This window comes from Epargyreus clarus, unplaced genomic scaffold, assembly GCF_041222505.1.
Source record: "Epargyreus clarus isolate Ecla_fem2 unplaced genomic scaffold, WU_Ecla_fem_2.2 ptg000013l, whole genome shotgun sequence".
NCBI lineage: Eukaryota > Metazoa > Arthropoda > Insecta > Lepidoptera > Hesperiidae > Epargyreus > Epargyreus clarus.
This window is the reverse complement of record NW_027332221.1, coordinates 3632809-3704897: the sequence shown is the minus strand read 5'-3', so window position 1 is coordinate 3704897 and position 72089 is coordinate 3632809. Positions and strand designations below refer to the sequence as shown.

Sequence of the window (72089 nt, the reverse complement as noted above, 5' to 3'; positions counted from 1 at the left end):
ATTTATTAAATAGTATTATTTTTACTTAAAAAAATATGTATATAATCTGTGTACTGTGACTACATAACAGAATATACTTTAAGTTTATTTGATCTGTGATATATGTTAGAAAAAATATATAAGACAACAGACAGTTAAGTTTACTGCCGAATGTGATTGTGAGAATCTATGTTTTTAAATTGAGTGTGACGGTTTAAAATTATAGATTAAGATATCATTGTACACAACATAGACAGTATTTTATTACAATATATGTCTTATTATTACCGATTTTTTACATAAAAATATAAGTTTAATGTTCTATGACATAAATATATGACACAAATAACAGTTGTAATTGGGAACTCACGTGTTATATATATGACATTGAGAAAAAACTATATTTTCCGACTTACATTTTTTATTATATTTTTTTTCTGTAATTCTATTACCTATTGTATTGGTCAGGATAAATTTAATTTAAATTCCTAACAACTTTTTTTCCTGGGTCCGAGGAGGTTAATGCACTACGAAGTTCATCGACCATTGCTTAATTATATCAGTGAGAAGGACTGATATTTTAATGCATAAGAGCATTTAAGTGAGCAGGACTGGATTACTAATGACAATTAGTTTGATCAGTGTGACGGACTGGTTAATTTTAACCTTATCAATGAGAAGAACTGATATTTCTTAATCCACGGGAGCATTTCAGTGAGACGGACTGGATTGCTTGTGTCAAATAGTTTGATCAGTGAGAAGGACTAATCTGATCAGTGAGAAGGACTGATCCTTGTTTTGACACACACAGTGAGAAGGACTGGGGCCTGTCGATTATTGATTTACCTGTTTTGATCATTGATTTGTGCATTAACTCGAGACTATATAATTAAATTTTACTTGATTATGATCGTGGCATTCTTTCTGAGGTACATGTTTCTGTTTTGTTATCTTAATGTTGTCAGGTAGGCCGAGCTAAATATAGTTACTCCATAATTTGTTTTCTTTTGTTACCAGATACATTGTAACCACGCGAGGACGTGTGACTGCCAGTTCTGGCCGTGTCGTCGATTACGAGAATCTTGTTTTAAAAAAAAAAAAAGACACTCAGTTGATTATTCTTGTATCGGAATTGGATGAACGGCGTGACGTCACAAAGGTGACCGAACGTGAGCGGAATCGTGTTGGGGCGAGCGACGCTTTTTAGAGTTGCAATTGATTACTTACTCACTGACAGTAGTGTGGCACGACTCGTACGTTCAACACGAGACCGTTGGTTTACTCAACTCCGTTTATTCCCTTGTCATTTAATTACTAATTGTAATATACTGTGTCAGTTGCTATCGTCACTAACGGATTTTATTTGCCTGAAACCTACGCCATGAATCCTGTGAACCCTGGACTAGGAGAAGGTAATACAGCAGCTAATGCCGGTAATCTAATTTTGGCGTCGTTATATATATGAGTATATTACGAATATTTCACTTCACTTTCACTGATTTACACGTTTAACACATAACTTGAGAACTTAACGATGGAAGGTGACGGGAGAGGGGTGTCCCATCATATCACTTCTTCATCATCCTTGGACTGGTGCGATGAACGTGACTGCTCGCGTCTCGACAGCATTTCTCGAAGCCTACTTGTAAATTTAGTACGAATTTCCTTGCAAGTTATTCGTGTACAGTCAGATATGATGATCACTGTTGCTGCGCGTCGTAGCACTGTTATCGCCCACAGCATTTTGGTTTATAAAAAAAAAACTTTTTCTTCTTGTTTTCTAACACTCTTTCCCATTTTCTATGTTATACTTTATTTATATAATCAACACTGTAAGTCTTTTGAGTCCTTCTGTACTGTACTGTATTTTACTTTTTGCACTAGTTATGAGTTCATTCTGACGCATTGTTACCCGAACGGACCGCTACGACGACGCTACGATGGAATTTGCCAGGTCGGCACATTCTTCGCCTCGCCTGGGAACGCGTCAGTTCCCAGAACTCAGGCAGGGTCGCCATGTAGTGTGGAGCGATAATAACACAACCGTATGGATCGACGTTACGTTTATTACTGTTCTTTAATCCTAAGTATTGTACATTATAAGTGTATTAACGGATACTACACTGTTACACACTATGATACACACTACATGTAGGTTCTAATGAAATTGCAAAACCAGTTTATCATTGACTATTTAAGGGTCTGATAATGTGGCTCGGAGTCAAAATATGTAACTCCTCAACCGATGGGAATAATTGAGTTGTGTTTGAAGATATTTGGTGTAGATTTTTTTTTTTTTTTTTATAATATAGGAGTAGCAGACGAGCATGCAGTCCACCTGATGGTAAGCGGCTACTGCTGCCCATGGACATCTGTAATCAACCCCAAATAGGATTAGATATCGGCCACCGATGCGCCGCTACCACTGAGGACTAAGCTGGAACGCCTCGGAAAAGTATGTCTCCCTTACCACACCCTTCAAAACGGAACACAGCAGCGCCTAACACTGCTGTTATTAGGCAGGAATAGGTGTGGCGGTGGTGCCGCCGGAGTCGAACCACAAAGGGTTCTACCACCTTTAAAAGGTTCTAATGAAATTACAAAGCCATTTCATCATTGACTATTTAAGGTTCTGATAATGTGGCTCGGAGACAAAATATGTAACTCCTCAACCGATGGGAATAACTGAGTTGTGTTTGAAGATATTTGGTGTAGGTTCTAATGAAATTGCAAAGCCAGTTCATTATTGACTATTTGAGGGTCTGATAACGTGTCTCAGAGACAAAATATGTAACTCCTCAACCGATGGGAATAATTGAGTTGTGTTTGAAGATATTTGGTGTAGGTTCTAATGAAATTGCAAAGCCAGTTTATCATTGACTATTTAAGACAATTTATATAAGACAATATAAAACTAAGCGAGCAGGGCGCGGCAGCGCCCTGCGATTGGGCGGTTCCAATCAATGTAAACTCAGACCTTACCTTCATTCATGATCAGGTTTATACAATTTTATATTGTATTAATATAAATTAATATAAATGTTAGTATGTCATCACTAAAAAGGGTAAAAAAAAAAATTTAACAAAAAATACAACCGACTTCTATGTCACTACAAAGTAAAAAATAATTGAAATAAATGTTGGTTTAGTACATATTTCTGAAGTCGGCGCTCATATTAGACACGATGTTTACATCCAACAAAATATATTGAGCTAGCTCGCCTGGGCGGAGCCCGACGGGGCAACGCGCTAAGAGGACTCCGGTTGCGTTCCTTTGGAGATCCCGGAGCCCTCTACGCAGCGCAGAGGACGGCCACCGGGGGGGTTTTAGTGCGGTAAAAATCCCACATAACCCGGCGTCGCTCCCACGTTGTCGGGTACCTTTTGAAGGTTTCCCCCTCGATAACAAAAAAAAAAAGGCGATCTGCCGCATGACCTCTTTCCTTCTACCTTTCACTGAACTACAATCCGTACTACTGAGTTCTCGTCCCTAAATATGTGGCCGAAATATTTTAGTATTTTAATCCAGATGATCGTAGATCCAGAGAATAGTATTTCTAGGGCATCAATTTTACGGCGATCTTGCATCCGAATCGTCTACGTCTCTGCAGCGTAGAGAAAGATATGAAAAACTAGACTTTTCATAAGTCTTATATGTAACCTAACGATAAGGCAAACGGGCTACCTGATTGAAAGCAGTCACCGTCGCCCATGGACATTTGCAACACAAGAGGAGTCGCCAATGTTTCGCCGGCTTTGAAGGAGAGCTCTTTTTACACCCCTCTTGAAGAGCCCCATGTCATTGTCCTGAGGGAATACCTCAGCAGGAAGTTCATTCCATATTTTGCACATACGCGGCAAAAATGAACGATCAAACCGAACCGTGGAGGACCGCCACGGGTCCAGTTGATGTGGATGGAACTTCATCCTTAGGCGAGTGGTGCGATGAAGGAAAGGCGACGTAGGTACCAGATCAAACAGTTCCTCAGAACACTCATCATTGTAAAGTGGGCAGAACACGCAGAGGGAACTTATGTCCCTCCGCAGGCTTAAGGGTTCGAACCGATCAGAGATCGCTGGAACATCGACGATTTGCACTTTGCGCTTCTGTACGGAGTCAAGTGGGTTAAGTGGTTAAAGGTTGTCTGGAAGAAATCGCTTCTAAGCGATAAGACCGCCTATTTGTATACTGTCTCATGTATTGTTTTATATGTTGCTTATATTTGGTGTACAAATAAAGAATATTTTGTTGTTGTTGTTGTTGTTAAGCTGGTATTGTGGTGCCCCTGCCCAGAGATGCGAGCAGTACTCCATGTGGGGCCTCATTTGCGCTTCATAAAGCAGAAGGAGTTGCCCCCCAGTGAAGTACTCCTTGGCTCTGTTCAGGACGCCCAGTTTCTTTGAAGCCAACTTGGCTTTAACTTCCAAATGACTCCGATACTGCACGTCACACGAGATGTCAACTCCCAGGATCCCTACACTTTTACCAATGGTGAGCGGGGTACTTTGGAACTTAGGCTCTATGACGAATGGGGCTTTTTAGCGGTAAACGCGCAGACTTGTGTCTTCGTGTGGTTGAACTCAACAAGGTTAAGACGACCCCATTCCGAGACCCGGTCCAGAGAATTCTCGATTTCAGACACAAGTCGGATTCTGCTTTCTTCCACGAATGTCCGAGAAGTGTTCGCACGGCCTGTGTACACAGCATCTCCCGTGCTATCATCTGCATAGCAATGAATGCCACCGGTTTGTAGCAGCAAATCATTGATATGCACAATTAAAAGCGTGAGAGATAATACAGACCCTTGGAGCACGCCAGCGTTGATGAGCTTCGTGTCTGAGCAGCACCCGTCAACTACGATCTTAATATGCCGTTCAGACAGAAAGCTGGCTGTCCATGTGCATAACCTCTCGGGAAGACCTTAAGATGGTAACATTGCGAGAATGGCCCTATGCCAGACCTGGTCAAAGGCCTTAGCGATGTCCAGGCTTAAGGCCAATGCCTCCCCGTTGCTCTCAACAGCTTGTGCCCAACGGTGAGTGAGGTACACAAGAAGATCACCAGCTGATCGGCCCTTGCGAAAACCATATTGGTCTGTCTTGGTGTTTTTTGATATGTTGCGGTTCCTCCAAATCTTATCAAGCCTGTCGACAGCAGATCTTGTTAAAGCGAAGATAGTGTTAGCGGCTTGTTTCTTGAAGCCAATTGTCATAATTGTCATTGTTAGAAAATATTTATGAAAATATATCATCTTCCTCTAAATGTTTCTTTTATTGTGATACACTCAAGAAATATAGCATAAAACTATAGTTACTGCACTTCCTTGTCGACCCTTTTGTTTGAAGTGTAATGAAAATAAAGTGGGCCCAGTGTCGTGGTCACTGTCCATTTTCCCAGACGCGATTACATATAGTATGCAACATGTCAACCTCGAGTTCATCCATTGATCGAAACACTTCAGTAGGAATATCATCTATGTCAATTGCTTTCGCGTTTTAATAAATTAAATAGCAGCGCGTACTTCATCTTTGAATATACATAGATGGTTCTTTTTGTATGTCGTTTTTTGGCATATGTTGTGTATAAGGTGTTGCACTATAAGAGAAAAGTGATATGCAGTATTTTGCCATACTTTGACGATTTCCTTAATTTCGGTAACAATCACACCATCAGAATCTTCAATAGCCCATGTTCTGGATTTAAATTGATGGGTTATATATCGGATTTTTTTAAGAGATCTTTTATTTCAAATCTATCAAAGTGTCCTTCTAACTCTACGCTGATGTTTTTAAGATGAGTATTAAGATTTCTTCTGTATCCAGCTTGTATTTGTGCGTTTAGTTGATTTAGGTTCTGAATAGACGAACCTTTTCTTTAGCTCTCCGACGAAGTTATACAATACGCCAAGTCTCACTTGACATCCAATGCTGATGTTTGTTGATTTTCATAGGTTGTGTAGATTGTAACGCTTGTTTAATAAGGACTTTTGCATTGTGCCAGAGTGCATTGTAGTCAATTTGTATGGCTATAAATTTATTTTGTTTTATTTTACTAAAAACCGAAAATACCGAATATCCCGGTTTTTGTGAAATTAAAACCGGTATTAATAAGACCTAAATTTGGCCCGGTATCCCGGTATTTTCGAAATCTTGAATACCGGTTTGCGACCCCTAGTTAGTGGCTCGATTTTAATAATTCTTTTTTACTGTATAGAGTTTTATATTTTATATTGTACGAGCTGGAAGTTGGTCCCATTTAAATATGGTTAGGATCCATCGATGGGTTCTGGAGAAAATGAGGGGAACTCCTCCACCCATGTGAATATAACAGCCATAACTTCGCCGTTTATGAACCTATTTTAATGCCATTAATTTCGTGTGTGGACAATTGCTACAAGTTGATCCCAGTTAAATATGATAGCATATTTACTTTCGAATACTCGATTGATACTAAAGCACCCACTAAAAGAGTCGTATTAGGTGAAATTTCTAAGCTTTTTGATCCACTTGGATGGATAGCACCCTTAACTACTGATATTATGATAAAAAGGCAATAAGACTGTTTAGACTATTTTATTTCTATTAAAATAGTAAGACGGATGACATCGCGTGTACATGGGCGATAGACAAGAGAGCCTACGTAACAAAAATATTAAATACATGCACTATACAGTATTGCTCATAGAAAAGTCGCAGGCGTCCATACTTTCATCATCCTCTCCTGGACGCGAACGCTTTAAACGCTTTGTGTGGTGAAATTTTCATGCTTCAGTCGGTGCCGTCCTTTTGTCAAAATATCAGCGACCATGTCTGCTGTGCATCTATAGTTAACTGTAACTTGTTTGGCAGCAATCTTCTCTCGCACGAAGTGGTAGCGTCTATATGTTTACTGCGTGCGTGGTACACAGCATTTCCTGTAAGACTAATTGCACTCTGATTATCACAATAAAGAGTTATAGGTATACTTTTAAGTTCAGGTTGAAACTCTTCTGCCAGCTGTTTTAACCAAAGAGCCTCCTGAGTGGCAGATGCTAAAGACATATATTCGGCTTCAGTTGTTGAAAGGGCAATGGTCAGCTGTTTTTTAGAATTCCAGCTTACGGCGGCACCCTGAAAGAGAAATATGTAACCCGTGCAGAACCTTTTATCTTCAATGTCATTTCCCCAGTCTGAATCGCAAAACCCTAAAATATGGCTATCATCATTCATCTTATAAACCATCTTCATATACATTGTAGCTTTCAGATATCTCAGGACGCGTTTCAATGCCATCCAATGTTCATTAGTTGGTTGATTATTGAATCTACTCAGAGAATTCACTATGTAGGTAATATCTGGTCGAGTCCCCTGTGATAGGTACAACAAGCATCCAATTATTTCTTGATATGGTATGTTATTTAAAACTTCTTGTTGACTGTCCGCTTTCTTTAATTTAACATTAGCATCAGTAGGAGTCCACATCGGTTTACAATTGTTCATTCCAAATCTTGTAAGTATCATTTTTATGTAAATTGATTGATCGATAGAAACTTCATTTGAACTTTCATCTTGTGATATTGTGAATCCGATACAATGTTTGGCTGTTCCTAAATCTTTCATGTAAGATTTTTCTTTTAATTTCCCTTTTATCATTTGAGAAGTTTCTTCATTATTGAAAAAATATAGTAGGTCATCTACATATACTGCTATAAAAAGCATATCATGTTTATTTAAAATACGGTAGTAAACACATGGATCTATGTTTGAACGACTCATTCCAATTTCTAACAGAGCAGTATTTAATTTCCTGTTCCATTGTCTGCTGGCTTGTTTGAGTCCGTATATTGCCTTGTTTAGTTTACATACTTTATTTTCTACTTCATAGCCAGGTGGCAAAGACATATAAATTTCCTCATCGATTTCGCCTTGCAAAAATGCAGTAACTGCATCCAATTGGTGTATTTTAATTCCATAATTAGCAGCAAGACCAATCAAATATCGAATAGATGTATACCGAACTACTGGGGCGTACACCTCATTGTAATCAATGCCCTTGACTTGTTTATATCCTTTGATTACTAGCCTAGCTTTATAGCGTGTGATAGATCCATGACTATCAGTTTTAGTTTTATAAACCCATTTGCTAGGAATTACTGTTTTTCCTTCTGGTAGGGTAACTTGTGTCCACGTATTATTTTTTATCAATGACTAATATTCTTCCTCCATGGCTCTATTCCATTCATCAGCCATTTCACTGCTTAGAGCTTCTTGTAGACTCTGTGGATCACTATTTAGTAAGTTAATTGTTGCCTCTACATTCTGACATATAAATGATGAAGGGCTCTGATGAACATCATTGCAGTCATCGTGGTTTCTATGCCGTCGCGGTCTCAAAGTTATGTTGGATACTGGTGGTGATTCAATTGTTATATCAGGTAAGTATGTCTCATCATTTACATCTTCAAACTAATCTGAATCATTATCATCTGCAGAACAAGTACTTTGAGATACAGCTTGTATTTTATCTGTTTCATGTGACTTATCATTATTAATGTTTCCTTCTACAGATTCGGGTTCGACGCATGCAGGTAAGTATACAGTTTTCTTTTCTTTTACTTCATTATAACTGTCCTTTGCAATTTCATTTTTAATTTTCTCCATCTGTAATAAACATAATTTATTAATGTCTTTTTCCTTTTCAGATAAATTGTCTACTTTGTTTCTTTTAATTGAAGCTTCGAGGAATACAACATCTCATCTTTTACTTCATTATAACTGTCCTTTGCAATTTCATTTTTAATTTTCTCCATCTGTAATAAACATAATTTATTAATGTCTTTTTCCCTTTCAGATACATTGTCTACTTTGTTTCTTTTAATTGAAGCTTCGAGGAATACAACATCTCTACTTATTACTCCTTTATTTGTTTCAGGATCTAAGAATCGGTAGCCTTTTGTACTGTCGCTGTAGCCAACAAATATTAACTTGCGTGATTTCACACCAAGCTTACTCCTTTTTTCCTTAGGAATATGAACCATTGCAGGACATCCAAAGATTCTCATGTGACTCACGTTTGGCTTTTTTCCAGTCCATACTTCATGGGGCGTCGCATCGGATAAGGAGCAGGTCGAAGATCGGTTAATTATGTAGGCCGCTGTAGCAACCGCCTCTGCCCAAAACGTGACCTGTAATTCAGCATTTGAAATCATACATTTAGCCCGCTCTATTAAAGTTCTATTCATTCTTTCACTTAGCCCATTCTGTTCTGGAGTATATGGATTGGATGTTTGGTGCAATATTCCATGTTTTTTAAGTAGGATTGAAATATATTATTTTTGTATTCGGTTCCATTATCGCTTCTAAGAATTTTTATATTTGTATTCAATTCATTCTCAACTCTATTCTTAAATTCTACAAATTTTTCGAATATTTCACATTTATTCTTAATAAAATATACATGTACTCGTCTAGAAAAGTCATCTGTGAAGGTTACAATATACCTAGCCCCTCCTATAGACGTATGCTCCATAGGTCCGCATACATCACTGTGGACAAACTCTAGCAAACTGGTTGCGCGGGAACCTTCAGTGGGGAATGGTTTTCTTGTTTGCTTACCTTCAAGACATGTTATGCAAGTCGAATTTTCTTTTCTTGATGACAGCTTTACACCTTCTGTACAGTTAGGTAATTTATTAAGATTAGTGAAATTTAAGTGACCCATTCTCTGGTGCCACAAATAAATATCATCATCAGTCTTGGCCAACATGGCGTGTATGTTTTGATTTTTACAAGTATTTAACAAATATGTCTCATTGATCAAATCTGCTTTTGCGACTAATTTGTTACTCAGATTGTAAATTTCACAGCCATTCTCATTAAATGCTACTCGACATCCACTTTTGATTATTTTGCTGACGGACAACAAATTAGTTTTCAATTCTGGTACAAATAAAACATTCCTCACCTGTATTGCATCTGTGCTGCCATCTTTTGCATATACTTTGATACATACATCACCACAGCATTCAACTTTTAATACTTTGTTATTCGCAATTCGTATGCTCGGTACAGGTGCAGGTTTAATTTCAGTGAGCCAGTCCCGGTGCATGGTCATGTGCATGGATGCCCCTGAGTCAACATGCCAAAAATTGAAGTTATTTACTGTTGATGCTGAAAAAGCTGCGACATATCCTGTTTTATGTTTTGTGTTTTCATTATTGCCTGTCTTTTTTAGCCAACAATTTTTGCCCAAGTGCCCATATTTATTGCAATTATAACATCTGGGGCCTTTCTTATTTTTAAGTTGGTTATTTTTGGGTTGATTAATTGTGGAGTTAGTATAAAGAGCGGTAGTGTCCGATGCCTTTACTTCTTGTAGTAGTTTATTTTTCACTAAATCGGCACTAATCTTTATGGCGGAACTCTCTAGTCCCATAATCATAGGCTTGTACACTTCTGGCAGCCCTGCCAACATTAATGTGCCTAACCACTCGTCATCAACATTGAATTTTATATTTCTTAACTTGTGCGCGGCTGTCAAAATTTTATTCACATAGTCTTCGACTGACAAACTATTTTCTAGGTTGGTGTTAATAAGTTCCTTTAATAAACCAACTTTTCGAGCCAGTCCACTGTCTTCAAACGCCTTTGACAAATTGTCCCATACCTCTTTGGCATTTTGTGCTTCTTGAATATGTACATACAAAATTGAGTCGACTAATAATATTAACTTTGACTTCGTTTTAGTATCTTGTTTAACTGAGTTGGATTTTTTTACATCTGGTACTTATAGAATGCAATTGTACAACTCTTCATGTTGTAAGTATGTCTGACAGCAAAACTCCAACTCGCCCAATTGTCACGACCGGTTAGCTTCTCAATAGACATCATTGAATTACTTCCAGCCATGTTTAGGTATGTATTTAATAAATAACTGAAAAGAAAACACTCCCGGCACGCGGTAGCTAAAGTGAGGTTATACTAACAATTTTTACTTTTACTATTTTCTTTATTAATACTGATTATAGCACAAACAATACTCTACACGACAGGTTTGGGACGGCCCATAACCTGATATTATGATAAAAAGGCAATAAGACTGTTTAGACTATTTTATTTCTATTAAAATAGTAAGACGGATGACAGCGCGTGTACATGGGCGATAGACAAGAGAGTCTACGTAACAAAAATATTAAATACATGCACTATACAGTATTGCTCATAGAAAAGTCGCAGGCGTCCATACTTTCATCAACTACAAAATTAAAACTGATTTTTCAAAGCGTATGGTTAGCAAACTTACAGTGGGATGATGAAATTCCTGAAGAGATTAATAAAGAGTGGATGAAGATAAAATCGGATATTATTCATTTAAGCAACTGTGAAATTCCAAGATGGATAGGATGTATGCAGAATGACGTCATAGAATAACACGGTGTTTGTGACGCGTCCCTTAAAGCTTATGCATGCATTATATATGCACGAGTAGTAAAGAAAGATGAAGGGAAGGTGACTTTAGTAGCATCGGAAACCAGATTAGTTCCTTGTAACAAATCAATCTCCTTGCCAAGATTAGAAATATGTGGAGCGCATTTTGTTATCAAACTTAATGACAAAGATTTTGGAATGTTTAAAAAGTCGAGGTGTAGAAGTATATTGTTGGACAGACTCTATGGTGGTCTTAGGTTGGTTGCAAGGCGACCCAGGTCGTTGGAAGACCTTTGTAGCTAACCAAGTCAGAAGCATAACAGAGATAGTACAAGGCGATAAATGGCGTTACGTAAAGTCAACCGAGAACCCTGCCGATGCTGCCAGCAGGGGACTTTTAGCTTCTCAATTGGTAAACAACACTTTGTGGTGGCGAGGACCGGAGTGGTTGAAAGAATTTGAAGATAAAAATGAGAGCACTAGCTATTCTACAGAAGAGGAACTTAAGAAGAATCGGGTGAACGTAGTACAGAGAAGTGAAGATAGCCTAATAAACTCTTTGTTAAACTCAAAAAGTTCAGTAACAAAAATTACACGAATTGTAGCATGGGTATTATGCGCTATAAATACCTTAGGATTCAGTAGTACAAATAAACAAACAGGAAGTAAAAAGATGCCGCCATATCTCACATTATTACTGTGCGGCGTCTTGCGATATACCGCCAGGCTTATCCCTACCTTTCCGCCTAGGTGGCAAACTGCACGATTTCGTACCTGCCCTCTGAGTGGCTGGCCTACCGGCTGCGTTGCAGACACTGCAATGAGGTGACTCCTGGCATTGCGACGCTTTGTGACCGACTTTGTCACAGCGATAGCACTCATCGCTACGGTCCACTGTAGACTTGCACTGGGCGCGCAAGTGCCCTTGCTCCAGGCAGCGGTAGCAGCGCTGGGGTCGACCCTCTAGCAGCGCCACCTGGGCAGAAGTCCCACCCACAAGGAGTCTTCCCCTTCCCACCACCTTTTTTGCGACAGCCACTGGACAGCGCAACCATATCGTCCCTAGGCCGTTGATACCAGTGTGGAGCTCCCCACACCGGATGTGCTCGGTTGGGCAGCCTCCTTCTCTGGCCACAGCCGCGGCCACGTCTGCGCCCGTTACGGAGTCGTCCAGGCCCGAGACGCGCAACTCGGCGCATTTTATCGGTCTGGACACCCGAACGGTCTCTTCGCCCAGCGACTCCTTCAACTTCTGAGCAAGTGACTCGGCTCGCTCGGCGCTGTCCGTACCGGGCACCTCCAAAATGCGGGCCCCGGTGACGGCCGGCTTCTTCAGGCGAAGCTCCTGAATGCCGAGGTCAGCGAGTGCGATATGATGCTTGGCCTCAGCGAAGTTTTGGGCATAGGTAACGCCCTTCGCCTCCGCCTCTGGCTGCAAGGTCAGTAACACCGCTGAACTTCGGGGAGCGCGAAGCTTTTGAGGACGCTTACGCTTCCTCCGCCTCTTCTCATTCCGCCTCTTCTTTTTTGCGCCGGCTCCTGCTGTTGAGGCCGCGGTTGCGTCTGCGATTGCTGTTGAGGCTGTAACTGCTGGGGACTGGCTCCCTTCTTATTGCCCCTCCGCGCCACCACACTCCACGCCTCTGTCAGGGGCGGAGGTTGGGGTGCGGATAAATCAAATCAAATCAAATCAGTCTTTATTTGCAAATAAGGTTATACAATAGGTGTTCAATCAATACAATGATCTCTTATTTTGCTAAAAAGCATGCAAATATAAAATTATACTTAGTATTATAATTATTCATTAAGTTTATGTCAATTATTTTATAAAATATATTTTAGAGTCAATTTTTAACAATGTCAATATTTTAATTAATAATAGTCACATTGAAATAATTTTATCATTTAAATATTCATTAATTGTATAGTAACATTTTCTTAGTAATCATTTCTTAAGTTTATATTTAAATAGTTTTATATTAATATATTTTAGTTCTTCGGGCAAGTGATTAAATAAAATTGGTCCCATTACATATATACTTTTTTTGAAAAAACTACTTTTACTAGTGTGATGTGGCAGTACATAATATTTGTTTCTTGTTTTACGTTGATATTTGGTGTACTTGATTTGAAATAAATCCATATGTTCATATACAAATGAACAGGCCTCCAATATATATAAAGATGGTAGAGCCAGGATATTGAGTTTATTGAATAGTTCCCTGCAACTATGTGTTTGCTTTACACCAACTATCGCCCGAACACACTTTTTATGAATTTTAAATAAAGATTCTATGTCTACGGAATTCCGTATCTAAGATTCGAAGCTACAAAACCGTGATATGCTACTATAGCAGACTGCCTAGATGTATTTTGTGTCAATTTTCTTAAGGCAAATACAAAACGGCTCAGTTTATTACATAGATAATTAATATGAGACTTCCAATTAAGATGAGTGTCTAGCATGACACCTAAAAATTTGTGCTCATTTACTTGTTGTTGTTTAATAATGTGTCCATTATGCTTTACAGTTAATAGTTGTTTTTTTGATTGATGGAAATGAAATTGTATATATTTTGTTTTATTTAGATTGATTTGGAGATTATTATTATACAGCCAATTAATGTTTTTGTCTAGAGCATCATTTATCGTATTTTCAAAATTATTTAAGTCATTTTTTTTAATTATAAGTGTAGAGTCATCTACGAATAAAATCATCTTGTGGTCTATGTTTTCAGGGAGATCATTTATGTAGAGTATAAATAGAAGGGGACAAATAATAAAATACTACCCTGTGGTACACCGTGCTCTACATTTTGCATAATTGATTGAGCTTTTTGTTCAGTAATATTAATTTCATTAAAATAGTCTATTTCAGTATATTGCTGACGATTACTGAGATAAGACTTAATTAAGTCGAGGGCTGATCCTCTTATTCCTTGTATGTAGAGTTTGTTTAAAAGAGTTTTATGACTGACAAAATCGAAGGCTTTTGTCATATCCATGAATATTGCTAGGACAGGAACTCTATCGTTTAAGCATTCTGCAATGTGTCGAACAAGATCATATATTGCTAGATTTGTGGATTTGTTTTTTCTGAATCCATACTGCTCTACTCTCAGTATATTTGTTTTTTCGACAAAGTTATATAAGCGGTTAAATATAATTCTTTCAAATATTTTTGAAATACCGGTGTAAGCGCTATCGGTCTGTAGTTTTCGCAGTTGTTTTTATCCCCTTTCTTATGTATAGGTTTTATAACAATAGTTTTAGCTTTGTTGGGTATATACCTTGATTTAGGCTTAAATTTATGACGTGACTCAATACAACTGAGATTTGCCGCGAGCATATTTTTAATACTTTCGTTGGGATTTCGTCATATCCTACACTATTAGTATTTTTAAGTGTATTTATGATTTTTTGAATTTCTGCAGAATCGGTTGGATAGAAGAAGATTGATTGTTTATTATACGTGTTTTGTGGAAGCTGGTTATTGTTAATTTGTTTAGATTTTTTTACTAAGCTAGTGAAATAATTATTAAATATATTACAAATGTCAGTAGGTTCTGTCAAAGTTTTATTATTATGCTGTATATATTTTATTTTAAACGGGTTTAGTTGCTTTTGATTATTTATAACCTGCCATGTAGCTTTCGATTTATTTGTTGAGTTATTTATTTTTTTACTGTTGTAAATTCTTCGCGACATATCGACGATTTTTTTAAATAGGTATGAGTATGTATAGTATACAGATGCTCTTAGTTTATTGTTTTTATTTGTACATTTTTGCCAATATAAAATTCTTTAACGTTTACTTGATATTTTAATTCCTTTGGTTACCCATTTATTATCCTGTCTCAAATATTTTTTTTTCTATTTATTGGAAAACATAGGCTATGAAATAAAGTAAACATATCATGGAACAAATTGAATGAGTCATTGACATTTTCTGATTCAAATACATCTTGAAAATAAATATTTCTTATATAATATTTAAATTTGTTCAAATTTTCTTCACAATAGTCGCGTGCTTCTCTATACCAATAGTTTTTCTCACATACATGAATAGGATATTTTATAAACTGTGCTGAGTGGTCCGATAGACCTAGATGTAGAATTTTGGAACTGCAACCACGGCTATTGTGAGCAATATTATCTAAGCAAGTTTGACTTGCTATTCTCGTAGCGGATTTTATCTCTAGTCTTAAATTATAGTTTAGTAACAAAGTTTTAAATGAGTTTAATTGGTTATTTCTTTTTAATATATCTATGTTAAAGTCCCCACATATAATTACTCTATAATTTTTAAGAAAACAATTTTTTTCACAAATAATTCTAAGTTGTGTAACAAAACATTCAAAATTATTTACATTTGGGGTTCTGTATATACATACTACTATTATTTTATAAGCTGTTATTTCTACACCACAGCATTCAAAAGACGAATGTATCGATAATTCTTTTATGTCGGTACGTTCGACGAAATCTAGGCCTTGTCGTAACAGTATGCACGAGCCTCCTCTCTTCTCAAGTCGAGCATAAATCGAAGCAAGGTTGTATCCCGATATATTTATGTTTTTTTCTTCACCGTTCTTAACAAAGTGCTCTGTTAAGCATAATACATCCACTCTTTCATTATTTGCCGCTAGTTCTGTTAAAGCAATTTCAATTTCATTTATTTTTGGAAGTACACTTGCAATATTTTGATGAATTAGGTGCAAAAAATATTTTTTATCTTTAGCTGCTAAATAAATTATTTGGTTCACTTTTATGTACACATTTTTCTGCTTGAACTGCTTTCACACTTCTAAAGTAGTAAGTAATTTTTTCTTTCTCTATCGATATACGCTTATTTAACTGTTTAGCTATTTGTATCTTATTATAGTTTTCATATTCAATTTTATATCTTATATGTAGGATTTCTTTAAGCAAAATTTGACATATATATTTGGAATTGTTCCGTTGTTTTGGTATTAAAAACTCATATCCCATATCAACAAATAGGGTGTTGTTTGTTCTACATATATATTTTATTTCATAATTTAATTTTCTTTCATTCAAATTTCTATTATATGCTGTCTCAGATACCAGCACATTTGTATTTTTCATATATTGCAGCCAGTTGTGAAGACTAATTCTTAGTTCGTTTGGTTTACTATCGTACGTTCCTCCCAGTAATATGATGAAATCGTTTTTAGTCAGTGTTTTTATTTCTTCCGAACATGTTAGAGTAAGGTTCTTCATATTTGCACCAGGATTACTAAAACAAAATACTTCATATTTCTTTCCCAGAAGAGCTTGTAATATTTTTTGAGATTTACTATTTCTTTGATCCGATATTATAAAAGTTCTAGATTTTGCAGATGCTTACAAGGAATATTTTTAGGTTTGTGTTCATTTCGAACATTGTCGGTGCTGCCTTTTTCAGTATTTTCTTCATAGTTTAATTTTTTTATGCAAATGGAGTTTGTAGTTGTGGTTTTTGAAGTAGATGTTCGGTTTGTAGTGTGTTGTGTCTTCGATCTTTTTGTTTTTAGAGAAGAAGATGCATGTGAATTTATGTTACTTGGCGTTTTATAGATATTTTCTGAGACTCCTATTTGCTTATATAATTCTATGGTTTTTTTACATTGCGTTAATTGATTTTTTAGTTCAGAATTTTCTATCGTCAGGTTCTCTATTTCACCATGAGCGCCATCTAGTTCGTATGTTAATTGTTCGATTCTAAATTTAAGCTGTCTCACCTCTTCGTTTTCAGTGTTTGTATTTGGTATTCTTTTAATTGAGCTACTGTAAGAATTTTGCCCTGATGATAATTCCACGTTAAAACAATCGTTGGTGTATGATACGTCGTCACATGAATGGTAAATCCTTTTCTTTCGTAGTGTTATATTATTCATGTTGTCCATGATACTACATGTGGCGTCCTCTATTTATGAGTTTTGAATATTATTTTAGTAATGAGGTCAAGCTATTGGTTAATAGATGTCACTGTTCTAACAGTTCTATTGGGGATTGCTGAATCGTAGCGTCTTTTCTACTGGTTACTAGATGTCGCTGTTTGTCCTATTGAATAACAATATTTGCTGTACATCTTAGTGTGTTTTCTGTTGGTTACTAGATGTCGCTGTTTCTTCCATCAGTACCATATATCACTGCGCCCTCTACTTAACTTTTGTAACTAAATCGATCTATTTATGTTAGCTACTCAACAAGAGACGTCTTCCTTCGTTGTTTAACTTGTAACGGTTGTTTTTTAACTTAATTGAGTAAAAAATACAAATACTAATATTAAACAACTAAATTTATTCACTGCACGTTTGTTAATAGTTGTAAATGGTTCAGAGTTAAAACGTTTAGGTGCTGTATTGATGTTTTTTTAGAAATATCACTATACGAACGAGTAAGTCATATTTTCTTTGGCGTTCACATTGATTGTTATTTTATCACTGTAACTCACAAAGTTTTTTGAGATAACACTCGTACGCGACACTTTGATGTTTTATAACAATTTTTCACTGTCATTGCTCCAATACACACATAGTTCAATTAAAGAGATTTTTTTAAATGACAAGCTGTCTCACACAAGTGTTTACTTAACAACGCCCTCTAGCGGCCATCTGCTCCTTAGACTTTGGCTTCTCCCCTGGGGCTTTGGAGGTAGAAGCAACCGCTTTCTTTGTCCCTTTAGATGTAGAAGGGACTGGGCCTGGTTTGGTTTTAGTCCGCTCGACGGCTTTAGCCGCCTGCTGCTAACCAGACCCCAGCGGAGGTCTAAGGCTCTTCTCGGGGAGGAGTCTGTCTTCCAAGGCGGCGAGGCGGGCATTTACCATCGTGCCTACCTGCATCTTAACCGCCTGGCAGATGTCCTCCAGCGACGCTGCGGCTGTGTTCGTGTCGGCGCGTCTCTTCCAACTATGTGATTGGGGAGCCTTATGTGCGGGGGAGGCCTCCACCGTTATGTCCATGACAGAGGCCTCAGGATCATCCCGCTTCCTGGACCTCTCTAGCTCCGCCTTAATTTCCATCATCTCCTGTCGGAGACTGGTGATTTCAGCTTGCAGGCGGTCATTGTCTACCTGCAGCCGTTTCGTCTCTTCCGTTATGTTTCGCGACCCAAGAGCCTCAATGACACCTTTTATAGATGCCGCCGCATTTTTTAGGTCGCGAACGTACGTGGTCTTAAGGTTCCTTGACTTCGTGGCCACCATTCCTATCAGTGCCACATTGTCAAGAACCTTCTTTTGTAGTTCGGCGACAGACTGCTCTCCATCCTCTGCCGCCGAGGAGGGCTCCGATGGCTGTTGCGAGCGAGTCTTGCGGTACTGTGCCGCGCATGCCTCCAGCTCAGCTTCAGCCTTCAATCGGAGCTCCTCCCGCCTCTCTTTGTTTAAAGCAGCCTTAGCCTTAGCCAGGCCGACGTAATGTCCGGTCGTCGGAGGACGACCCCTCCTCTGGACTATTTTTTCGTCTTCAGACGACCCCGACTCGTCCGTGCGTTTTCTCTTCCGGGCACGCCAAAACCGGCTGCGCTCGGCAGAGCAAGCGGAGTGCAGACTGCAGTCCGAAACCGAAGCAGCATCTTCCTCCCTCCGGGTGTCAGCGGGGATCACATCTGTGTTCCCCTGCTGCGTCATTTCTTGTTCCAGCACCGCCTGCGCCTGTAAGGGCTCAGGCATTCTGATGTTCTCCTCTATTACTGGACTTTCAGTCCGTGGGCGACGGGTGCCCCCCCCCCCAGATACGACGGGGCTGACGGAACCCGTGGGTTCCGCAAAGGATTCTCCCGGGGATGAACCTCCGGATACCTTCCTGGGGTGATTGTTCTTACCGGTCACCTCTATGATACGCTGGCCTACAGCTTCAGGCGCTAATGACAGAAGACCTTCCTGGCATTCATCCTCTCGGCACGCCAGACCTTAGGATTAGGGACATTTTTGGTGGGGTTGTCCTCCCCGCGGTTCCGATCTCAATGACCGAAACCCTCGCTTCCACTTAATGTGGGACCAACGAGTTGCCCGACGTGGCCTATAGCCAATTGCCGCTCTAGGAACGGACTCGCCGCGCATTTGGTTTTTTGTAGAGGTATCCTTCCTCACAGCCCGAAGGCCCCCGATCCCCGTACAGGATTGCGGGATGACCGACGGGAGCCTAAGCCCACCTAGAACAGACCTCCGAAGAATTCTGCCTAAGTCCGCCGCCCGTGACACTTGTAGATGTCGCTGTTCCTTTGGCTGCGCCCTCTGCACAAAGGAGAGGGACGCGCCAAGAAACCTACCTCACGCCCGACGTGGCCGGAGCCAGGAGCCACTCTAAGAGCGGACTCGCCGCGCGATCGCGTCTCTTTCAACACCCTCCACTTAAGGGTAGGCACAGAAGGAGACCCACCTCGCCAGGCCATTTGTCACATCGGCACTTGCTAGCCAGAAAGACTAGCTAGCAAGTGCCGACGTGTCCAGGGTACACCACGAGGAGGTTGCCTAGCGTGGTACCCCAAGTCTGTTCTCTCTGGGGTCAAAGGGTACAGAATACCTTTTAAATGTCCACCATATCGCACTGATGACCCCAGTATTTATCCTAAAACTTGTCAAGAAGCCTAAGATTTTGAGAAATCTATTAAGAATTTGTTAGACATTGGCGCAATATCCAATTGCGAACATATAAATGGAGAGTTTATTTCAAGTGTGTTTTTAGTACGTAAACCTAATGGTGATCAAACATTTATTTTAAATCTTAAGTGTTTAAATAAGCTTGTTAAAACTAAACACTTTAAAATGGAGGACTATCGTACAGCATCCAAACTAATTACAAAATGTTGTTATATGGCGTCTATAGATTTAAAAGACGCATATTTTTTAATACCGATCGATAAATCTTTCAGAAAATACCTTCGTTTTAAGTACAATAATGTTCTATATGAATTTAATTGCCTACCTTTCGGTTTATGTACGGCGCCATATGTTTTCACCAAATTGCTAAAGCCAGTAATGCATCTCTTAAGAAAAAAATTTTTAACAAAAAATACAACCGACTTCTATGTCACTACAAAGTAAAAAATAATTGAAATAAATGTTGGTTTAGTACATATTTCTGAAGTCGGCGCTCAATATATTTCGTTGGATAACGATGTAAACAGCGTGCTTAATATGAGCGCCGACTTCAGAAATATGTACTAAACCAACATTTATTTCAATTATTTTTTACTTTGTAGTGACATAGAAGTCGGTTGTATTTTTTGTTAAAAAAAATTTTTCACCCTTTTTAGTGTTCACCCTTTTTAGTGATGACATAATAACATTTATATTAATAAAATTGTATAGACGTGATCATGAATGAAGGTAAGGTCTGAATTTACATTGATTGGAACCGCCCGCTCGCAGGGCGCTACCGCGCCCTGCTCGCTTAGTTTTATATTGTCTTATATGTTCCAACCTAACCTAACTAAATAGGCAATGATGAACTGGCTTTGCAATTTCATTAGAACCTACACCAAATATCTTCAAACACAACTCAATTATTCCCATCGGTTGAGGAGTTACATATTTTGACTTCGGGCCACATTATCAGACCCTTAAATAGTCAATGATGAACTGACTTTGTAATTTAATTAGAACCTACACCAAATATCTTCAAACACAACTCAGTTATTCCCACCGGTTGAGGAGTTACATATTTTGACTCCAAGCCACATTATCAGACCCTTAAATAGTCAATGATGAACTGGCTTTGTAATTTAATTAGAACGTACACCAAATATCTTCAAACACAACTCAATTATTCCTATCGGTTGAGGAGTTACATATTTTGTCTCCGAGCCACATTATCAGACCCTTAAATAGTTAATGATAAACTGGTTTTGCAATTTCATTAGAACCTACACCAAATATCTTCAAACAAAACTCAATTATACCCATCGGTTGAGGAGTTACATATTTTGTCTTCAGAACCCGCTCTGATCCTCATCATATTAAGATGGGACCAACTTGTAGCAATTGTACACACACGAAATTAAAGGCATTAAAATAGGTTCATAAACGGCGAAGTTATGGCTGTTATATTTACATGGGTGGAGGAGTTCCCCTCATTTTCTCCAGAATCCATCGATGGATCCTAACCATATTTAAATGGGACCAACTTCCAGCTCGTCTCTATACAATAAAAAAAAGAATTATTAAAATCGGTCCACTAACGGCGGAGTAATTCGTGTACATACATAAAAAAAAAGATACCGGCCGAATTGATAACCACCTCCTTTTTGAAGTCGGTTAACAAATGGCATGAATTCAGTGATATGACTAGAAGATATTTTTTGGTTACTGGAAGGATAACGAAAAATTGTTACATATAAACGAATTGGAGCTAAAAGCAGCTTTCCTAGCACTTAAATGTTTTATTAATAAAATTAATTCTTCTAAAATTTTGTTAAAAATTGATAATGTAACCGCAATCTCTTGCATAAATAAAAGTATACAGTACGATCACTTGAACGCGATTACTAGAGAATTGTGGAAATGGTGTGAAGCACGTAATATATATGTCGGAGGAAGAGTCAGAGTTATTTAATATAGCTTTAGGCATACGGTTACTTTAGTATTTTAGTAATGTTATTGGCACTTGATCAATCGAAGTCATTGTATAGCTTTCGTATTAGAATCAGAGCTCAGACTTTTAAGAGGTCTCTAGTGGGGTCGAGGTATGTGGCGGCGCGGTGGAGAAACTTTGATAAGAACTGATGTGAGTGATCGAGGTGAATCATTATTTCGTTGTGCTTTTGAGCGTGTAGTCACTACCTTGAACCTGCTGCTCAAATCCTTTGTTTGTAAAGTAATAGTAGTAGTATAGTATAGTTATTTTGTAAATCCGAAGTTATAAATGTTAAGAACGACAAATACTGTGATTACTGTATTTGTGCCTGCATCTACCCTATGACAACGCCCACAAAACCCATAGATTCTATCAATGATGTCGATGAGAGCCGTCCTTCTCCAACATATATTTATTTGCGTCCTACATTAATACTAAAGATAATTGTGAAGCAGATAGCTTGTCATGTATAAAGTTCCAAGACACTGAATGGGAGTTAAATGACTATGCATTTAGAAAAATATGCTCTCAATTTGGACATCCTCAGGTAGATCTTTTCGCAAGTAGGTGCAATACAAAGTGCCCAACTTATGTAGCTTGGAAAAGCGACCCTGGTGCTTGGGCTATTGACGCGTTGACTATATCGTGGAAACATAAATTATTTATTTATTATTTATTTGTGTGAGTGGGAGATTTACCGATGCCAACAGATTTTAAGAACCGCCAAACCTCTGCAGGCGCACAGTCAACAAGAGAATCGTGGAAATGGCGTCTCTTAGCATCTCTACACATACGATTGTAGCGATTACGCAACTCTCTAAATAACCTTACATTAGAATCGGAGGGGCACCGTTTGCATCTTCTTTTAGCCCTATCTCTTCGAGCCATGAGTGCTTTTATTTTATTCTACGCATTTCCATCATTCTCATTGATTACAAAAGTCTTGCAGAAAATTATTAGCGAAAAATCCGATTGCATTGTAGTAGTACCATATTGGCCCACACAACCCTGGTTTCCTGTATTTCAAAAATTAATATGTTCTCAGCCATTATATTTTGATCCTGATATAAACCTGTTAACGTCTCCTTTCAGAACGATTCACAACTTACACCGCAGCCTGAGTTTGGTTGCCGCGAAGCTTACCGGCAAACATTATTGAAAAAATATTTGTCTCCTAGATCTGTCGAAGTTATGTTATCATCATTATCTAATTCTACATATAAACAGTACGACAGTTGTATAAAATCATGGTTCAATTATTGTAGTACACATAATTATGATTATAATTCAGTATCCGTTCCCATAATTATTCATTTTCTTACAACAATTTTTGACAAGGGTGCTGCAAATGGTACTATTAATTCTTATAAATCTGTCTTATCTTTGTTACTAGGTAATATAATTAATGATGAAAAAGTAAAACGTTTTATGAAAGGAGTTTACAGGTTACGGCCAAATAAACCAAGGTATAACTTGATGTGGGATCCAAACATCGTTCTAGACTATTTAGGACAAAAATGGCCAAATGACCTTAACTTGGAAACTCTTTCTAAGAAAACTGCAACTCTGTTGGCTTTAGTTACAGCGCATCGCGTTCAGACATTGTCATTAATTAAATTAAGCTACGTTAAAAATAATAGTCCAAATAATATTATTATTACAATACCAGATTTGATAAAAACTTCAAAACCCAATTCTATTCAACCCACTTTACGTTTACCTTTCTTTAACGCTCGTCCGGAAATCTGTCCTGCTAAATGTTTAGAAACATACATAAATAAAACAATTTCGTTACGCAAAAATGGTTTTCTGTTTATTAGTTACAGTTGCCACACTGTAACTAATAAACCTGTTCACATAATTGTCATCGAACTTCACTAGGTAAGTTCGTTTGATTTACAATTATTGCAATAATCACCACCCGAATTCATCATCATCAACCCATTACTGTCCCACTGCTGAGCACGGGTCTCCTCTCAGAATGAGAAGGATTAGGCCATAGTCCACCGCGCTGGCCAAGTGCGTATTGGTAGACTTCACATACCTTTGAAAACTTTTTTTTAAGATTTCTCAGGTATGCAGGTTTCCTCACGATGTTTTCCTTCACCGTTTAGGCAAGTGATAATTAATTTCTAATATGCACATAACTTTAAAAAATCAGAGGTGCGTGCCTGAGATTTGAACCTCGGACCTCTCGATCAAGAGGCCGAGTTTCTTAACCACTAGGCTATCACTGCTACCATCTGAATTGGAGGAGTATAATCTAGAAGTGACCTAGCTTTGGGAATAATGCCCAGTAGTGGAACCTAAAATGGTAGCTAATTTTTACAGATACGTGCAAAATGTGGAATGAACTTCCTCCTGAGGTATTCCCTCAGGACTATGACATGGGGCTCTTCAAGAGGGGTGTAAAAAGAGCTCTCCTTCAAAGCCGGCGATGCATTGGCGACTCCTCTGGTGTTGCAAATGTCCATAGGCGACGGTGACTGCTTTCCATCAGGTAGCCCGTCTGCCTTATCGTTAGGTTACATATAAAAAAAAAAAAAAAAAGATACCTTCTCAGTTACAAATGACGAAAAATCTACGGTATTATTATATTTTTTAGTTTTTTTTTTTAGGGTTCCGTACCCAAAGGGTAAAAACGGAACCCTATTACTAAGACTCCGCTGTCTATCCATCTGTCCGTCTGTTACAGGCCTCTACCGCTTAAACCGTAATAGATAGACACTTGGAATTTTGACAATGTATATATATAGCTGGCACCTATAACAACAAATACTAAAAATAAAACAAAGTTGATTATAAATGGGGGTCCAAAACACGAAATCAACGCTCCCACTTTACCTGTAACGCCATCTGTGCCTTCCGTGTTCAACTATATCAGGTTGTCAACACACACACTGCACACGTATAGTCTGATTCACTACAAAAATTAACAACAAACTAAAACTTTAAGAATTACACACATTTTAACAAACGCCCTATAAAAATAAGAAAACATTCCAGTTCAAACACGACAATCACGAAAAACATAATTTATTCCATTGAGACGATATTAGAGGCGGGATTTGAGGTAGGTGGCGCCGCGGCTATGTGGAGCGGATTAAATCATAAATAGTTGTCCAAGTGATAATGTATCGATCCATAAAGCTTTACACTTAGTCGCTAGATGGCGATATCTACCAAAAAAAGGTTCATGGTAAAGTTGGTATAGACTTTTACATGTTATATGACCTACATAAATTGAAACATGTTTAAATAGAGATTTTACTAATATTTTTATATTCTGGATCGATTTCAAATGTATTAGTTAATTAAACAATAACATATATAATATATTTTTATTACAAACTGTAATTTAAATTTCAAATTTCATAAAGGAGACTGGACATGCTTCATACTAGGGTTGTTGCGAATATCAGCATCAGCATCAGCATCCGCTGATTATCAGCTTTCTTTTAAATATCAGCATCAGCATCCGCATCCGCAACAAAAGATGCTGATATTTAATGCTGATATTGAAATTGTAACGTGTTCGTTGAAGGCGGGACCGAGCTTAAATCACGTGGAGTTTTAGCCAATCACAGAAGTTTATAAACACAAGTTGTCATCAAATAATCATTCGATTGTATTGACAACGTAATTTGGTCAGACATCAATAACTTTCGATCATAGTTCAATCAATCAATAACAGAATTATGCATTCAATTCATAATGCCACATCCAGTGAAAAGTGCAATATGACCAAATATTTCGTTATTAAACAAAGATAGGTCCGACACAGTTTAGTTTTTGTAAAAAAAAAACAAAAAACAAATAAATGCCGACTACTGTGTCACTGCAGAGTGGAGGGTAGCTGAAGTGGATGTTGGTTTGGTTCTGAAGTCGGTGCTAAATATATTTCGTTGGATAACGGCGTAAACAGCGTGTTCAATATGAGCGCCGGCTTCGGAGATATGTGCTGAGCCAAAATTTGTTTCAGTTGAATTTTGCTTTGTAGTGTGACATGGAAGTCGATTGTATTTTTTAATTATTTTTTTTTCACCTTTTTTAGTGATGACATACTAAAAATCTTACAAATGCACTAGTCGCCCTTACGATTTTTGAAAGTTTCCCTCGATCTGTCTGGTCTGCCATCATCAGACCCTTATTTTCTTATAATGGAACTACTTTGGAAATACCTTTTTTTCCAACAAAATAAAAATCATCTAGTTCGGTTCATAAACGACGAAGTTATCCGCGAACAAACATAAAAAAAAACATATGTACGGTAGAATTGAGAAACCGCCGCATTTTGTGAAGTTGGTTAAAAAAGACTATTCTCGTAAGGGACGTACAAATACCTCAGTATAAAATATATTTATATTTAGTATTTTTAAATATCAGCATCAGCATCAGCATCAGCTGATATTAATCTGAAAAAATCAGCATCAGCATCAGCATCCGCTGATCTAGTAAAAACCTGCATCAGCAACAACCCTGCTTCATACAGTTTTGGGCTAGAGATGGAACAAATTGGAAGTATCCTAATTTGAAAGCTTATATATCAATTAGTATTCTTAAGTATTTCGGGAATTTTGGCAATCTGTGAGCAAAATAATTTAAAGTTAAATATGAAGTGAGGTTATGTTTGTCAAGAAAACAAATGAAAAAAATAATAAACTCGTTAAGTACATTTTACATAGGTAGGCTTGAGTTTCATTTACTTTTTGTATTTTGAAACCTAAACACACTATTTTAGAGAGTTAGACAATACAAATGTGTTGCTGGATGTTCGTATGAAACAATGTACATAATTGCCCAAGTTGCATCTGCTTTATCGACTTGCAATAGTCAAGAGCGATAGCCTATTTCTCTTTGAGGCCTAATATTAACAGCGAGATTTAGGAAGATGATGGATGGAAGGAATGCATAGTAAAATGAAATAAAACTACAAGTCTTTATAATTATCTGTATTCTTCTTCAATGAATATTAATATATCATCTTAAAATTGTGCAGGAGGTACTATATTAGCTTGATATCTAGCCCAACTTAAATACCAAATTATTGTCATTACATGGGCACAGCAGCCTACAGTCCGTTTACCTACAATACAATTGCAATAATATTTCAGAATAGCTTCCTTGCTTCGGAGAGAGCTGTCAACTAAAAGATATACAAAATATGTTTTTCAAGAAATATGTCTTGACAATATGCATCTTCTCAAAAGCCATTGATTATTTGTAGCTCACATCTCTCTGAGTAGGCTGCTGTCCTGTAGTTTGCACCCCGTTTAAAAATAACATATCTTCAATATGTGTTGCTGTATAATTATTTCCTAACACACTAATGAAATCCCATGTATCAGTAACTAAGTGCTGATCACAAAATCTGTTATTTTCAGGCACATAATATTGTATTTTACTAACATTTTTCTCACAGAAATTGGAACTCTGTGTCTTTCAGTCCTTTGGCATCCCTGTATAAAACATTTGCATTGAGTTTCACTTGCCCTAACGTAATGTGGTAACGCAATAGTTGGCTCAGAATATGAGCTTCTTAATTCCCTATCTATATTCACTGGTAATTCTGGATGCGGAGGCTGCATAAATATTAGCTGGCTTTCTTCAGAAGAAGTAGATGGCCCAGACTCCATACGAACTGACGTTTTGTCAGCAGCAATCCTACATGGATGGCATATGCAATTCCCTTCTTGTATCTAAAACAAAAATATTTCATATTTATATGCTATATATTATAATTAAAAGAATCATTTGTTATGCCCATTAGCTACTTTTCTCTTCATATTTAATAAATACTTACAGTTTGACGTAATATCCATTCTTTAATAACATTATAGATTCTTGCTTCATGAGCAGAATTATTGTGAAGTGTGTGGGTGGCTCGATGACTGTTAAGTGAATGTCCACACCGCAGACATACATGGAGTTGGCTAAGTTGTCTAGCCTCTGCAACACTATGTCTTTCTTCTATAACAAGCTGAGCTAAATCCAAACATGCTCTGTAGACATGGTCATCACTGTTCACCTAAAGATAAATAAAATATGGCTTTGAAATAGCATTATTATTACATCCTTTTATCCTATTGACTCACATTATCCATTACTGTGATTTACTTCCATCAAACTTTTAAAGCATGTATAAACAAGAATTTGAGGACGACAGAAAACAGTTCTGAATTAATTATAGTAAAGTATATTTGGAAAATCAAATAAAGTACTCACAAGGTTTTGGGTCACACCATTGCCGGATAACTGCGAGTGTAGATTCATCATCTAAGCCTATTCTCCCTGTTGTATTACAGCAATTTGTCGCTATATTGCAATTCACACAGCGATCCATACTAACAATACCCAATCGTCAAACCGGCGGAAGTCCCAAGTCCGTCGTAAAAACATCAATCTTCAGGTCCGATACGATAGCAGGTTTGGTCAAGTAGGCAGTAGTCCTTACAGAAAAACAGTAGTCGTGGGGATCAAAACAAAGAAGAAAACAACGGAAACACTAACGAAAGTACTCAGACGCACGCAACGCGAAAAAACGAGTGAAGTAACGTTTACGTGACATTAAAATGTTTATTTTTTTACAATTTTAAACTCTAATTGTACTTGTTTCATCTCTAGCCCAAAAGTCCCAGTCTCCGATTATTCTGTGTTTAATAATAACATTGCAATGACTGTTATAAGTTATTATTTTATTATAGTTTTAATAGTTAACTATGTAATTGATAACAAAAGTGGTGATAGCCTAGTAGTTAGACTCGGCCTCTCGACCGAGAAGTCCGAGGTTCAAATCCCACGTACGCATCTATGATTTTTATGTGCGTATTAGAAATTAATTGCTTGCTTGCACTTGCTTTAACGGCGAAGGAAAACCTGCACACCTGGCTAATTATGCTAATTATGGGTGGATGATGATGATGATTGTTATTTATTTATTTATTGTTAATTAGAACGATACATTAATCACTTACACTAATTAACATGTCAAATTCAATGTCATAATACAGGAGACTTCATTATTAAATAGAATAAACATTTATATAATAGCTGAAAGTTAAATAGTAACATTTAAGAATTAATAAGAAAAACAATAATTAAATAAACTATGTCAGTCAGTACTGAGAATGTAGGAGGTTAGAATTTATCCGTAAACTTAAGGCACACACTTAAAACTTCCTGCCATCCGTCAGCAAATAGATCGAAGTCAGGATATGCGTTTAGAAGACTTGTCAAACCAGCGAGGGCACGAGGTATAGGCGAATTGGCATGTGCGACTGTGTGGCTAGAAGGTACGGCAAGTAGTTTATGTTTCCGGCTTCGATAGTAATTATCCGGCGTGAAAAATTTGGCTAGCTCGTTATGCAGGTCTGGCGCATCGATTAAGCCTCGAAAAATTTTGCACGCAGTCATTAACTGTATGTTTGCTCTCCTAGTCTTAAGGGAATTAAAGTTGAGACATCCTAGGAGGTATGCTGTAGGATACATGAGCGGATAATATCCAAAGTTGCGCTTGTACAGACTTCTGAGAAACGCTTTTTGTACTTTCTCTAGTACCAATTCATAAGTAGGCTCATGAGGATTCCAAACACATGAGCTGGCCTCCAGTTTGGTTCGGACTAGTGTGTTATATAGAAGTCTCACAACACGTTCCGTCTTGAAACTGCGGGAGTTCCTGAGGACGAATCCCAACTGTCGGAAGGATTCCTTGGCTATGGCCTTAATGTGTTCATGAAAAGTGAGCTTTTAGTCGAATGTGACACCCAGATCCTTCATTATTATGGTCCTGGACATGGTGGTATTGCCGATTTTGTAGTCAAAGATGACCGGATGCCGCGCCCGACCAAAACTCATGACATAGCATTTAGATAAATTAAACTCCATTTTGTTTATGATACTATTTATGATATTTTGATGATGATGTAATTGTTGTATATTTAGAGAGAGCAGGAAAATGGATATAATATTGGCGAAATGTAGTTAATATTCACCACTTTATATTTTAAAAATGCATATACCTACTAATGAAGCTACTTCCTACTGTGATAAAAAATACTAAAAATATAAATAAATACGTGGTACGGAACCCTCCGTGTGCGAGTTCGACTCGCACTTGGCCAATTATTTTATATACAGGGTGAATTTTTCAAATAGGCCTTCAGCGCCAAATCCGAAACTATAAGGATTAGCGAAAAATGCTGAAAGGAGTTACGAGGCTGATTTTGATAAAAACTAAAACTACATCATTAGTTTTTTAAAATATATTTTTACTTAGCCGGAAATCGAACGAGTTCATTTTGAAAAAAAAATACACCTCTATATTATTCCACTATCTGATAGTGTCGCTTATAAGGATCAATTTCTGGGAAGTAATGTTATGTGACAAATTAAGAGAAAAGAAAAAATTTGAACAAAATACATATTTTTCGATACATTAGCATACTAATCCTTAAGGATTATACAAAACAAATAATTTATGTATAATTCTTTAGAGACATACATAAGTCATACCATTGAAGAATTTGTTGGTTAATCAACTAATTATTCGATGTGATGACCATGACATATGGCTGAGTATGAGAAAGTAATAGTTTGGCAAATAAGTTACCGCCGTTGTTAGGATTTTTTTTTATTAACAACAACAACAACAACAAATACACTTTATTTGTACACCACATTTAAGGATACATATAAGACAATAAATAAGATAGTATACAAAAGGCGGCCTTATCGCTTAGAAGCGATTTCTTCCAGACAACCTCTGGGATGGAGTTAAAGAGATATGAAATCGTGAGAAGGTAGGGTGTACACATACAGAAACAAAGTATATACATAGATACATAATAGACATGTCCTGAGTAAATGGCGTAACAGAGGTAAGAACAAACGAAGTTACGTACGAAGGAAATATGTTATGTGGAAGAAGGGATAAAAGGAAGAAGGAAACCAAGTCAAAGCTGCAAGTAATGAGCCTTGACTTGGTTCTTAAAAATATGCAAGGAACTAGATATACGGATAGATTTAGGAAGGGAATTCCAAAGGCGGACAGCAATAACAGTAAAGGATTTTTCGTAGAAGGAGGAGGAGTGTATAGGAGTGCTGAGGACAAGGTTATTTGTGGAACGTAAAGAGCGGTCATGGGTTAAGTGAAGGTAATTAAAACGATTTTTAAGGTAAGCAGGAGAATTTGGATCAAATAGCACGCAGTAAAGAAGTGACAGAATATGAGCATTCCGACGAAGACAAATGGGGAGCCACTTGAGTTTAGTGCGGTATTCTGAAATGTGGTCATATTTGCGAAGACCAAATATGAACCGTATACATAAATTTTGAAGGCGCTCAAGCTTATTAAGTTACTCTTCGGTAATGTCAGTGTAGCACACATCGGCATAGTCAAGAATCGGTAGAAGCAAGGAGTGCACAAGCAAAATTTTAGTAGGAACGGGTAGTAAATTTTTTAGTCTCCGCAGTGTTCCAACCGCGGCAAATAGTTTCCTACTTACCTCGGCAATTTGCGGCACCCAGGAGAGGCACTGATCTATATGCAGGCCTAAGTTTTTTACCTGGCTGCTGAAAGGAATAGCCACATTATCTAAGGTGAGAGATGGAAGCTCAGACCATTTAATTTTAGCTACCAGCCTCGAACTGCCGACAATAATAGCTTGAGATTTCTCGGCATTTAAATTCAACCCGAATGACCGACTCCAGTTCGAAATACAAGTAAGATCCGCGTTAGTAGAACGTATCGTATGATGTAAGTTATTTAACGATGATTTTTGATAGATTTGCAGATCGTCTGCATACAGATGGTAGAGAGAAGAGAGATTGAGATTAATAGAATTTATGAAGATAGCAAAGAGCAATGGAGACAACACGCCACCTTGTGGGACACCAGCTCCAGTACTAGTCCAGTTAGAGAAGGAGTCCTTAACTTGTACACGTTGCCGGCGTCCAAACAAGTAACTGCGAAACCATTCAATCGCTGTCGGAGATACGTTAAGAGAACGAAGAACTCCCAATAAGATGTCAAAGTCCACGGTGTTAAACGCATTACTGAAATCCAGCAGCGTTAACACCGTGAGCTGTTGGTTATCCATCTCCTCCCGCATGTCATCAGTGATTTTCAGTAAAGCAGTAGCCGTACTATGGCCAATACGGAAACCGGATTGCATGGGATTTAAAAGGGCATGGTTGGAGAGATAGTAATGTAGTTGTTGGTGGATAAGGCGCTCGAGGACTTTAGAGAAGAAAGGAAGTACGGAAATAGGTCTATAGTCAGAACAGGAAGTAGGTTTCAATTTTTTGGGAATAGGAATAATTTGAGCGTCTTTCCAGGGAGAGGGAAATGAGTTCTTTAGTATAGATTGGTTCAGGATAAATGATATAATAGGGACGAGTAGATCAAGGAGAGGGGTGATCATCCTACAGCTAATGCTGTCACTTCCGACAGCGTCCGAGGAAATGGAGAGTATCGCCCTCTCAACGTCACGATCAGCAAATTGACCAAAAGAAAAAGACGGAGAATCGAGATTGGGAAAAACTGATAGATTTAAGGTATCTTTTTTAATTCTGCTTTCCATGCAAGAAGTGTTAGAAAAATGACGGTTTAAATTGTCTAAGTCCAGATCATGTGGAAGAGAGTTCTGTGTTTTCCCAACTCCTAATTTTTTGAGAAAGATATTAATCAAAATAGATAACTGATTAAATAGTAAATTCTTATTGTTTGTTGTTTACAACTTCGTTTCAACGTTAAATATGATTTTCTATATTTCTTTGTTAAGTAATCACTCGGATTTGACTCGAAAAAGTCATTCTCGCAAATTGTCAACTTTACATCTGTATTAAACGAAACTCCGCTCATAGCAAGTTTAAACTGTTAATGGTCCTAAAAATAACCTTAACTAAGTCGGACATAAAAATATAATTTTTTGCGAGATCAAAGTGTCCGTTTCGAATGATTAGAAACATTGAGCCAAAAAAATTGTTACAACGCGAAATATTTAAATTGATGAATGGCGGGAACTTAACTGCCAAATTAATATGAAAAAATATGTATTTTCTTAAAATTGCGGCTTTTCCTTTAGTTTGCCATTTATTATTACTTCCCAGATTTTGATCCTTATAAGCAACACTATCAGATAGTGGAATAATATAGAGGGTGTATTTTTTTTCAAAATGAACTCGTTCGATTCCCGGCTAGGGAAAAAGTTATTTTAAAAAAGTAATAATGCAGTTTTAGTTTTTATCGAAATCTTCGCTAATCCTTATAGTTTCGGATTTGGCCCTGAAGGCCCGTTTGAAAAATTCATGCTGTATATTTGAGCCTAACGATAAAGCAGACGTGCTACCTGATGGAAAGTAGTCAACGTCGCCTATGAACATTTGCAACACCAGAGGAGTCGCCAATGCATCGCCGGCTTTGAAGGAGAGCTCTTTTTGCACCTTTTTTAAAGAGCCCCATGTCATAGCGCTCTGGGAATACCTCAGGAGGAAGTTCATTCCACATCTTGCATGTTCGTGGCAAGAACGTCCGTGCAAACCGAACCGTGGAGGACCGCCACGGGTCCAGTTGGTGTGGATGGAACTTCATCCTTCGGCGAGTGGTGCGATGGAGGAATGGTGACGTAGGCACCAGGTCAAATAGTTCCTAGGAACATTCGCCATTGTAAAGCCAGTAGAACGCGCAGAGGGAACCTATGTCGCTCCGTAAGCTTAAAGGTTCTAACCGATCGGGGATCCTGGGGTCGTTGACGATTCGGATAGCGCGTCTCTGCACGGAGTCAACTTTAAAATTAACTTTTGTTAATATTATTAAAATTATAATATCCATTCAATAAAATTATACTTATTCTGTTGAAAATACGAGTAATGTTAATTTGAAATTAGAATAAAAGCTACCCAACGTACCTATATTTCATCACCCTGTCTGGATTCCAAGTTATAAAAAGAAAAGAAAAACATTATTTTCTTAAACATCAAGTTGGACTTTCATAACAGGTGGTCTCAAGTACACGAGACTCAATAACTTTATGCGGGTTCGACAAACAAAACACCCAACGACTGACTGAACGTAAATAACTTTTGACTGGCGAAACGAAATGTAAGCTTTTTATTTTCTTTTTCCCGTACCCATAATTTTAGTTTTTATTTTCGTTTTAAAGTAAAGTAAAGGACAATTAATGCAGTAGTAAGTTTATCAACAACAGACAGTGACAGAACAGTACAAATATGTATATTTCTACTACAGTATATTTCTACAGTACAGTATATTTCTACTGTGGTGACAGCGTAGGTTGAAACTCAGCCTCTCACTCAAGGGGTTCGAGGTTCGAAGCTTAGGTTAATTTTTCAAAATTATATGCGTATTAGAAATTATTATCACTTGCTATGACGGTAAGGGAAAACCTACACGCCTCAGAGTTCTGTAAAAAATCTGAAAGTCGCGTGAAGTCTAACAATCGTAAATGAACCCTAAATAACAAGTAATTATTTTCTACACCTTACACACTAGGATGTCGTGCCATTACGCTAGAGGATTGCTCAGCGTGGCAGCCTGAGCGGCAGACCCTGGTGTTGCGGTTGTCCGTTCTGGCGAAGCGTGGGATAGCGTGGTTTCGTTCTGCGGCCGCGTTATGCTCGCAAAAGAGGACGCCGAACGGGCCAGGGAGCGCGCCGATTGTGTGGAATTCTGTAATATTTTTTTTTATTATATTGAAGTAGCGAAGTAAATCGCTACTACCGCCTGTGGACATCTTTTACAACCCCGGATAACTATAGGTAGTAATTTAAGATTAGGATTCTACCTGAAATTGTTATTCCTGAAGACTGAATTGGAACGCCTCAGAAAAGTATGCTTTACCACACCCTTACAAATCAGAAAACAGAAACGCTTAAAATTGCTTTTATTAGGCAGAACTAAAAGGTGGCGAGTGCCTCTGAAATCAAATCACAAAGGGCTCTACCACCTTATTGTATCTCTTCAGACTCAAGTGACTATATAGAGAAAAAAATATAATCAAAATATTGTCACTCCTAAAAAATATATTATAATATACCAACCACATTTCTATAACGGACTTGACAGTAGGAAATAATTTAAGCGCTAGATTTTAGAGAATGTATCAAAAATTGCTCAAGTTAACATTATTTAATACGCACATATTTAAAAGCCCGTGTCTCTGATTTAAACCACACTCTCAACGCCCAAACTCTCCACATGCCTCTACTTTATATTGGTGGTAAATTTACCACCGCCACACCTATTTCTATCACCACCGCCACACCTATTTCTACCTAATAACAGCAGTGTTGAAGTTTTGAAGCCGTTTTGAAGGGTGTGATAAGGGACACAGACTTCCGAGGCGTTCCAGCTTAGTCATCAGGGGTAGCGGCACATCTGTGGCCGACCTCAGGTAGGAATATCTAATCCTATCTGGGGTTGATTACCGATGTCCATGGGCGGCAGTAGCCACTTACCATCAGGTGGACTGCATGCTCGTCTGCTATATAATATAGGAGATATTATAAAAAATGTTTTTCATAAGTAAAGGTAGCTTTATAATGTTAAGAAACTGCTGGAAAATCGGTTGAACCATTTCGAAGATTAGCTGTAACAAATAGACACACAGAGAGGCGAATAATTAATATATATTTTTTTCTTATTATAAGTGTCGTATATACTTTTATATGCATATACTAAAAGCTATTTGACTTTTTAAACAGACAGTCCAATTTAATTAATTTGTATAAATAAAATAATAAATTAAGATATTAATCAAATTAAAAAAAAATAAGCACATTTATTTTAATGTCTTTCTAAGCACGAAGTACTATAGGTACTTGGTTTCAAAATACACTGGTATTCTTATTAAAATACCTGGATGTCGACTGGCCTTTTTAACCGACTTCAAAAAGGAGGTGGTTATCAATTCGGCCGGTATCTTTTTTTTTTATGTATGTACACTAGGGTGGAGCGAAATTACTTTTTTTTTATTTTTGGAAATCTAATAGTGACGAAAAGATGTCTTGGTGGTTAAAATTAAAGTGTGTAAAATATTATTCCGATCAGATTAGGGTAAGAGCCTCCACCAGGTCAATGAACTTTTAAAAATATACGTTTTTGGTGTGTACTTTGCAGATTACAGCTGAAGGTGTCTATAACTTTTTTAAACATTTATTCTGTTTTATTCACTTTATTTTATAGAGCACTAGCAGAACCCGCGGCTTCGCCCGCGTAAAAAAATATGATATGACATACAAATAACTGTATTGTAAATTTGTACCTTTAACAATTTTAACGATAAAGTAGCATTAATATTTAATTAATAAAAGCTTTTTTTTTTCTCGTCACTGTGTACCTAAATTGGTCAAGCTTTCTTCAGAAACATACACTAAAACTCTAATTAGTGGACTGTTATGAAACTTTCTTTAAAATATAAGTTTCGTGTGGGATACAACAATTATTACTTACACTATTCCATAGGAACCGTCCACGTTATTTGCGGCCTTACTTGCAGTGGGTCTTTCCAGGATCGCTGGGTGGGCGGTTAGAGCTCCCATTCTTGCCGCCCGCCACTCCAGAAGTCCCCCTTTAGTCTCGTACGACAGGCAGAGGATACTGTAGCCCTGTTCTAGCCCAAAATTTTAATCCAAGGTCTATGTGTCTACCACATCACCATCACTAATCCACGCATAACCACAACCATACCCCACGACAGGACAAAACGTTAGCACGCAGTGTGTACAAAGTAGTTGCGATGTACCTAATCAGTATACCGAAATGTAGGCCAATTTGAATAAAATTACGCATTATCATATATTAAATTTGCACCCGTCCACGTTGTCGTGTATTTGTCTGAATAGACGTTATCTGAAATTTCATGTTTCTAACTTGGAACCTAAAAGATTCCCGTAAACATGCATATAACACTTCTTTTACCTCCTTAGTAGAATTTCAAAAACATTCCTATGCTGCATGCATATGTAATGCATCAATAAATACTTTATCAGCAAATTTCTAAAAGCTAATATTCAACAACAGCCAGTCGGCAACCCGGCACCCACGGGTGGAGTGTGGCCCGCGACTTTCCCTTGTTGCCCGCGGGTCTGCGCGTTACTAATAATTCGCCAAGTGCAAGTCAAACCCGCACCTGGAGGGTTCCGTACAAGCAAAATTTTCATTTTTTTAAATGTATAGTATTAAATATTGTAGCAGCCATTAAAGTACACACATTGTGAAAATTTGAACTGTCTACCTCTAACGGTTCAAAAGTTACTTGGATAAATATCGAATAGCAGTTTGTGTTGTATCGGGACCCTTTTTTGTTTTCAACTTTTTAAAATATATGTTATGAAGGCCCGTGGAATTTCGCCCCTACAGTAAACCTTTCTGCACTCTGTTCTTTTTCCAGACACACCAATGGAAGTAACATCAATAACGGTTTTTAAAGAAACTTTCTTTACTTATAGTACCCTAATGGAGTTGATTGTTGAGTTGCTAAAAATGCTGAAACAGATGTGTAAACAGAAAGGCATACACTCTTTTATAGCCTTCTTAAGGGTCGATCTAAAAAAAAACAGTGACTCAGATGCTTCATCGAGTCTAATGATAATTTTTCATACTGGTTGCTTCCAAATTAACGCATTATTAAATAAAATTCCAACCACTATTTAACAACCTTAAGGGTTGATTTTCAAAAAATGGAAAAATAAGTGAAATATTATTTACAACCAGAAAGCAAAATACCAATTTTCATAGACTTTGCTTCAAAATTGGCTTACTGCTAAACAAACTTTCAACCCCTATATTACCCACTTAAGGGTAGATTTTCCATAAATGGTGTTAAAAAAGTTATATTATTTCTAACAAAAAAACCAAATGCAAGTTTTTATAGTCCTTGCTTCCGAATTAACGGAGTTTGAAATAAAATTTCAACCCCCATTTAACGACCTTAAGGGATGATTTTCCAAAAACAATAAAATAGGCTTTTAATTATTTTCTATCAAAAACTAAATACCGATTTTCGTACAGTTTACATTAAAACTGTGGGACTTTCATACAAACTTATTACCCAAATTTAACCCAAATAAGGGTTGATTTTCCAAAAACGGTAGAATTAAAGTTCTACTATATCTAACCAGTAAGGCAATGGCTAACTTTCATAGTGCTGGCTTTCAAATTGGCAAATTTTAAAATAAGCTGTCAACCCCTATTTTACCAACTTAAGGGTTGATTTTCCAAAAATGGTGAAACATGTGTTTAATTATTTTCTATCGCAAACTCAAATAACCATTTTCATACAGTTTACATCAAAACTGGGGGACTTTCCTACAAACTTACAACCCTTATTTAGCCCATATAAGGGTTGATTTTCCAAAAACAGTAGAATTAACGTTCCACTATATCTAATCAGTAAGGCAATGACGAACTTTCGTAGTGCTGGCTTTCAAATTGGCAAATTTTAATATAATCTGTCAACCCCTATTTTACCAACTTAAGGGTTGATTTTTCCAAAAACAATGAAATAGGTGTTTAATTATTTTCAACCAAGAAGCTAAAAACAGATTTTCATAGAGATTAGATCAAAACTGAGGGATTTTCATAGAAACATACATCCCTTATTTAACCCACATAAGGATTGATTTTCCATAAACAGTAGAATTAAAGTTCCATTATATCTTACCAGTAAGGCAATGGCTTACTTTTATAGTGCTAGCTTTCAAATTAGCAAATTTTAAAATAAGCTGTCAACCCTTATTTTACCAACCTAAGGGTCGATTTTCCAAAAATGGTGAAATATAAATTTAATTATTTTTTATCGAAAACCCAAATACCGATATTCATAGAGTTTACATCAAAAATGGTGGAAATCCAAACAAACTTACAACCCTTATTGAACCCACATCCCTATGTGGGTTCAATAAGGGTTGTAAGTTGATTTTCCAAAAACGGTAGAATTAAAGTTCTATTATATTTTACCAGTAAAGCAATGGCTAACTTTCATAGTGCTGGCTTCCAAAATGGTTAAATTTAAAATAAGCTGTCCACCCCTATTTAACCACCTTTAGGGTTGATTTTGGAAAAAGCCTTAGATTCGATTTTTATTATTTTAAATCTGAAAGCTAAATGCCAATTTTCATCCAGTTTGCTTTAAAACTGACGGACTCTCATACTAACTTTCAACCCCCATTTAACCCCCTTAACGGTGGAATATCAAAAAATCCGTTCTTAGTGCGCATCTACATTATAAAATGAAGCTATATGTCAAATTTCATGATTCTAGCTTCAGAAGTTTAGTCAAAACCTTGATTAATACGTTTTGAACGTGAGTATCTTTTCGCTTTTATATATATAATATATATATATAATATAGATTAACAAATAAAACAATAATAATTTTGAGTAATGTTATTATAAAAATGCAGAGGGAGAGCATTTGTTAAACAAAACTTACAAAGTAAGTCATTTTAATCGTTTACTTACGCCAGTGACTCTTTTTTTCATGTCTTCTTTTTTCGTTAAAATATGTTTACATTATTCCTATAATATCGTCTTCTCTTTTTATAAATACGTATCTAATGTATGTATATATTCACTTCTTGTTGAAATAACTAAAATAAAGAAGGAATATTATGCCTGAGTATGAAGATGTTATGAAATTTTATCAATGGAAGAGAGGCGGGTTAAATCGCGACAAGAAATTCTTGCGAATCATCATTTACGGATATTGGAGGCGTAGTTGTTTCCAGCATAGAATAAATATGACATGTAGACTCAATTTCTACTGAAAGTCGAACAAAAGTGATGCAATAAATGAATTGAATTTGAATTTGAAAAGTTAAAAGCTTACATGCAAAATAGCTCAAATGAAAAATCTTGTTAAAATATATTAAAATACTTTCCAAAGAACTATTATAGAATTTTTGGAATACAAGAGAAGTTCCCTTTAATATACTTGCTTACAAATGCTAATGTTTCGATCCATCTGGTTGCCCAAAAGAGAGGAAGGTACCCAGAAAGGAATAAAAGCTTTTTAACCGACTTCAAAAAGGAGGTGGTTATCAATTCGGCCGGTATCTTTTTTTTTTATGTATGTACACGAATTACTCCGCCTTTAGTGGACCGATTTTAATAATTCTTTTTTTATTGTGTAGAAACGAGCTGGAAGTTGGTCCCATTTAAATATGGTTAGGATCCATGGATGGGTTCTGGAGAAAATGAGGGGAACACCTCCACCCATGTAAATATAACAGCCATAACTTCGCCGTTTATGAACCTATTTTAATGCCTTTAATTTCGTGTGTGGACAATTGCTACAAGTTGGTCCCATTTAAATATGATGAGGATCAGAGTGGGTTCTGGAGGCAAAATATGGAACTCCTCAACCGATGGGTAATAATTGTATTTTGTTTGAAGATATTTAGTGTAGGTTCTAATGAAATTGCAAAACCAGTTTATCATTGACTATTTAAGGGTCTGATAATGTGGCTCGGAGTCAAAATATGTAACTCCTCAACCGATGGGAATAATTGAGTTGTGTTTGAAGATATTTGGTGTAGGTTCTAATGAAATTGCAAAGCCAGTTCATCATTGACTATTTAAGGGTCTGATAATGTGGCTTGGAGACAAAATATGTAACTCCTCAACCGATGGGAATAATTGAGTTGTGTTTGAAGATATTTGGTGTAGGTTCTAATGAAATTGCAAAGCCAGTTCATCATTGACTATTTAGTTAGGTTAGGTTGGAATATATAAGACAATATAAAACTAAGCGAGCAGGCGCGGCAGCGCCCTGCGAGCGGGCTGTTCCAATCAATGTAAACTCAGACCTTACCTTCATTCATGATCACGTTTATACAATTTTATAGTGTATTAATATAAATGTTAGTATGTCATCACTAAAAAGGGTGAAAAAAAAAATTTTAACAAAAAAATACAACCGACTTCTATGTCACTACAAAGTAAAAAATAATTGAAATAAATGTTGGTTCAGTACATATTTCTGAAGTCGGCGCTCATATAAGACATGCTGTTTACATCGTTATCCAACGAAATATATTGAGCGCCGACTAGTTTTAACATCCACTACACGGACACAACCATCTTTCCCGGGATGAACTCGTGTTACGAGGCCTCGAGGCCACGTATTTCTCAGCAGATTTGGGTCGACCACCAGTACCAGATCTCCGGCCTTAATTGTCTGTTCATCGGTGCACCATTTGGGTCTGGGTGTGAGCACCGGGAGGACCTCCTTTATCCATCGTTGCCAGAACATGTCAGTGAGTCTCTGTGCTATTCGCCACTGTCGCCTTAGGTAGAAGTCATCATTGTTAAAAGAGCCTGGCGTCGGAGATGGCGACGAAGCTCTGACGCCAAATCATTTCCTATCAGGAAATGATTTGGCGTCAGAGCTTCATCATATGCACTGTCAACGGAGACGTGTGTGAGAGGCCTGCTGTTGACGATTCCTTCCACCTCTGCCAATAGGGTAAGCAATGTCTCTTCGCGGGGAGCGCGCTCCTTTAGCACTACTCGTAGTGCTGTCTTTACAGCACGTATTAAGCGCTCCCAGGCTCCGCCCATATGTGGGCTTCCTGGTGGTATGAAGCTCTACTCAACTCCCCTGTGTGAAGCCTTCTCCTGTACTGCCCTTTTATCTAGTGCGGCAAAGGAACGTCTTAATTCCGCGTCCGCCCCTCTGAAATTCGTCCCATTGTCGGAGTATATCTTGACCGGCCAGCCTCGGCGTGCAGCCATACGCCTTAACGACATAATTAATGTGTCAGTAGACAAATCTGAAACGACTTCTATATGTACTGCTCTTATTCTGAGGCAGGTGAAAAGCACTCCATAGCGCTTCTCCCTTCTTCGACCCACAGTGATATCCATGGGACCAAACAAGTCTACACCACAGTTAGTGAAAGGACGGTGATGATGTAAGAGCTGCGCTTCAGGTAGGTCTCCCATACGTGGTGGCTTCGGAACAATCTTCCTCATACGGCAATGTAGGCACTGTGATGCAACGGTTCTTACGGTAGGCCTCAAGTTGATTATCCAGTATCGTTCCCTCAATTCGTTTACTACTAACTCATTGCATCCGTGAGCAGCCGCCTCATGATAGTGCGCAACAATAAGCCGCGCGATCCGTAGCCGTCCGTCCAATATAACAGGTTGCTTCATATGTCTGAGTACATTTTTTGCGGCGTCTATTCTCCCGCCAACGCGTAGAAGGCCTTCATCATCTAAATATGGTGTAAGGGTTCGCAAACGGCTATCTTTAGGTAGGCTTTTATTCATATTAATCGCAGTTATTTATTTATCAAATGAATGCGCCTGCGCGCTCAGTAATAATAAGGTCTCCGCTTTGCGTAGCAGATCACAGTTTATTTGTTTAACTCCTGTCCTTTTGCATTTTTCTATAAATAGAAGCATCGTAGCAGTACTACGGCATAGCCGATTCCACGACGAGAACCGGTTTGGATCGGGCACGGTAGGTATAGTCACAGGTAAGTTGTAAACAACATCTACAGCGTGTATCAAATCCTTATTGGAGTTTATTGGAGTTTACTCCTTAAGAAACGATTTGAGTTATAAGGCCCGGTACGGAAATTTTATGAGGAGTAAAATCAAGTGTAACACGAAAAGTTGAGGCGTAACGTAGAAAGAGACAAACATATATATCTGTAGGATTGAACGTGTAAAAGAATGAGATGGAATACATTACACAGCGTATCTCATTCTCGGGGTCTCCTCTTTGCGCGATACTTCGTAGTCTCACTGTATAGTTCACAACCTCCAGTCTGAGAGTTGAATGTGTGCGTATGTTTGTACGTGTGTGTTGCGCGCCTGCGTATTACGATAATTACAGTATTTAAGAATGATATTATAATTCAAAGTGAAAGAAATCAATCATCCTAAAATTGGATTTGTATAAATTGAACACAATTATTATTATTATTATTATTTATATTATTTTGTAACATACTTTATGTAATACGCATTATTGAAGTAATATAAATAATCCGAATAATTACAGATATATGTTTGTTTCTCTTATCATTTTAGCAGATGCGTTCATTTACCCTTTTTTTCTATTCGATATATATCATAATTATCGTTCGTAAGGAGTAAACTCCAATCGTGCGTCGTAGCTGACACACACACACTTTTTTTGTTTCTGTTACAGGTTGCTGTGGCCAGTCATCGGGTTTCATATATAGAAATGAAGGACCCTTAAACCATTCGCTATCCGCTGTTAACTTATATTTATTTAATTTAGTACCAATGTCAGCTATGTTCATGTGTGTAGGAATATAATGTCACTCAGAAGTCTTGCTATGTGTATCAATCTCTCCTAGCCGGTGTGCAATAAATACATTGTAATTGCGATTCTCGTTTTTTATCCAGTGTAGCACAGTAGTAGAATCGCTCCAATAATATTTTTTACTCGTCGCAATTCGATGTTCCTTTTCAATAATGCTAGCGAGACGACACGCTAATAAAGCAGCCTGTAGCTCGAGTCTCGGGATCGAAACATTTTTTATAGGTGCGACCCGTGTTTTGCAAGCGATAAGACTTACGCACACACTGCCATCACTGTATTGTCTACGCCAGTAGGCAACAGCTGCGTATGCGGACGGAGATGCATCGCAAAATACATGTAGTTGTGTGTCTATTGTCTCTTGACCGCTTGATTCATATCCGTGGAAGTACCATCGTGGTATGCGTAGTTCTTTCACTGTATGCAGTTGAGACATCAATTCATTGAACAACGCCAGTAAATTTTCCGGTAGCTTCTCGTGCCATTTTATACCACTTTTCCATATCATTTGTAACTAAATTTTAGCTTTTATGGTACAAGGAGCGAGAAACCCTAATACGTCATATATTGACATGGTCAGTCGTAAGACTTCCCTCTTAGTAGGCCTCTGTTTTAGGTCAATAATTTCACTTGGAATTCTTTTGAATGTAAGATCAAAACAAAGTGCATCGCTTGCTAAGAACCAAAAGAGTCCTTTTTTTTCTTTTTTTTGTTATCGAGGGGGAAACCTTCAAAAGGTACCCGACAACGTGGGAGCGACGCCGGGTTATGTGGGATTTTTACCGCACTAAAACCCCCCCGGTGGCCGTCCTCTGCGCTGCGTAGAGGGCTCCGGGATCTCCAAAGGAACGCAACCGGAGTCCTCTTAGCGCGTTGCCCCGTCGGGCTCCGCCCAGGTGAGCTTGACGCTTGCCACACCATCTTGTGTGTACGACGGTATGCGACCACACATACCGTCGTCCTTCCCGGGGCCGTTGGCCGGGCGGTTCGAGCTCCCACTCTTGCCGCCCGCAACCCCGGAAGCCCCCTTTTAGTCGCCTCTTACGACAGGCAGGGGATACCGTAGCCCTATTCTAGTCCCGGAACTACAGGGACAAACCAAAAGAGCCCTAGTGTCCTTTCTTGGTCATTTATTTTAAACTCTATTGCCACATCGCTTAGGGCCTCTTTTGGTCTGCCCTCTAAGACTTCAGGTACATTGCAACACCAGTTTCTTATCTCGAACCCGCCGCTTCTATGTATGCAAGTGATTTGTTCGATTAACCGTACGGCCGTCTGTGTGTCATCGACGGAGTCAATATAATCGTCCATGTAATGCGATCTTATTATGGCATTCACCGCTTCCGGCATTTCTTCTGCGAATCTTTGTGCGTTTTTATTTTTAACAAATTGTGCAATGAAAGGGGAACAATTTGCACCAAAGATTAATGAAGTCATTGCAAATCTTTTTATAGGTTCCGTATGATTATCTCGCCACAAAAACCGTAGGGCGTCCTGATCTTCTTTCTCTAATTTTAATTCGAAGAAACATGTCCTTTATGTCTCCCGTAACAGCTACTCTTCCTTCTCTGAGTCGAAACATAATACCTAGGAGGAATTCCAATAAGTCTGGGCCTTGAAGTAGGTAGTCATTCAATGAGTGGCCACCAGACGTAGCTGCGGCATCGAATACAACTCTTAATTTCTTCTTATTAGGGTTGTCTACGGCAAAGTGGGGTAAGTACCAAGTGCGCGTGTTAGAAAATCCCTAAGACCCATGTTAAAATATATCAGATAATTCAATTTATTTAGGAAAAGCTAATGATTTTAGAAATATAGGTACGTAGTCTATGTAGTTTTATTAATCGTGTAAGGGATGTTTTTAAAAAAACAATAATACCTTCATAAACTTATGGTTTATTTTTAAGGTTACATAACACCTTTACATTTGTTACGAAAAAGAGAACTTTAGACTTAAACAGGACATAATATCTTAATATTATATTATTATACATTTACAATGACAGAGTAATGGAAGGTAATTAGAAATAATGACCAGTAGTCTTACCAAAACGTAATCCAAAAAAGGAGTATAAGTAATACTAAATAGTTAGTTTAAAAAAATAGCAAGTACACAATAAATAATCACAAACAATTGAATTACAGAGGAATATAACAAATATTAATTATTACATATCTAATAGTCAGTACACAACAATTGATCACAAACACAATAAAATTATATTATTATATTAATTATATTTGAGGCGGAAGTCCAAAAAGTGGCTTCCCTTTATTTTCCTTCCTTTTTATATCCTCTGAATTTTACACACACATCAATTGTGTATAGCCCATCAGCATCAAGCATAAGTTATATTTAAATTGTCTGACAGTCCAGTATCACAGCTAAGATTCTTAATACAATAATTGTTTTAAAACATATTTAGATTGTTCTTATACATATTGTTATTAATTTTATTTGTGTTTTAATAGCATAAAAGAGTTGATTTATGAATTACCATTATCCCATCAGTGACGAGAACCCCCTTGACCAATCGTAGATTTGATGCAAATCAACCCATGAACTATACTCATTGCACATTTTAATTTCTATTTTTATTTATTTTTCTTTCTCAACTTCTAAACTAAAATTACTTTAAATATTACATTTTTTTAACATTTTAAATCCTGTCTCATATATAGTAAATAATGATAAATCATAAATACATAAAAATCACTTGAGGTAAATAATCATTAAACCTTCTTAATAATAACGTAAATATTATTATAAATAGTACTGTATATTTGCTGATACATATAATTAAATATGTGCCGTGTGGTGCCGGCTGCGAATAGCACCACTCCCTCTCTTCCCGTGGATGTCGTAAAAGTCGACTAAGGGACAAAAACCAGGAGATGGGCAGCAGCGTCTCTCTGTGAATTTGCCACCATACTGCGGTCACCAACACGCACAGCCAAGCGCGGTGACTATGGCAACAACCCCCTAATGGCAGCTGCAACAAAACCCCGGCCCCCAGTCCCCGGCAGCCCCGCTATTCCTGGCTACGGTAGCGGTCACGGTTACGGCGGGGCAGGGGGTGCTAAGAATCTCCGGCAGAGATCGGGCTACCATAAACGACGACTGCTGCACCTGGCAACATATAACACCAGGACTCTGAGGAACGATGAGAAGATATATGAGCTGGAAGAAGAGATAGGCAAGTTAAACTGGAGTATTATAGGGTTGTCTGAAGTCCGAAGACAGGGGGAGGACTCGACGATCCTAAAATCCGGTAACTTGCTCTATCACCGGGAGGGCGAACATCTGTCCCAAGGTGGTGTCGGGTTTATCGTCAACAAATCCCTCGTCAACAACATAGTGGAGATCAAGAGTGTGTCGCCAAGGGTAGCATACCTTATACTCAGAGTATCTAAAAGATACTCGCTGAAGGTCATACAGGTATATGCGCCGACATCGACACACTCCGACGACGAGGTTGAGGTTATGTATGAGGACATATCAAAAGCCATACGTACCTCAAAATCGTACTTCACGGTTGTGATGGGGGACTTCAATGCAAAACTAGGTGTCCAATATGGCGATGAGTCGAAGGTGGGGCCTTTTGGATTTGGTCATCGGAACCATTGAGGCCACTTCCTGGCTAACTTTTTGGAAAAGGAAGGATTCTATATGATGAACTCCTTTTTCAAGAAGAAGCCCCAGAGGAAGTGGACCTGGATGGGTCCTGATGGTACTACCAAAAACGAGATTGACTTCATTTTGGCGGACAAACGTCATATATTTAACGATGTCTCTGTGATCAATAGGCTTAAAACCTTAAGCGATCACCGGATGGTTAGAGGCACGTTAAATATCCAAGTCAAGCTGGAACGGTCCCGCCTTATGAAGTCGATACTTCGTCCAACACCTTGCCAGGTCCAGGGCTCTGAAGACTTTCGACTCGAGCTCGATAATCGTCTGCGATGCCTAGAACGTTGCGTAGATGTTGACGATATCAACACCAAGTTGGTAGAAACTGTCCGTGAGGTGGGGTCGAAGTATTACCAGTCCGCCTCCAAAAGAACAACTCAAAGGCTCTCAGCCCATACACTCGGACTTATGGCAGAGCGGCGGGCAATGTGTGTGCAGTCTCCGGCTTCACTGTCTAAGTACAGGCGGCTCAACCCACAGATCTTTAATAGAATGCGACACGACTTGCGCCTCTCTAATGCTATTCGCATTAAAGAGTGCATTGAGCGGAATAAAGGCTCCAAAGGCTTCGCAAGGGATCTGCGGGTTGGGCAAAGCTTGCTGACGCAGCTGAGGACGGATGCCGGCACCACAGTTGCCACGAGGCCTGAAGTTCTGAGAGAAATTGAGAAGTTCTACGGACAGTTATATACCACTTCGCGTGCGCCTCTACGACCTGTCTTTGACAAGCGAGCCACGCTAACCCGGCACTATTCCGAAGATATCCCGGACGTCAGCCTTTACGAGATAAGAATGGCACTCAAACAGCTCAAAAACAACCGAGCCCCTGGCGAAGACGGAATAACAACGGAACTGCTAAAAGCAGGTGGCAAACCGATTTTAATAGCACTCCAACAGCTATTCGATTCCGTCATTAGCCAGGGTATACCACCGGAGGCGTGGAGCAAAAGCGTGGTGGTACTGTTCTTCAAAAAAGGCGATACGTCTTTGTTGAAGAACTACAGGCCCATTGCGCTTTTGAGCCATGTCTACAAAGTGTTCTCGAGGGTCATCTACAATCGAATAGCTCGCAGGCTCGACGACTTTCAGCCTCCCGAACAAGCCGGCTTTCGAAAAGGCTTTAGCACCATGGACCACATACACACGCTGCGGCAGGTAGTACAGAAGTCCGAGGAGTACAACCTGCCGTTGTGCGTGGCTTATGTGGACTATGAGAAAGCCTTCGATTCTATCGAGACGTGGGCGGTATTGGAGTCACTCCAGCGGCGGCAGTCTCGACATAGATAGCGATCGCTTAGCGACCGAATTCGGTTGATAAGTCTTACCGATCGTAATTTAACGATTTTTGGTAGTCTCGACTATGAAAACTACCGACTGTCATCGCAATCATATCGAATCCATTTGTCAACTTTACGATATTCGCAAAACATTTATCGTGTAAATTTGACAGCCCGATAAGTGATCGTTACGATCGTTAAGGTATTTAAACTACAATTATTTCCAAAAAAAAATGTGAGCCGTCACGGGACGCCTGGCAGATGTGAAACATCGACATTATTTTGTAAAAGTAATATGCAGAAAAGAACATATTGTGATAGGAACTAAATATGTCATAATGATAAAATAAAATATTACGATTTTTTTCCAGATAACGATGACTATTTATTGAATAAACATTTATTATCATTAAATACAAAAATTTACGAATTTATTTCAAATCGTGACTACTTAATTCGCACAGTCGATTGCGCATGGCGACGCGTCGCCACACCGTACACACTACTGCATATATAGACTGTATATATATACCATCGTATAGCGTGGCATGCGTCGCCGTCATGCGTCGCCACGCCAGAAATCGGTTTTACGTGCGGCTATAGATGTTTCACATCAAAAAATAATTAACTTACTGATGACTTGATGGTGTGTCATAGTGTGATTTTGCTTTCTTTGCAGGAGGCTGATCACTTTCACTCTCTAAATTATCACGGTCAGACATTTTATTATTAGAAAAATAATTTGTTTTCAAGCATTGATCTATAACCTGAAGTTACGCCGCAAGCGGGCAAAACTTGAAACATACAAAATACGTCAAGTGGTGTAAAACGAGTTAAAACGACTCCAGTCGCTCTCGCGCGGCGTAGTAATACACACTAATGTCACTGAACACGTTAAACGTCATTATTTTGAATTTTAAGCCTCAAAATGCCTTCTTGTGCAATGCGTAAATGCAAAAATTATGCTCGAAAAAGAAACAAGCTTCATGGAATCACCTATCACACGTAAATAAAGAGAAATTATTAAATTTTGTTTATTTTTCGTGTTCGATCCGCCATGATTACGTGAGTAACCAGAAAGAGACAAAGTATGTTTTTGTTAATGAAAGTGATAAAGACGCGAAATGCATGGTCATAGATCAACAGAACAGAAGTGACATTTTATTGAAGCTCACGATGTTCATATGTCGTATGTTATAGTTTAAGATCCTACTGCTTAATTTTTATATTAGTGTGTTTTTAGTCAAAATATAACTTTTTATAGTTTATTTTAATAAAATAAAAGCGATATATGGGAAATTCTGTATCCTAATCTCTAAATTTTCTTCGATACCTGTGGTAAATAATAAAAAATATTACCATAAAATTTATATAGGATAGTATACGGTATTTTAAAATTTCTTTAATTGAATAAATTAACCTAAACATAATTTAATAAACAATCTTTGTATAGCCAGAAATTAATCCTCAAAAAGACCACGGTAAGATTCGAATCTTATATATAAAATTCGCATGTCACGATGTTAGTTACTTTACTCCTGCGAAACGGCTTTACTGATTTTCATCAAAATTTATATGCATATTCAGTAAGTCTGAGAATTGGCTACTATCTATTTTTCATATCTCTTAAGTGATAAGGGTTGTTCACCCTTAACATTTTTTTTATTTATATGGCAACACAATGTTTGCTGGGTCAGCTAGTACATAACATTTATAAAATGTACACAACTTTGCAATTAATGGTCGTGTGTAAAATAAAACTGAAAATAATAAACATAAATTAGTAAAGATACTTCGCCGCCTTGAAATTGAATGAAGCCACAAACGGCTTATTAGTAAGTTCTTTTTTTTAATTCTTGACAAATAAAAACAATTTTAGAGAAAATTTACAAATAAATAACTAATACTGCGTAATTTACATAATAAATAAATAATTATTTCAAATATTTTAGGGACATTTTAGCACGGAGACGTGGCAAAACTTTTTTACGCAACTATTTCAATTCTCAAAACTGGGTACATTTTCTTGTTAGGAGTGAGTAATCTTTACTAATCTATGATAATAAATATAACCAATTTTTAAATCGTATATTTTAAACCAGTCGATACATCTGTATAGATACATTCTTTCAAATTATATATTTATATAATAATAATTTATTTAGTTAAACTGTACTATAACATTTCTACGTAAACGATGTACTAAAACTATTATCGACAGTTTTGGACATTTTTAACCTTCTATTCCATTATTTCATTGTCTTTGACAAGCATGTGACAATTTATAAGTAGAGTTCCTTTTAATGCTTTGTAAAATGTTTTACCAAATTATCAGATGGTACTGTTATTGATAGACATTAAACATTTTGTATTTATAAAATATTGATGGGACCAGTTTAGCGATAACTTGTAGCTTTCTATTAATCAAAATGATTGTATCAATTAAAACTAGATGGCACTAGTTTAGCAATCACTTACAATTTTTATCACTGCTTTGATCGAAATAAAATAATCCTACTCGACACTAGACGGCTCTAGTGTTAGATCCTTACGGTACTCGGAACGAAGTTCCGGTTTAAAATCAGCATTTTATAACTTATGTAATTATGTAATAATGTTTAAAAAATGTCTTATTTAATTATATGTAACAGCAAATATACAGTACTATTTATAATAATATTTACATTGTTATTAGGAAGGTTAATGATTATTTACCTCAAGTGATATTTATGTATTTATGATTTATCATTATTTACTATATATGGGACATGATTTAAAATGTTAAAAAATATAATATTTAAAGTAATTTTAGTTTAGAGGTTAAGAAAGAAAAATAAATATAAATAGAAATTAAAATGTGCAATGAGTATAGTTCATGGGTTGATTTGCATCAAATCTATGATTGGTCAAGGGGGTTCTCGTCACTGATTGGATAATGGTAATTCATAAATAAACTCTTTTATGCTATTAAAACACAAATAAAATTAATAACAATATGTATAAGAACAATCTAAATATGTTTCAAAACAATTATTGTATTAAGAATCTTAGCTATGATACTGGACTGTCAGACAATTTAAATATACGAGTAACTTATGCTCGATTTTGATTGGTCCAACACAATTGATGTGTGTGTAAAATTCAGAGGATATAAAAAGGAAGGAAAATAAAGGTGAGCCACGGGTGTGACGAAACTCTCGCTCTGGCTCTCGTCGCGTACGGTCGTGCCTGCGCGTCCGTTCCCACCGTGAGTCACCGCTAGACGACGCCCTGTGCGTCACCCCGTGCGTCATCCGCCGCCACCTGCGTGCCACGTGGCACGTATCCGCCGCGCTACCTGGCGCGGAGTTTTGTTAACGCGAGTGCTGTGTTGTGCGTTTTACATTGTATCCCTTGGGTACAGTGTATAGTGTGTACAGTGCAGTGTTTGTGTCTTCGTTGTTAGGACAGTGTAGTTCGCTTGCCCGAGGCTCTGCCCGGCGCAAGCAGCTTGTCCGTGCGTGGTTCCAGCCCGCACGCTTACACGAGTAAGTCTTATTATTAGGCACCCACCCCGATTCACCAGATCGAGACATTAGGGTCACACAATAGGCACACACCTCCCTGTTTAGGCAGGGAGGAACACACTTTCGCTTATTGTCAGTATGGCAAAAACTCAATGGTTCGAGGGCATGGAAGCGTTCTTAAAAGAACGCTACCCAAATGTGCTCGAGTCATATATCAACTCGAGTATGCCCTTATCGCCGCAACACCCATCCTCACCCAGCCCTCCAGCCTCTCCACAGGTAGCACCTATGGACGAGGATGAACCTAGGACTTCCGATTCGGAAGCTAGCGCCAAAGCGTTCTCGGACGCAACTACATCGTCGGACTCAGACTCCGAAGGTTTCCAGCCCGTTATGGGCCGTAAGAAGCGCAAGGCGAAGGCCGCCAGCACCCCTCCCCCCTCGAAAAAACCCTCCGTTCCAGAGGTATCTGACCCTAGCCCTGCCTCTGAGCCCCAAACTTCCGGCCAAGTACGGCCAAAAAGCCTCCCGCCCCCAATTTTCGTTAGGGATAAATCCAAATGGGACTCCCTCATGTGTGTCTTGAACACACAAAATATTAGCTTGGTCTCGGCTAGGTCCACTCCCCACGCTATCAAAGTACAGGTAACCTCCGAACAAGACCACAGGAGGCTTACCCGCGTTCTTTCATCCCAGTCGATAGGCTACCACACCTATGCGTTGGAAGATGAAAAAATGCTGAGGGTCGTCATAAGGGGCGTACCCAAAGAACTAGAGCTCGAGGTCATCTCAAATGATCTCAAATCCCAAGGTTTACCTGTTAAAGAGGTATTCAGGATGTACGGCAGGACAAGGCAACCGTATGACATGGTCCTTGTGGTACTGCCAAAATCAATCGAGGCAAAGAAAATCTTTGCCATTAAAACTGTATGCCTACTCTCGGGCATTGCCATAGAGGCTCCCCACACTCGCATAGGCCCCTCGCAGTGCCATCGCTGCCAACTATACGGCCATTCGGCCAGAAATTGCTTTGCACGCCCTCGCTGCGTGAAGTGCCTAGGAGACCATAGCACCCCCGATTGCCCCAGGCCCAAAGACTGCCCTGACCCACCGAGCTGCGTGCTCTGTGAAACTGAAGGTCACCCGGCCAGCTACCGAGGATGCCCCCGAGCTCCTCGCAAAAAAACGTCCAAGAAGGCTCCCCGCCCTCTCCCAAAAAATAATTCAGCAGGGAAAACTCCCTCGATCCCTACAGCTAAAGCCTTCCCGGTATTAGCCGCACCCGTTCCCAACGCATGGGTCAAGCCGCCTTCGATAGTGGCAAAAAAGGCCCCTGATACCACTCGCCCCCAACCGGCAGCAGTTACTCCTAAACCCCCTGTAGCACAGAATTCTAACCCTTCTGTTGCCCGCAAGCCAAACCCAGTCCCACAAAACCAGCCAACACTGGTGGCGGAGGACTTCCAAACTATCGGGGCTTTCATGCAGGCCATCGATTTTGGTGAGCTCAAACTCCTAGCCACGAAACTCAGGGCTGCAAACTCACCCCATGAAATGATGTTCGCAGCATGCGAGCACTATTCATTATTAGACGCCATGTGGCGATCAAAGTCCTCTTTTAAATAAATCAATTATGGATTGTACACCAACTAGGGAACACCACACAGCTAGGGTAAAACCCCGCTCTCTGGCCATAGCGTACTTTAACGCAAATGGCCTTAAACCCCAAACCGATCTCGTTCGTGAATTCCTTACATCTCATCAAATAGATATAATGCTAGTACAGGAAACTTTTCTTAAACCAAGCGTAAGCAATCCCAGAATTGCTAACTACAACATCATACGCAATGACAGAGTAACCTCGAGACTCGGTGGTACTCTGATCTATCACAGACGGTCCTTACACTGCACCCCATTAGATTCTCCCGCTCTTACTAACATCGAGGCATCCGTATGTCACATGGCAATGACTGGACATCAATCCATCATTATAGCTTCAGTATATCTCCCTCCAGGGAAAACACTCCTTGAATCCGACCTTAGGCTGTTGCTCAGTATGGGAGACTCAGTCATCCTGGCCGGGGACCTCAACTGCAAACACCCCAGGTGGAACTCACTACGCCAAAACACAAATGGCTCCCGACTAGACAAACTAACAGACAAACTACAGTTTGAAATCGTAGCGCCCCTCACACCAACCCGATTCCCCCCAGGGGAACAGTCAAATCATAGCCCAGATGTCCTCGATATAACGCTCCTCAAGAACGTCACACTCCGGTTGCGAAACATAGAGGTCCTACACGAGCTGGACTCGGACCATCGTCCAGTCCTACTCAACCTAGGTACCGTTCACAACCCCCTCCAAAGGACCAATCGCATCGTCGACTGGTCTAAATTCGACAAAATCCTTAACTCGACCGACTTACAGACGTTGCCTGAAAACATTGTCACTACACAGGATGCCAACGTGGCTATTAGCTCCCTGACTAACCACATACGGACTGCGACAGACAAATCGACACGGGAAGTCAAAGTGGCGAACGATCGACGCTTTGAACTCCCGGACGATATAAAATCTCTCATCACAGCTAAAAACACTGCCACCCGTAGATACGACCATTTCCCTTCTCCCGAGAACCGTAGGACTCTTAATTTCTACAAAAGGAAGGTTAAAGAAAGCATGAACGAGATACGGAATAACCACTGGGGTTCCCTGGTCGAAGCGATTTCGCCATCTCACCAGGCTTACTGGAAACTAGCGAGATCGCTCCGATCAGAGACTGTAGTGTCAATGCCTCCATTGACCAGACCGAACCTACCACCAGCGTTCGATGATATGGAAAAGGCCGAACATCTGGCCGACAGTCTAGAGAGCCAATGCACACCAAGTACTCAACCGACAGATCCAACACACGTCGCCCTAGTCGAAACAGAAGTCGAGGCTCGGTCTGGCCACCCGCCAATCGATCCTCCACTATCACCTATCACGTTAGACGAAGTGCAAGCAGTCATAAAAGACATGCACGTCAAAAAGGCCCCAGGCCCAGACGGAATTACAAATAAGGTGGTTAAACGCCTTCCCCCCCTCCTGCTAGGACTTCTTTTAGCAATATTCAATGCCCTCCTATCCAACTGCACATTTCCAGACGCCTGGAAGGAAGCAGATGTCATAGGAATCCCTAAACCCGGTAAACCGAGGACTGAGCCTTCGAGCTACCGTCCCATAAGCCTTCTGAACACGTTTGGAAAAATATATGAAAAGTTACTTCTGAACCGACTTAGAGCGGTCGTCCAGTCCAAGAACCTCCTAATGGATGAGCAGTTTGGCTTTAGAGCAAAACACTCCTGCGTACAGCAGGTGCACCGCCTCACGGAGCACATCCTCGTAGGATTAAATCGGAAAAGATCTAGAGGCACAGGTGCCCTCTTCTTCGATGTAGCAAAGGCGTTTGATAAAGTCTGGCACCAAGGCTTGCTTTATAAGCTCTACCATATGGGAGTGCCAGACAGGCTCGTGACCATCATACGAGACTTTTTATCAAACCGCCGATTCCGCTTCCGAGTGGATGGCACACGCTCATCCCCTCGCTCCTTACGAGCCGGAGTCCCCCAGGGCTCCGCTTTATCCCCACTCCTATACACACTTTATACAAGTGATCTCCCGCGCCATCCAAACGTGGAACTAGCCTTGTTTGCGGATGACACCGCTCTCTATTACACCCACCCAAAACCCTCAGTCGTCACCTCAAAACTCCAGTCCGCAGCCACCGCCCTAGGTGAATGGTTTAGGAAATGGAGAATTGAGGTCAATCCAGGAAAAAGCCAAGCTGTTCACTTTGCCAGAAGGGCTTACTACCTCTCTGCCAAAAGGGACTGCTCCCACAGGACCAAACAGGTACTTAAACAAGTATCACTATTTGGAAAGCCCATCCCATGGGCTAAATCCGCCAAATACCTAGGTGTCACACTAGACAGTAGGTTGAACTTCACTGAGCACATCAAAATAACGCGAAATAGGGCCGCTTTCGTACTAGGGCGACTCTACCACATGTTAGGCAAGAAAAGTAAAATGGCACTTCGTCATAAAGTGACGCTTTACAAAGCTTGCGTTAGACCCATCATGACTTACGCCAGCGTAGTCTTTGCACATGTAAAACTCATTGATAGATATCAAAAGCTTCAAAATCGATTCTTGCGCATGGCCACGGGCTGTCCCTGGTACGTGCGTAATGTAGACCTCCATAGAGATCTTGAGCTGCCCACCATCGCTCAATACACGAAGCAACTTTCCAAAAGCTATTTTGATACAGCTATTGACCACCCAAATCAGCTAGTTGTCAAGGCAGCCAGTTACATCCCTGATAAGGATGCAAAGGCTCTACACAGACGCCCAAAACATGTCCTAGGCTACCCTGATGATAAGATCACGTTAGACAATGCCCTCCGGCAAGGAGAACCCCCTCCTCAGCCTCCACACACACTCAACAACAACAGATTCTATACACACCGTCCCCGCCGGCGGAGACGAGGACCCCACTACAGTACAGCCGTCACAAGGTATCCCCGCGTGATTGGTCGTCTTTCCCCTGTGCCCCACATTAGCGTAACTGACCTGAGCCGAGGTCCGTACCTCACAGGAGGTGCCCTTGGGTCAGCCGCAATCCCTATCTGACAAGAGGTGGATGGTCAGGACTCCGGCAGTAGCTGGGTCCGCAACCTTCTCTCCCTCCAGCGAAGGTGGACGGCTTAGGGAACCGGCAACGGCGACCAAAGCTATCCCTCCCTTCCAGCCCATAGTCTTCTTGTCCCGGCTGAGCCTAAGGCTCGCCTCTCAAAACCCGGTGAAGCTGTACAGGTCGCTAGGACCAACAGTAAACTACACAAATCGAAAAAAAAAAAAAAAAAAAAAAAAAGGTGAGCCACTTTCTTTTGGACTCCCGCAGCAATAATGTAAGTTAATTATTTGTTAATATAATTTTATTGTGTTTGTGATCAATTGTTGTGTACTGACTATTAAGTATGTAATTATTAATATTTGTTATATTCCTCCGTAATTCAATTGTGTGTGATAATTTATTGTGTACTTGCTATTTTTAAACGAACTATTTAGTATTACTTATACTACTTTATTGGATTACGTTTTAGTAAGACTACTGGTCATTTTTTTCTAATTACCTTCCATTACTCTGTCATTGTAAATGTATAATAATATAATATTAAGATATTATGTCCTGTTTAAGTCGAAAGTTCTCTTCTTCGTAACAAATGTAAAGATGTTATGTAACCCTAAAAATAAACCATGAGTTTATGAAGGTATTATTGTTTTTTTTTTAAGAAGCATCCCTTACACGATTAATAAAAATACACAGTCTAAGTACCTATATTTCTAAAATCATTAGCTTTTACTAAATAAATTGAATTATCTGACATATTTTAACATGGGTCCTAGGGATTTTCTAACATCAGAAGTGGGATCTTGCTGATTTTAAACCGGAACTTCGTTCCGAGTACCGTAAGGATCTAACACTAGAGCCATCTAGTGTCGAGTAGGATTATTTTATTTCGATCAAAGCAGTGATAAAAATTGTAAGTGATTGCTAAACTAGTGCCATCTAGTTTTAATTGATACAATCATTTTGATTAATAGAAAGCTACAAGTTATCGCTAAACTGGTCCCATCAATATTTTATAAATACAAAATGTTTAATGTCTATCAATAACAGTACCATCTGATAATTTGGTAAAACATTTTACAAAGCATTAAAAGGAACTCTACTTATAAATTGTCACATGCGTATCAATGGGAAAACCACCATACGTCCCGTTTTTAACGGGACAGTCCCTTTTTTCGATGCTTCGTGCCGTTGTCTCCGAAATGAACCGTTGCCATTGTCAATTAAGTAACAGTAAATATTATAATTATGAAAAAAACATGGGGTGCTCCATTTATCAGTTTTCATAAAGCGCCCCACATTTTTTGCACAATTATACTATTTACTTTTCCTTAAATGATTCCTAGATTGAAAATTATTTTCTACTTTTTAGTTAATTTTATCATAAAATCGTGTTTTTTATTATTTTTAACTATATTTTTTTCAAGTAAAAAGTATTTGACATAAAAAAATCGATGTCCCGTTTTGACTGAAGTAATCATTGGTCACTATATTCCATTGTCAATATTTACGTTTGCGTACACTTGAAACGCAAGGTCAAACACTAGTTGTCTTTTTTTATCACATTGTTCTAATAGCTCTGTCCCTTATAGAACATTTGTCTATGTAGTTAAAGGTAAGCGTCGCCACGCCAGAAATCTTTTTTACGTGCGGCTATAGATGTTTCACATCAAAAAAGTCATATTTAACTTAGGCGTATTTAGCTTATAATATTTTTGAGCTTGAGCATCGTCGCAAAACGGTAAAGCGGCGACGTATCATGAGAAATCGACGTAATGAATAAAATTTGGATGAAGTTGTGTTTCTGAGGCTATCATGTTCTTTCGATTTACAATAAAGAATATTTGTACTGTATTCATTGATTCATTTATAATATATTAGGTGCTGATAAGGGGTACCCTTAGAGTCTTGGGTGATGACACCTATAAAAAATCAACAAATTTTCTTGAGCATAATATATGTTTATTCTCAAAATATGGACACAATAAAAAAACATTATTGGTTTTCTTCTTAACCATCTTATTTTTGAGACATCCCCATTTTATTCATTGCCTCTGCCAAAAGCATTGTGGCTTCTGCTTGCTCCTTATCTGCTTCAGCGTAGGTACATGTTGAAGGGCTCCGCCTGTTGATAGTTGACAAACTTTAGGTAATCACATACAAAATTTTAACTATATTAAGGGATTAATATTATAAAAAGTACTTTCTACTTACTTTTTGGAATTCGACGTAGATGTCATTTGCGAACACCCCGGCCGTTGCAACACACTGTTGCCGTCGGCGCACCTATTTTACTTTACAACGACTTTACTTAAAGACTCCAAAAAACTGAACCACTTTTTTGTTGGCGTATAATCAGTTTACAATGTTGACATTGTCTCCATAACCTTTCAAACAGATTCACATAGCAAACGTCAAATTGGCTAATGTTGCAGTAATATACATTATAATGTCCACTGATTTTATTACAATTCTAGATATGTTAAAACTATATCACTAAAATGAATCAGATTTATAAAAACATATTTACTTAGAATATTTCACATACTTTTTTAGTAATTGCCAAAATTAATTAATTAGTTTTATTAAATTAACTTCACCAATTCTCCCTAACATTTTTTAAGTTGCAACATTTCTATATATAAATTGTCACTGCTATGAATACGGATTTCGCTATCGTATATTTTCGTAAAGAAGATTTCTGCAAGCGATATTTTTCGTTAAGATTTAGCGATCGATAGTTAACGTCAGATACGACTATCGATACATCGAAGTGTTGAAGTGTATGTATAAGGCAGCCTCAATGACAATCCGATTACACGACAGAAGTACGAACCCCATCCAAGTGCAGCGAGGTGTGAGACAGGGTGACGTATTGTCTCCAAAACTGTTTACCGCTGCACTGGAGGACGTGTTCAAACTGATGGAGTGGAAAGGATTCGGCATCAACATCGATGGCGAATACATCACTCACCTTCGATTCGCAGACAATATCGTCATCATGGCGGAGTCGCTGGAGGACCTCAATACCATGCTCAATGACCTCTGTGGCGCCTCTCAACGGGTAGGTCTTAAGATGAACATGGACAAGACGAAGATCATGTCTAACGTCCATGTCACACCCATGCCGGTCGTTGTAGATGGCGTCACACTCGAAGTTGTTGACGAATACGTTTACCTGGGACAGATAATCCAGATGGGTAAGTCCAACTTCGAGAAAGAGGTCACTCGTAGAATCCGACTCGGTTGGGCAGCGTTCGGGAAATTGCGTGACATCTTCTCATCTAAGATACCTCAGAGCCTGAAGTCGAAGATGTTCGAGCAGTGTGTGTTGCCAGTGATGACGTACGGTGCCGAGACGTGGTCTTTCACTGTGAGCCTTATACGAAGACTCAAAGTCGCTCAGCGAGCTATGGAGAGAGCTATGCTCGGTATTTCCCTACGCGACAGAATTCGTAACGAGGAAATCCGTAGGCGAACGAAAGTTACCGACATAGCTCTCAAAATAAGCAAGCTGAAGTGGCAATGGGCTGGCCACATAGTTCGCAGGACCGATAACCGGTGGGGTCGGAAGGTCCTCGAATGGAGACCACGTCTCGGCAAAAGGAGTACAGGACGCCCCCCGACCAGGTGGACTGACGACCTGAAGCGGACGGCGGGTAACCGCTGGATGCAGACGGCCCAAGACCGGTCGGAGTGGCGCAGACTAGGGGAGGCCTATGTCCAGCAGTGGACCAGTAAAGGCTGATGGATGGATGGATGGATGATAATTAAATAAGACATTTTTTAAACATAATTACATAAGTTATAAAGTGCTGATTTTAAACCGGAACTTCGTTCCGAGTACTGTAAGGATCTAACCATCTAGTGTCGAGTAGGATTATTTTATTTCGTGATATTCAGTGATAAAAATTGTAAGCGATTGCTAAACTAGTGCCATCTAGTTTTAATTGATACAATCATTTTGATCAATAGAAAGCTACAAGTTATCGCTAAACTGGTCCCATCTATATTTTATAAATACAAAATGTTTAATGACTATCAATAACAGTACCATCTGATAATTTGGTAAAACATTTTACAAAGCATTAAAAGGAACTCTGCTTACAAATTGTCACGCGCAACTGGCGTCGAACCTTGGACTTCGCGCGCGTAGCCGTTCTCGAACAGGTGCGTAATACGTAATACGTAATCTTTGTATCTCGTAGGATATTGTGGACTATTAATTATTTTCTTCTCCACAGATAACAGTCTTCGATACGCGTTAGGATACGAGTCTGGCAGTGCAGCGTCACTTCTCCACGGTAGACCCACTTCCCACTGTCCATTAACTAATCTGGCAGTGTCAGTAAGGATTGCCACAGCGCGTTGCTCCTCCTTATGAAGTCGGCGAATGAATTTCGTACGAGTTCATTTAGTTCCCTCAGAGATTGATCGATCTCACGTGTAATGGAATTTGAATGCGTTAGGTTGTTTACGTGCAGCAGTGACTCGGACGGTGGTGCCTTTGCGAGTGACGCGGGCACAGGACGCGCGGGTCGCGGATTGCGGGCGCCTCCCGGCGGGCGCTTCGGCCGCGGGGCCGAGCGTAGCGAGCCGTGCACGCTCCAACCGAGGGGCGTGCGAGTTACATACGGACCGTTTTTGTGAACACGTAAACACTCTTGCGGCACGAGTAAATTATAGTTATCTTGTCCGATTAATATTTTAGGTTCGTTATAACTAACACTGAATTGTTGGGCCGTGATGTTTTGATTTAGTTCATTAAAGTTTATATTTGTTACGTATTGCATTGGAAGGTGTAAATCACTTTTTTTTTTTTTTTATAATATGAGAGTAGCAGACGAGCATGCAGTCCACCTGATGGTAAGTAGCTACTGCCGCCCATGGACATCTGTAATCAACCCCAGATAGGATTAGATATTCCTACCTGAGGTCGGCCACAGATGCGCCGCTACTCCTGAGGACTAAGCTGGAACGCCTCGGAAAAGTCTATCTCCCTTACCACACCCTTCAAACCGGAACACAGCAGCGCCTAACACTGCTGTTATTAGGTAGAAATAGGTGTGGCGGTGGTGCCGCCGGAGTCGAACCACAAAGGGTTCTACCACCTTCAAACCTTTCACTTATTTTACGCGCGTTTATTTTAAATTTATCACCGTCACTGTTTGATATTTCACAGTTTATTAGTTCCGATTGGCACTCCAGCTCACTAGAATCCCACGCACTTCGTACACGCATTGTCACGCACTTGCCGTGTAGCCCGCCTTTGTTCGCGATATCGGCGGCGATCAAACTGACTGTCGCTCCGTCGTCGAGCAGCGCGTAAGTCGAAATCGATTTATGAGGGCCGTGTATCGTAACGGGAACTACTTTTAACAACACTTTAGAGTTTAACGATGAAGCGATCGCGGTTGTCACGGTTTCACTGGCATCGTTGTCCGCGTCGTCCCTCCTGTCCACGGTCTGCTTGGCTCTCCAGTGAAGTAGACGGTGATGATGTTGTCCACAGTCATGGACGTCACATGTGGCTGCAGGGCACGTCTGCCGGTCATGGCATGTCAGAAGGCACTGTAGCACAGTTTATGAATGCACACAAAACGCCATCGGTCGCGTCGCATAGCCCGTTTAAACTGTGAGCAGTCTGGTAGTGAATGCACGCCCTTTTTACAAAATTTGCACTCATTGTTATCGGTCACAGCGTGAACTGAGTGTATTGGCATTCGGAGCTCGTACGTCTTTCTCTCCCCCTGGCCATATAGGTAACTAACGCCGGCTTTGGCGGTCTTAGTTGCTTCACTCATGAGAAAGTCGGAGAGTAATTCAAATTTAGACTTACTACTCATCTGGCTGTTGTATACATAGTCAGTCCATCTAGTTATGAGTGCGTTGGGTAACTTAGATATTACCGTTGCAAGGAGTTCAGGGCTGCGTAGGTAATCTGTCTCCTGTATAGCATATGATGCAGCAACGAAGTTCTGTATTTTGGTAGCAAATACGGCGAAATCTTTATAATAGTCCTGGGGCAAAGGCGAGATTCTTTTGAGTTGCAACACTATTTTCATTATAATGTAGTCGGGTCTACCAAATCGTAACTCAAGATTTTCAATTATTTTATCAGAGCGAGCAACACACATAAGTAATGAAGACACTGCCTCCTTCGCTTCGTCAGTCGGCGCTCATATTAGACACGCTGTTTACATCGTTATCCAATATATTTCATATTGAGCGCCGACTACAGAAATATGTACTAAACCAACATTTATTTCAATTATTTTTTACTTTGTAGTAACATAGAAGTCGGTTGTATTTTTTGTTAAAATTTTTTTTCAATATAATTAAAGTCGCAAAGCCAGACGTTCGTAATCTTTGGCTCAAAAGAAAACTCCGGCTATTTTTAGAAATAAAAGTCTCTGATCGATGGGATATTTTATGCGAGAAATGTGAAGTCACTTTCCTTACATACTCTTAATATGTAGAATTATTCATTATCCTAAATAAAAATTGAAATTATAAAAAGTTATAATTAAGTTACTGTTAAGTTATAAATTGTTATTATGTAATATCTTTAAATGAGCAATTCTTGTATATATATAAATATATATCAACGATCTCGGAAACGGCTCCAACGATTTTCTTGATATTTTGTATGCTGGGTTTCGGGGGCGATAAATCGATCTAGCTAGGTTTTATTTTCAGAAAATGTCGTTTTATCCGTGTTTTCATTGAATAAAAACCTCCTACAATAAAAAAGTAAAAGTCAATTTGAACTTTAATACCATAGTATAAAGTTTAATTGTTAGTGGAGGGCGAGGGGTTCCGGGAAGGCAAAACAATTGACAGACCCGTGAAGGGCGACATTCGACTAATAATGGTGCAAGTTTGTCTCATAAACATATTATAAATTATATTATAATGTCGTTACAGTATTTGTACTGTTGCTACAATTGGAAATATAATTAACTAGCAGAACCCGCGGCTTCGCCCGCGTAAAAAATAATGATATGACATACAAATAACTGTAATCGTAAATTTGTACCTGTAACAATTTTAACGATAAAGTAGCATTGATATTTAATTTATAAAAGCTTTTGTTTCGTCACTGTGTACCTAAATTGATCAAGCTTTCTTCAGAAACATACACTTAAACTCTTAATTCATCATCAACCCATTACTGTCCCACTGCTGGGCACGGGTCTCCTCTCATAATGAGAAGGATTAGGCCATAGTCCACCGCGCTGGCCAAGTGCGAATTGGTAGACTTCACATACCTTTGAGATTTCTCAAAACTTTTCTACAACTTCAAAGATTTTTGAAAATCTAATTATAGGACTGTAATGAAACTTTCTTTAAAATATAAGTTTCATGTAGGATACAATAATTATTATTTACACTATTCCATAGGAACCGTCCATGTTATATGGGGCCTTACAGTGGTTCTTTCCAGGGTCGCTGGCTGGGCGGTTAGAGCTCCCATTCTCGCCGCCCGCAACTCCAGAAGTCCCCCTTTAGTCTCTTACGACAGGCAGGGGATACTGTAGCCCTGTTCTAGCCCAAAATTTTAAACCAAGGTCTATGTGTCTACCATATCACCATCACTAATCCGTGATGGACAGGACAAAATGTTGGCACGCAGTGTCTCAAGTAGTTGCGATGTACCTAATCAGTATACCAAAATATAGGCCAATTTGAATAAACTTACGCATTATCATATATGAAATTTGCACCCGTCCACGTTGTCATGTATTTGTCTGAATAGACGTTATCTGAAATTTCACATTTCTAACTTCGAACCTAAAAGATTCCCGTATACATACTGTAGGATACGCATCCACCAGACGCGCGGATGGCTTTAATCCCACAGCTGGGACAGACAGGAGTCTGAACGATCGAAAATCTAAAGAGATGTTCGCACTAGCTGTAGGCCAAACAGATCAGGCACATACACGGCACGTACCTTAAATCTGCATACAGCCTCGATGACTCCCACCGGCGATAGTTCACAAGCTCGATGGTTGATGATGTCGGGTTCTGGGATGATGGGGTTCGAAATTTTGAAGAATAACGGATTCGTTAGCAGCGCGCGCGCGTCCGATCGGTGTTCGGTTAGGAGACGTTAATACGAATGTGAAGTTTGTGACGGCCGTGTATGACAGGTGAAATTATCTGTCATCCGTCACTGTCATGACCATAGGCGAGATTAGAACATCGAATTAGGATTTGTATTTGATTGAAAACAAACACTTTACGGTAACGGAACATCCCGCCCACCAAAATACCTATGGTATTTTCTGGTCAATCGATAACATACGATATAGATAATGATAAACGATACTAATAAACGATAAATTAGGATACGATAAGAATAGATACGATTTACTTAACTAAGCTTACGGTATAATTTAGAAAAATAGCCTAACTAAATCTACGACATGATGTGATACGATTTGCTTAACTAAAGTTACAATGTGATTTAATGCGATGTGATTACTAAAGTTAGAATACGATGTGAAAAGATTTAACCTAAGAAAACGATACGATTTAAAACGATTTAAGCTAGTCTTCTATGGGAAGAAGACAGAGCTTAACCAACGGTCTTTGAAGGAGATGATTGTTTGCGGTTTTAACCACAGCACTTCTGGCTATCCTATCCGCACCGAAGTGGAGCTTCACCACTCTGGCGAGAGCCCATTGCAAGGGGCCGCGATTGTCATCTTTAATTATCACCATCGAACCTATCGATAACGGTTGAGAATCCTTGGTCCATTTGGCGCGTTGCGTTAATGAGTTTAAGTATTCGTTTTTCCATCTGGACCAAAAGTTCTGTTGAAAAGCTTGTAACAGCTGCCACCGATGAAGCCGATTTATATTTATGTTAGAGAGATCCTCATCAGGGACAGCAGTTAGAGGCTCTAAAGTGAGAAAATGACCTGGCGTTAAACAGGAGAGATCGTTAGGATCAGAACTGATAGGACATAAAGGCCGCGAGTTTAATACCGCTTCGATTTGAACGAAAAGAGTTGTAAGCTCTTCAAACGTTAGAACCTGATCACCGACCACTCGATATTAATGTGATTTTGCCGCCTTTATTTGTATTTCCCACACGCCACCGAAATGGGGGGCACCCGGAGGGTTGAATTTAAACTCAATATTCTCGGCGCTAGAAGCGTGATGCATGAAAGACGATAGTTGGTTTCTAGCGCCGACAAAGTTAGTGCCGCAATCCGCATGAATAACATTACAACGACCGCGGCGTCCCACAAAACGCCGTAACGCAGCGATAAAGCCTTCGGTTGATAATGTGGATACGACTTCTAAGTGGACCGCCTTCGTTTCTAAGCATACGAATAAACACAAATAGGCCTTGTCTAACTTGGCACCGCGATGAGAACCAAGTTTGATACGAAACGGCCCGCCGAAGTCCACTCCTACTATAGAAAACAGCTTAACTTGATTCAGACGAAATGATGGAAGATAGCTCATGAAAGGTTGCAATGGGTGTGGGTTCGTTCGGAAACATATTATAGTCGTACTTATCCATATATAAATAGGACTCATGCAACATACACATACACACCGAAATATTACACATCCTCACTTTCACATATTAATCTACACATAAAGTGTCAAATAAGTTGCACTTTCTTTAGTATTTACTTACCGCTTATGCAATGGCTTGTATAACGAAAAAATGTTTGAGATTGGGATTACTGAATGCTAGACCTTTAAATACTGGTAAAGATGAACTTTTTGTTACTATACTTAATCACAAACCAGACATTCTTGCTATCAACGAGACTTGGCTAAAATCGGGGGAGGAGGCTCTCGCACCTGTGCTGCCTAAATACCGATTCGTTCACAAGCCGAGACTAAGTAAAAAAGGTGGTGGAGTAGGGTTCTATGTAAAGGAGGGAATTAAAACCAAGTTACAACGTCATCCGACAACCGCGCTGGAACAAATGTGGCTCGAAGTACAGCTTCCCGGGTCTACTGTAGCTTTGGGCACTGCTTACAGACCGGAGAGTGTAGGCGTTATGGAAGCTCTAGATGCTCTTAGTGAATCTATGAACTTAATGGCTAGTTGTGACTACACATGTATCCTGGGGGACTTTAACATTGACATGAGCAATACAGAATCTAATAAATGCAAAGAAATTCTACAATTCTGCCAACAACACAGTTTGGAGCAATTAATAAAAGAGCCAACTCGGATTGCGGATAATTCTCAAACTATCCTAGACCTTGTCATGACAAACATCAATTTTACATGTAAAAAAGTAGAAGTTATACATAACCATAGCCTTAGTGATCATGCGCTCGTTGTTGTAGACTTCGATATTAAAAAACCAAAATTAGGAAAACAATTCAAACTTCATAGAGCACTTCATAATATAAACTTCAATCAGTTTGCGGACGACCTAAGACTCATTCCCTGGGAATCTATACATACTCTAGATACAGTAGATGAAATGGTGAATACTTTTAATTCTTTTATTATAAATTTATTTGACATGCACGCCCCTATGCGTAAGTTACTTATTAAAGACAAACAAAAACCGTGGATCACGGAAATGGTCAAATTTATGATGACTTTAAGGGACAAAGCACTCGTAAAAGCGCATAAAACTAAAAAGGACAGCTCTAAGAATTACTATAGAACCCTAAAAAACTACGTAACGGCTACGATCGAAAGGGAACGTAGGAGTTATTTTAATTATTTCATTAACAGCAATCTTAAAAACCCTGTATTGCTATGGAAAAATATTAAAAACTCCACACATGTATGTACATCACACACAAACTTTATCCCTGACCATCTAAATGACCCAAATATTTTAAATAAACACTTTTTGGACCTGCCACCAACTAACACTCCAAACAAAGACAAGATCCCTTTGAAAATCGATTACTTGCAGCGAAATGATGCCTTAGAGCTTAAACCAACAACGGAAACTGAAGTCGAAAAAATAATATATACCATAAAAACAAAGGCAGCAGGTCATGATAGCCTTAATATAGAAATGATCAAGATGACCTTGGATGTGACTCTTCCCGTCATAACAAGTATACTTAATAAGTCCATCGAAACCTGCACTTTTCCATCCTGCTGGAAAAAAGCTCTGATCAAACCTATTCCAAAAAAAAATTGTGTCAGCGAACTAAAAGATTTACGCCCGATATCAATATTGCCGGTCTTATCAAAAATATTAGAAAAGATTGTATTAGATCAAGTATTAAAGTATCTAGAAGATAAAGATATAATTCCTAAATATCAATCTGGTTTCCGCAGAGGTCATGGGACGGAAACAGCTCTTTTACACGTTACAGACGACCTGACCGAAGCATCGGATATGGGCATGAGTAGCATAATGGTCTTACTCGACTATTCCCGTGCATTTGACTGCCTTGACCCAGGGCTGCTTCTAAAAAAGTTAAAAATATATGGATTCTCAGAGAACACCTGCCGTTGGTTTCGTGAATTTTTAACGAATAGACAGCAAATGGTGGTGACAGACGACAAACATGGTAATAAGAGCTTCTCTTCCTTCGTAACACTCCAACAGGGCATTCCTCAAGGTTCGTTATTAAGCCCTATACTCTTCTCAATCTTTACTGCAGACTTGCCTAAACACATACAACACTGCAAATATCATTTATATGCAGATGACACACAACTATATTACTCTTTTGATGGCAAAAACACTCATATGGCTATTAAAAAAATTAATGATGACCTCAACAGTATCTTCTTATGGTCACAGAATAACTCACTAGTACTAAATCGAGAGAAATCTCAATATTTAGTATTGGGAACGAAGAGGCAAATAAAAAGTGTGTTAGACAACGAGATACAAATTAAAATCAATGATGTTGTTCTACAGCAAGTGAGTAGTGCACGCAATCTGGGTTTGATCTTGGACGGAGAACAAAAATTTATAGAGTACACAAATAACAGAATAAAAACTGCCTTCTACAAACTAAAAACTCTTTATCAGATTAGACCCTATATTAGAGAGGAGTTACGGACGCTACTGTGCGATTCCCTCGTACTTTCGCAGTTTATTTACTGTAGTTCTACTTTTGGCCCAAGAATCAACTCGTACACAGAGAGAGCAATTCAGAGAGTACAGAATGCCTGTATACGATATTGTTTTAACGTGCCCAAGCGAGAATGTATTACTCCATATCTGAATCGTAAAGGTATACTGAACATGCGTGCCAGGAGAGAGCTGCACTACGCGTGTACGGTGCATAGAGTTATATGGAACAAAAAGCCCGAATACTTGTTTGAGAAGCTCCATTGGGTCAAGGATATTTCCAATCGCAGCCTTCGTTCTCACATACAAAATCTTTTAATAACCCCTGCACACAGTTCTAGACGATATCGAGGCTGTTTCAAGTTTGCTGCAGCAAGTATATGGAACGATCTACCACCACCGCTGAGAAAGAAAATGAGTACAGAATCGTTTAAAAGCAAATACAGTTCAGCGCTACTAAGGAGACAGCTTGCTGCAGAAAACTTGAAACATGCGCATTGGAAGTCTATGCACCTAAGGGAGTTTTTTGCCTAAGAGTAAGTGATTCGTTCAGTAAGCAATATACACACATACATACGCACAAGTTCAACACTAGCACACACCCACATTCACACCCACACCCACATGCACAAACACACACACACATATACACACACAGACACACATGCTTGCAAGAGTCACAATATAAGATAAGTTATTAATTATTTAAGTTCTTTTTTTTTTCTTTTCTTCACTGTATACTGGACCCAAAGTTAAGTTTTTCTTGTATGTCGGCTGGGATTGGGGAAAAACACTATTAGCTCCCGCACGACACCTGAGGGAGTAGGGAGAGGCTGAAAAACAGCGCTGCTCGGGGCCAACGTCACGAGCCAGCATAATGCTGAGCCACTTCCTTTGCCCTTCCATTCATGTTTAATTTAGTTTGCTTTTGTTGGTCATTATTTTGTATGTTATTATTTGTATCTTTATTTATGTCTTATTATTTTCTGTAAATTATTTGTTTCTTGTGTTTGGGCAATAAATCATATTATTATTATTATTATTAAAAAACATTTAATGCACTTAGAAAGGCGACGACGAATAGTGCGTTTAGCGGCGATGATCCAAAACTGTTGAAGGAGTAGGAAATGGGTAGTGTTTATACCCGGATGTAAATAATCTCGATGAATGTGATCAATGATTAAGTCGGTAAGAACGTGATTCGAAGGTAGGAAGGCAGGATGTTTATGTTCATATTCTAATCCTGATCGAGAAATCCTGCCGCCCACCCTGAGCACACCCTGCTCATCGAGAAACGGATTGAGTTTACGAAACGGTTTAGATAACGGTTTATTATTTTGCAAGTTACATATTTCAACTGAAAATGAATAATTTTGAACGTGTTTAACGATTTGCATTAATGATTTATGACGTTCAACATTATTAAGAAAATAACTACGGTTTGCCTGCTTTGGATGTCGTGAATTGTGAATAAAACGGTTGAGAAAAGTTAGAGTATTAACAATTTTACACAACGAAGAAAAACGATTTAATAATGTGTCGATAACGTTACCTTCAGTTTTTAAGGGTTCGTTGATGTTACCTGAAACTAGTGTCACTGATTTGCGTTCCTCCGAAGTAATAATTACCTCGTCATCAGTCGTATTAGTTATGCTGTCTGTATTTAAAGGCCAATATTTATGATCTTCAGCGAGCCAGCGGGGACCCGCCCACCATAAGGAATTATGAAGAAGTTGATTAGGAAACTGTCCACGCGAGCAGATATCGGCTGGGTTATCGCCAGAGGATACATGATGCCAACATTCAGGAGGTGTAAGGTCTTGGATATGGCTTACGCGATTTGCAACGAATGTGGCCCAACGTGATGAATGGGAGCGTAACCAGGACAGTACGACTGTTGAATCCGACCACAGATAGACAGCATCGATTTGTATATGATTAAGGTAGGTTTCACGCACAAATTTATATAAATCGGAGAGAAGCACGGCCGCGCACAGTTTCAACCGAGGCAATGAGATACGTTTAAGCGGGGCTACTCGAGCCTTCGCACATACAAGAAAAACTTTAACTGCACCGGCGTTACTAGTGACGCGTAAATAGATAACAGCGCCGTATGCTGTCTCTGAGCTGTCACAGAATCCGTGCAGCTCACACGAATTAGTATCATCACAGGTAAGTTTACGCGGTATCCGAAGTTGAACTAATTCCGTTAACTGATTTTTATATGTGTTCCAAGTACTAATGACGTCATTGGGAGGAGTTTGATCCCATCCAATACCGAGAATCCAAAGCCTTTGTATATACGATTTGATTTGTATTGTAATAGGCGCTAAAAATCCCAATGGGTCGAAGATTCGAGCGAGTTCACTCAGAATTGAACGTTTAGTACAAGGCCGATCTAAAGGTTTAAATTCGAAAAGAAACGCATCTAATGAAGAATCCCACTTTAGTCCGAGAACCTTTAAGGTTGAGAGTTCGGAATTGTCAAGAGACACAGATCCTCTAAGACAATCTGAATCGGATAGATCCGATAAGAGTCGCGAATCATTGCTTACCCATTTTCTGAGTTCAAAACCGCCCAGTGTGAAAAGGGCCTTAAGTTGAATTTTTGCTTGTTGGGCAGTTTCAATAGTGTCACATCCGGTCACGACATCATCGATGTAGACATCCGACAAAACGATTTTCTTCGCAATAGGGTACGAATCTCCCTCATCTTCTGCAAGCTGTAGCAGCGTACGGCATGCGAGAAATGGGGATGAAGATACACCATACGTTACGGTATTCAGACGGTACTCTTGAAGTGAATCATTAGGCGAGTCTCTCCAAAAAATACGTTGATAGTCGCGGTGATCGGGTGCGATAAGAATTTGGCGATACATTTGTCGGGCGTCACACATAAAAACAATGTTATGTTCCCTAAAGTGCAAGAGGATTTCCAAAATGTTTGGTTGTAATTTTGGACCGATAAGCTGGGAGTCATTTAAGGAACGGGAGTGAAGGTCCTTAGCCGACGCATCAAACACGACGCGAAGACGAGTAGTTGTCGAGTCAGGACGTAACACGCAATGATGCGGTATATAATATTTTCCCGCACCTAACTCATCAGTGGGGACTAAGGACATGTGACCAGCGTCAATATAGTCAGTCATGAAGTCAAAATACTGAGCGCGTAAATTCGGATCACGTGACAATCTACGTTCGACATTACGAAAACGTCGCAAGGCTACATCACGAGAGCCCTCGAATATAGGTTCGGAATCGTTTTGAAACGGTAAGCGTACGATATAACGTCCAGATGAGTCACGTGAATGATCAGATACAAAAGATTGTTCGCATTTTAATTCATCTGGAGTTAAGGATAACGGTTTTGGAATAGAATCGAGTTGCCAAAATCGCTGAACTATTGAATTTAATTCATTATCCATATTTAACGAAGTGTGTACTAACGTGGTAGAATCTAAACGAGTTTTACCTAAAAGGAGCCAGCCGAACACAGAATGAAAGGCAGCGGGTTGATTGGAGGTTCCCTTTATGCGTTGATTAAGGAGCGATTCCGCAAAAACATCTGCGGCAAACAATAGGTCGATGGAACCGGGCACGTCGAAGCCGGGGTCC

At 39.0% G+C, this 72089-nt stretch overlaps 2 long non-coding RNA genes and 1 pseudogene across 3 annotated transcripts; 2 read left to right on the top strand and 1 right to left on the bottom strand.

Moving 5' to 3' along the window:
- Positions 1-6579: 6579 nt before the first annotated feature.
- Positions 6580-10577, bottom strand: LOC140746670 (uncharacterized). Of its 2 annotated transcripts, none has more exons than XR_012102798.1 (3): positions 9574-10577; positions 9030-9143; positions 6580-8619 (listed from the first exon to the last, which is right to left on the bottom strand). It is a non-coding gene; the product is annotated as an uncharacterized LOC140746670 (long non-coding RNA). The 2 variants fall into 2 exon arrangements; XR_012102799.1 differs by lacking the exon at positions 6580-8619 and adding an exon at positions 8723-8768.
- A 35655-nt stretch (positions 10578-46232) lies between these two features.
- On the top strand, positions 46233-60204 carry LOC140746668 (uncharacterized; annotated as a pseudogene).
- Positions 48242-58290, top strand: LOC140746669 (uncharacterized). Its single transcript, XR_012102797.1, has 2 exons — positions 48242-48492; positions 58115-58290. It is a non-coding gene; the product is annotated as an uncharacterized LOC140746669 (long non-coding RNA).
- Positions 60205-72089: the final 11885 nt, after the last annotated feature.